We start from the raw sequence: 72,089 nt of genomic DNA on the forward strand, positions 1-72,089 counted from the left end.
TTACTCCCTTTTTTCCTTTTTCTTTTAATACTTAATAACCTCATTCTTTTCCCAATAAGAAAAATAATCAAATATTTGAAAAGAGTCAAATTTATGTTGATTGAGCCATAAAATCACAATTTTATAATTTTAAAAATTGTGACTTTATTATCCTTAAAATTACATATACTGAATATTATTGCAGAGGAAGTAGGTTAAGTTTATCATAATAGTGAGCTTATCCTTGAGATATGCCTCTTGAGCAAAAAGCCTGGAATCATGAACATCGTATTAATAATGTCAATTTAATGAAGTAATATTGCATTTCATATGCTTATGCTGAGATGAATTCTGGAATAATATCCTGAGGACATACAGATATAATGAGAAAACATTTTTTCAAGAAATATTAAATCTCAGTAAAGACAGTAGAAGCCTGTGGCATTTGAGCCATGGCCCCCTCCCTTCCCACCCTGTCCCAGTTCAATCTGATTGAAGCCTTACCCCTGAAATATTCATGCAAGAATACAGGGCTTGCTCTGTCTTCAGCCCCCTGTCTAATGTCTAATGTCACTGTTTCTCCTCAGGAAGGGTAAGCTGGCAGTAATTCTCATCTTCCTAGCTCTGTGTTGCAGAGGTACTATTTCAGGCAACAGCAGCTGAGAGGTCTGGATTTTCTACCTCCACCAAGGCAAAGGGTCTACCCTAGATGGGGCAGACTTAGAATAATCATCCTCCTATCACTATTGCCCCAATCCTCTAGGAGAGCAAAATTTCTGTTCTGAAAGACGCAAGCTGAAGAGCTAAAGCTGAATTAGGAGATAAAACTACAAAGCAGTTATTATAAATATGTTCAAAGAACAAGAGAAAGCAACGTTTAAAGAAGTAAAGGGAAGTATGATGATAAAGTCTCATTAAATATAAAATAACAATAAAGAAATAAAAATAAATTGTAATTTTGCAGTTGAAAAGTACAATAACTGAAATACAGAATTCACTAGAGGGGCTCAACGGTAAACTTGAACTGATGAAAGAAAGAGTCAGCAAACTTGAAGATAGAACAAAAGAGATAATGCAATCTGAATAATAGAGAGAAAAAAGAGAAATGAGGGATACTCTTTAGTGCACCAATATATACACAATAGCAATATCAGAAGATGAGGAATGAGAAGGGTAGAAAAGATATTCAAAGATAATGGCTAAAAATCTCACAATCTAGTTATCATCTAAAACGTTCATATCTATATATCTCATAATCTATTTCTATTGTCTTTTTTATTGGTTATAGGTTACATTTATCTTTTCCTTCACAGGTTACAAAGTTTGATTATATACTGGAAAATATTGATATGTTGTAGATATTCTGGATTATTTTATTTTTCCCAGGACAGTGTTCATTTTTTTTATATCCGATGGTTGACTTTTCTGGTCTATTTCCCTTGCAGTTGGCAGTAGTTAAAATACTTATTCTGTTCTTTCTGCCTTCCACCCATTACCTTCCATCATTACTGTTATGAACTGAATGTGTCTTGCCCCAAATTCAGGTTGAAATCTTACCTTCCAATGTGATGGTGTTAGAAGGTGGGGCCTTTGGGAGATGATTAGGTTATGAGCATGGAGTCCTCATGAATGGGATTAATGCTTTTATAAAGCAGACCACAGAGATCTCTCACCACCACTTCCACCATGTGAGGATCGCTGTCTGCAGACCAGGAACTGGGCCTTCACCAAAAACCCAACCATGCTGGCACCATGAACTTTTAATTCCAGCCTCCAGAACTGTAAGAAATAAAATTCTGTTTTAAGCCATCCAATCCATGGTACTCTTATAGCAGCAAAAATTAAAACAATTATTCTTGATATTTACCACATCCATGGGAACTTGGGGGATAAGTCAGTGTTTTGAACAGAGTTTATACCAAGACTCTACTTTCCAGAATTTCCTCCCACTATCTAGGTGCCTCTGTAGTCTTAAAGTCTCTCTTTTGGCCTTTTAAAACAATATCACCATTTCTTCTAATGGAGTTCCAGTATTCCTATATCATGAGGAGTGAAAATGCCCTCAGGTAATAAATTGCAGACCAACATAATCACCAATGGCAGTTTTCTTAATTTTCTACCCCATTCACTTTCCAGATTTCTCCTGAATTATGTCACTCTCTAGGATTTTAAGAATCTTTAAACTACATTTCAGTGTGTGTTCTGTGTGTGTGTGTGTGAGATCCCCAAGAATGTGTTTGATCAAACTACTCCACCATTATCAGAAGCAGAACTTGAATGCTCAAATGAAATTTCAGTGAAAAGCACTCATTTTTCCTCCAGCGTTTGTTCCTCAAGCATTACCATATATTAATAGTCTCACAGTACTAATTCAGACTCTGAAAATCAGTTTCAACTACCTGTAAATTAGAACACTGGTCACTATGTACATATAAAATAATTTGCCTTTGCATAGTTTATGTTATTAATATTATGGGGTGTCCAACACTGTCATTTGTAAAGTTAAATTTTGTCAAAAACTAGTTATGATCACTTCTCTCTCTCTCTCGCTCTTTTGAATGTATTTGTCATTACATTGACAAATGATTGTACAAGCTTGTGACATTAAAAAAAATGCAGGTTGGAAAGATGCATTTAATTTTTTTTAACATCTTTATGGGAGTATGATTGCTTTACAATGTTGTGTTAGTTTCTGCTATATAACAAAGTGAATCAGCTATATGTATAAATATATCCCCATTCACTTCCCAGCTTACTCTTCCCCCTCCCTGTGTCCTCAAGTCCACTCTCAATGTCTGCATGTTTATTTCTGTCCTGCCCTGAGGTTCATCAGAACCTTTCTTTTTTTTTAGATTCCATATATATGTATTAGCATACGGTATTTTTCTCTTTCTGACTTACTTCACTCTGTAGGACAGTCTCTAGGTACATCCACCTCATTACAAATAACACAATTTCATTTCTTTTTATGACTGAGTAATATTCCATTGTATACATGTGCCACAGCTTCTTTATCCATTCATCTGTAAATGCACACCTAGGTTGCTTCCATGTCCTGGCTATTGTAAACAGTGCTGCAATGAATATTGTGGTACATGACTTTTTGAATTATGGTATTTGTAAATTTGTATATGCACTGTAGTGGGATTGCAGGGTCATATGGTAGTTCTATTTTTAGCTTTTTAAGGAACCTCCATACTGTTCTCCATAGTGGCTGTATCAATTTACATTCCCACCAACAGTGAAAGAGGGTTCCCTTTTCTCCACACCCTCTCTAGCATTTATTGTTTGTAGATTTTTGATGATGGACATTCTGACATGTGTGAAGTGGTAACACACTGTGGTTTTGATTTGCATTTCTCTAATCATTAGAGTTGTTGAGTATCCTTTCATGTGTTTGTTGGCAATCTGTATATCTTCTTTAGAGAAATGTCTATTTAGGTCTTCTGCTCATTTTTGGATTGGGTTGTTTGTTTTTTTGATATTGAGCTGCATGGGGTACTTGTATATTTTGGAGATTAATCCATTATCAGCCACTTCATTTGCAAATATTTTCTCCCATTCCGAGGGTTGTCTTTTCGCCTTGTTTATGCTGTGCAAAAGCATTGAAGTTTCATTAGGTCCCATTTGTTTATTTTTGTTTTTATTTCCATTTCTCTAGGAGATGGGTTAAAAAGGATCTTGCTGTGATTTACATCATAGAGTGTTCTGCCTATGTTTTCCTCTAAGCGTTCTATAGTGTCTGGCCTCACATTTAGGTCTTTAATCCATTTTGAGTTTATTTTTGTGTATGGTGTTAGGAAATGTTCTAATTTCATTCTTTTACATGTAGCTGTCCAGTTTTCCCAGCACCACTTACTGAAGAGTCTATCTTTTCTCCATTGTAAATTCTTCCCTCCTTTGTCAAAGATAAGGTGACCATATGTGCATGGCTCTATCTCTGAGTTTCTATCCTGTTCCATTGATCTACATTTCTGTTTCTGTGCCAGTACCACACTGTCTTGATTACTGTAGCTTGGGAGTATAGCCTGAAGTCAGGGAGCCTGATTCCTCCAGCTCTGTTTTTCTTTCTCAAGATTGCTTTGGCTAGTCAGAGTCTTTTGTGTTTCCATACAAATTGTGAATTTTTTTTTTGAGTTCCGTGAAAAATGCCAGTGGTAGTTTGACAGAGATTGCATTGAATCTGTAGATTGCTTTGGGTAGTATAGTCATTTTCACAATGTTGATCCTTCCAATCCAAGAACATGGTATATCTCTTGATCTGTTTGTATCATCCTTAATTTCTTTCATCAGTGTCTTATAGTTTTCTGCATACAGGTCTTTTGTCTCCTTAGGTAGGTTTATTCCTAGGTATTTTATTCTTTTTGTTGCAATGGTAAATGGGAATGTTTCCTTAATTTCTCTTTCATATTTTTCATCATTAGTGTATAGGAATACAAGAGATTTCTGTGCATTAATTTTGTATCCTGCTACTTTACCAAATTCATTGAGTAGTCCTAGTAGTCTTCTGGCAGCATCTTTAGGCTTCTCTATGTATAGTATCATGTCATCTGCAAACAGTGACAGCTATACTTCTTCTTTTCTGATTTGGATTCCTTTTATTTCTATTTCTTCTCTGATTGCTGTGGCTAAAACTACCAAAACTATGTTGAATAACAGCGATGAGAGTGGGCAACCTTGTCTTGTTCCTGATCTTAGAGGAAATGGTTTCAGTTTTTCACCATTGAGAACAATGGTGGCTGTGGGTTTGTCATATATGGCTTTTATTATGTTAAGGTAGGTTCCCTCTAGGCCCACTTTCTGAAGAGTTTGTATCATAAATGGGTGTTGAATTTTGTCAAAAGCTTTTTCTGTATCTATTGAGATTATAATATGATTTTTATCCTTCAGTTTGTTACTATGTTGTATCACATTGATTGAATTGCATATATGGAAGAATACTTGCATTCCAGGTATAAACCCCACTTGACCATGGTGTATGATGCTTTTAATGTGCTGTTGGTTTCTGTTTGCTAGTATTTTGTTGAGGATTTTTGCATCTATGTTCATCAGTGATATAAGCCTGTAGTTTTCTTTTTTTGTGACATCTTTGTCTGGTTTTGGTATCAGGGTGATGGTGGCCTCGTAGAATGTTTGGGAGTGTTTCTCCCTCTGCTATACTTTGGAAGAGATTGAGAAGGATAGGTGTTAGCTCTTCTCTAAATGTTTGATAGAATTAATCTGTGAAGCCATCTGGTCCTGGGCTTTTGTTTGTTGGAAGATTTATAATCAGAGTTTCCATTTCAGTGCTTGTGACTGGTCTGTTTATATTTTCTATTTCTTCCTGTTTCAGTCTCAGAAGGTTGTGCTTTTCTAAGAATTTGTCTACTTCTTCCAGGCTGCCCATTTTATTGGCATATAGTTGCCTGTAGTAATCTCTCATGATCCTTTGTATTTCTGCAGTGTCAATTGTTCTCCTTTTTCATTTCTAATTTTGTTGATTTGAGTCTTCCCCCTATTTTTTTTGATGAGTCTGGCTAATGGTTTATCAATTTAGTGTATCTTCCCCAAACCCAGATTTTAGTTTTATTGATCTTTGTTATTGTTTCCTTCATTGCTTTTTCATTTATTTCTGATATGATCCTTATGATTTCTTTCCTTCTGCTAACTCTGGGTTTTTTTTGTTGTTGTTGTTGCTCTTCTTTTTCTTTTTCTAATTGCTTTAGGTGTAAGGTTACGTTGTTTATTTGAGATATTTCTTGTTTCTTGAGGTAGGATTGTGTTGCTATAAACTTCCCTCTTAAAACTGCTTTAGCTGCATCCCATAGGTTTTGGACCATCGTCTTTGCATTGTCATTTGTTTCTAGGTATTTTTTTATTTCTCCTTTGACTTCTTCAGTGATCTCTTGGTTATTTACTAGGGTATTGTTTAGCATCATGTGTTTGTATTTTTTACAGTTTTTTTCCTGTACTTGATATCTAGTCTCATAGCATTGTTGTTGTAAAGGATACTTGATACAATTTCAGTTTTCTTAAATTTCCTGAGGCTTGATTTATGCCCCAAGATATGATCTATCTTGGAGAATGTTCCATGAGCACTTAAGAAGAAAGTGTATTCTGTTGTTTTTGGATGGAATGTCCTATAAATATCAGTTAAGTCTATCTGATCTAGTGTGTCTTTCAAAGCTTGTGTTTCCTTAATTATTTTCATTTTAGATGATCCGTCCCTTGGTGAAAGTGGGGTGTTAAAGTCTCTGACTATTATTGTGTTACTGTCGATTTCCCCTTTTATGGCTGTTAGCATTTGCCTTGTGTATTGAGGTGCTCCTATGTTGGTTGCATAAATATTTGCAACTGTTATATCTTCTTGGATTCATCCCATGATCATTTTGTAGTGTCCTTCTTTGTCTATTGTAATAGTCTTTATTTTAAAGTCTATTTTGTCTCATATAAGAATTGCTGCTCCAGCTCTCTTTTGATTTACATTTACATGGAATATCTTTTTCCATACCCTCACTTTCAGTCTGTATGTGTCCCTAGGTGTGAAGTGGGTCTCTTGGAGACAGCATATATACAGGTCTTGATTTTGTGTCCATTCAGCCAGTCTGTGTCTTTTGGTTGGCACATTTAATCCATTTACATTTAAGGTAATTATCGATATGTATGTTCTTATTACCATCTTCTTAATTGTTTTGGGTTTGTTTTTGTAGGTCTTTTCCTTCTCTTGTGTTTCCTGACTAGAGAAGTTCCTTTAGAATTTGTTGTTAAGCTGGTTTGGTGGTGCTGAATTCTCTTACTTTTTCCTTGTCTATAAAGGTTTTCATTTCTCCATCAAATCTGAATGAGATTGTTGCTGGGTAGAGTAATCTTGGTTGTAGGTTTTTCCCTTTCATCATTTTAAATATGTCCTGCCGGTCCCTTCTGGCTTGCAGAGTTTCTGCTGAAAGATCAGCTGTTAACCTTATGGGGTTTCCCTTGTATGTCATTTGTTGCTTTTCCCTTGCTGCTTTTAATACATTTTATTTGAATTTAATTTTTGATAGTTTGATTAATAGGTGTCTTGGCATATTTCTCCTTTAATTTATCCTGAATGGGACTCTCTGTGCTTCCTGTACTTGACTGACTATTTTCTTTCCCATGTTAGGGAAGTTTTCAACTATAATCTCTTCAAATAGTTTCTCAGACCCTTTCTTTTTTCTTCTTCTTCTGGGACCCCTATAATTCGAATGTTGATGCACTTAATGTTGTCCCCAAGGTCTCTGAGACTGTCCTCAGTTCTTTTCATTCTTTTATCTTTATTGTGCTGTGAGGCAGTTATTTCCACTATTTTATCTTCCAGGTCACTTATCCGTTCTTCTGCTTCAGTTATTCTGCTATTGATTCCTTCCAGAGTATTTTTAATTTCATTTATGGTGTTGTTCATCATTGTTTCTTTGCTCTTTATTTCTTCTAGGTCCTTGTTAAACATTTCTAATATTTTCTCCAACATATTTCCTAGATTTTGGATCATATTTACTATCATTACTCTGAATTCTTTTTCAGGTAGACTACTTATTTCCTCTTCATTTGTTTGGTCTCATGGGTTTTTACCTTGCTCCTTCATCTGCTGAATATTTCTCTTTCTTCTCATTTTGTTTATCTTTCTGTGTTTGAATTCTCCTTTAGCAGGCTGCAGATTTGTAGTTCCCGTTATTTTTGGTGTCTCTCCCCAGTGGGTGAGGTTGGTTCAGTGGCTTGAGTAGGGTTCCTTGTGGAGGGGATGGTGCCTTTGTTCTGGTCAGTGGGACTGTATCTTATCCTTTTGGTGGGCAGGGCTGCATCCGGTGGTGTGTTTGGAGGGTCTTTGAACTCAGTATGACTTTAGGCAGCCTCTCTGCTAATGGGCGGGGTTGTGTTCCTGGCTTGTTAGTTGTTTGGCATGGAGAATCCAGTACTGAAGCCTGCTGGCCATTGGGTGGAGCTGGATCTTTGGTTTGAGATGAAGATATCTGGGAGAGCTCTCACTGATTGATATTACATGGGGCCAGGAGATTTCTGGTGGTCCAATGTCCTGGACTCAGCCCTCCCACCTTGGAGTCTCAGGCCCTACACATAGCTGTAGCAAAAAGACCCTGCCAGACACACGGCTCAGAAGAAAAGGAAGAGAGAAAAACAAAAACAAAAACAAAAACAAAAACAAAAAAATGAACAGACAGATCCCTAGGACAAACGGTAAAAGCAAACCTATACAGACAAAATCTCACAAAGAAGCATACAGGTACATACTCCAAAAATAGAAAAGCGGAAAAAAAATATATATATATATATAAAGGAAACAAGCAAAAAGACCAATAAACAAATTCATCAAAGATAATAAGTACTAAATACTAAACTAAGATAAACATAAAACCAGAATCAGATTAGACACAGAAAGCAAACCCCAAGTCTTCAGTTGCTCCCAAAGTCCACCACCTCAATTTTGGGAACATTCATTGTCTATTCAGGTACTCTTCAGATGCAGGGTTTAACAGGTTGATTATGGGGATTTAATCTGCTGCTCCTGAGGCTGCATGGAGAAATTCCCCTTTCTCTTCTTTTTTCACACATCTCCTGGGGTTCAGCTTTGGTTTTGGCCCTGCTTCTGTGTGTAGGCCACCTTCTGGTCTGTTCTGGTCAGAGTCTGTTCCCTTCCCCTGACAGGAAGGTGTTAAAACAGCAGCTGATTAGGGCTCTCTTGCTCTCAGGCCAGGGGGAGGGAGGGGTAGGGTTGTTGTAAGTGGAATTTGAGGCGAGCCTGCAGGGGCAGAGGCTGGCATGACATTGCAACAGCCTGAAGTGTGCCGTGTGTTCTCCTGGGGAACTTGTCCCTGGATCACGGGACCCTGGCAGTGGTGGTCTGCACAGGTTCCTGGGGTGGGTGTGGATAGTGACCTGTGTTTGCACACAGGATTCTTGGTGGCAGTGGCAGCAATGGTAGTGGTTCATGTCTGTCTCTGGGGTCTGAGCTGATAGCCATGGTTCACACCCATCTCTGGAGCTCGCTTAGGTGGTGCTCTGCCTGCTGTGGGCACACTGGGAAGGAATCCCCTCTCCTCGAGCACCCCAAAACAAAGGTCTCTTGCCTCTCTGGCAGGTCCAGACTTTTTCCCGGACTTTATCCCGGCTAGCTATGGCACATTAGCCCCCTTCAGGCTGTGTTCACGCAGACAACCCCAGTCCTCTCCCTGGGGTCTGACCTCTGAAGCCTGAGCCTCAGCTCCCAGACCCTGCCCGCTCCAGCGGGTCAGCAGACAAGCCTCTCGGGCTGGTGAGTGCTGGTCGGCACCAATCCTCTGTGTGGGAATCTCTCCGCTTTGCCCTCTGCACCCCTGTGCTTTCTTTTGTGGCTCTGAAGCTTCCCCCCCCCACACACACCCCATCCCCATCAGTGAAGGAACTCCCTAGGTTGTGGAAACTTTTCCTCTTCACAGCTTCGTCCCAGAGGTGTGGGTCCACTCCCTATTCTTTTATCTCTGTTTTTCCTTTTTTCTTTTGCCCTACCCACGTATGTGGGGATTTTCTTACATTTTGGGAAGTCTGAGGTCTTCTGCCAGCATTCAGCAGGTGTTCTGTAGGAGTTGTTCCACATGTAGATGTATATTTGATGTATTTATGGGGAGGAAGGTGATCTCCATGCCTTAATCCTCCACCTTCTTGAAGGTCCGATCTCATTTAATTTTTAACTCTTTATTCTTATTAAAAAGAAAGTTTGTTTCTTACTGCCAAAAAATATTTTTAATTATATCAAAAAAGAAATCACTGTACTTTGAAAATTACTTTGGAACTTTGATGGATTCCTGATGATATTGATGATTTTTTTTTTTTTTTTTTGCGGTATGCGGGCCTCTCACTCTTGTGGCCTCTCCCGTTGCGGAGCACAGGCTCCGGACGCGCAGGCTCAGCGGCCATGGCTTACGGGCCTAGCCACTCTGCAGTATGTGGGATCTTCCCGGACCAGGGCATGAACCCATGTCCCCTGCATCGGCAGGTGGACTCTCAACCACTGTGCCACCAGGGAAGCCCAATTTTGATGATTTTTGACAATATTTTACAGTATATAGGGTCATGGTCACTAGAATAAATATATCAGAGGAAAAATAAACTGTAATTTTGAGGTGCTCATTTTCTGCTTTTGCTTGTTTTACAAAGAAGTTGCACTTGCACAATTATTTGTAAATATTCACATTATCCATTCCCAACTTAAGATCTATTCATAATTTATATTTATGGCATTCTGAGGGCAATATTGATATTACCATTATAATCAAAAGATTAAATTTAAATGAACATTTATTAATAAATTATCTAGTTTCTATGAATAGAAGACAAACCACGAGGCAGTAATAGCACTGAAAAAAATAAAGATTTAATACATAAAAAGCAACACAAACCATAATAGAGCATACTGTAATAAAAATTAAAGATAATGGAGAAATGACGTGACAATTTACACTTTGTTTATTCAAGGTTGACTGAGATCAATTGGCTAATGTTGTTCCTTTAGGAAATGCACATACTTTCAAGGTGTATTTTGAAGAATATTATAAAATGTCCAAGAGAATCAATAAAATTTTATTCCAATTATGTGAGATATACATGTGAAAAGTTAAATTATCACCTTTTCCTCTGACATCACCAAGGAGCCACTTGTAGATCATTGTCCTGTGGTCTGAGCAGCACTCACAGATAAAAACCATTAGCAATAAGCAGCAGAAAAATTTAGTTTGAGAAAATATTGTTCCATAAATATTAGCTATCAGTCTATAACCTTTGTCTACGTCACAGAGCTTACAGAACTGGCTAATGTGGTACAAGTGTGACGTTGTTGTTCCAGTAACAACATTTCCTGGTCTCTTTTTTTTCTTTAGATGCTTTGATGTTGATTTGAAATAAAAGTTAATCATTAGTATTGTTCTGTAATGCACATAGATAGAAGAGGATATCACTGAGCTATTATTAAAATATTATGTTATGAATCAGTCAAACATTACAATTACAGAATTTTTATTTTATCTTATATAATTTATGATAAGCATGGCAGATATCTAAGAAGCACTATAACCATTAAATAATGAGGGGTAAAAGATAGCTCTCTTTTGGAGTAAAATATTCAGAAAAATACATCAGGTGACATCTGTAGAAAACCATCATTGACTTAGTACTTGAAATTTTCATAAGTTTACAGTAGAAAGCATTCTTTTGAGAACTTAAATAACCGCAGAATGGAAGACATCCTTGTCATTCACAGAAGAGTATTTAAATTCAAAATGAATTTGATAGCTTCCTGACATACTCAGCATTTCTTAAATTAAAATTAACAGAAAAAGATGCAATGAAGAAGAAAAACAAGCAAAAATCTGGCAAATAGTGTCTAGAAGCAAGGTCCTAAATATGAGTTATCAACATTAACTACGTTGTTAACTTTAAACAAAAATTATGGAAGATATATACTAATAATGTAGAAACAATTTGTGTAGGCAAGATTAGGGTATCAGAATTTTAGTCAGTAATTTTTGTCATTATACTAAATATCTCTATTTTGTTATAGTTCCTGCAACTTGGGATAAATCAGGATCATTTGGGCAAGTACAAAGGAGAATAATTAAAAGGTTTAAATATTAAAGTGCAAAATATGTATTTAGGATTAAGAGATTTCAGTATTCAGCCAGAAGATGAACAGTCTCTTGATAATGATGGAATGACTTATATCCTTTACAGAGAGAGAACTGAACCTCTGTGCAAACTTGAGCTTCTATGTCTGTTTATAACTAGTTTTGATTTTAGGACAGATTTCGCTCTAACTGAAGAATGGCAACAGCAGCAGCAGCTGCAACAACAACAAACAGAGAGAAACAACAATAACGAAATCTTGTTGCTCAAAACCCACACTATCTCCTGGTTGAGGTGTCCATGCCACCTACATCTGCACACTGCCGTATGTCCTCATTGAATCTGCTGGTACTCTGGCTTGTCCCACATAGCCACCAGGGAAACGCTGTCAAGTTCTGTCATATTCTGTCACTGAACACCTGTCCTGCATGACCATCAGTCTTTAAGTGCTCTAAGTTTTGCAGGCTCCTCTTTCAGACCTTAGGCATTTAATGTCTAGAGCTTGTTAACAACCACCCTATGTCTCTTTATCAGAGCCTTGGAACTCTGGTCACCCAGAGTGGACTCTGAGACAAAGACAGCATTTTATCATCCAAATAAGCATATTCCTTCTCTGACACAAGGCTCTCAGTCTGATGGCAAGCCTTTTGACACTAGCCTTCCCCATCTGAACTACAGAACAGTGGACATTGTTTGAGTGACTGTCCCTCAGGTGTCCCATGGATGGTACTAGTACCATATATTAGATGCATAGGAAGTTTTCGTTATACATAATGAACACCTTAAGACATTAAGGCTTAATTCTCTTTAGGTCCCTGGTGGGGAAATTCTAAGTTTCTAGGTCATGCTTGTACAACTTCTTTCAGGTAATTAATTCTCCATAATCATATGGAAATTGACTCTGAGAGTTGAAGGTGGTAGTGGAGGTGATGACTCTGAAATTAACTCTGCACCCTCCTTATTCTTTGCTTCCATTCTAAATAAGTGAGAGGAGTCAAACTTATTTTTCTTTGTGCTCTCTCTCTCTCTCTCTCTTTTTTTCCCAGAGATTTTTCTATCATGTTCTCTTTTCTGTGCCCGAAGAGGTAGGTTTGGGATGGACACCAAGCTCTGTTATCCTTCTAACTAGTGGAAATGGCTGTCTGCATGTTTTTTTAAAAATTCTATGGCTTTGAGTAAATCACACATGAATTCTGATAAAAGAGTTTTGGAATGATTAGGAATTACTGAAAATAAGAATATACTCGTTTAATACTGACTTGATTTTTTAGAAACATTAACCCTGTAAAGCAACAATCTGAATATAATTCTGAAGCATTCTGTAGCTTATCTAAATTTGTGAAACTCTGTATAAGAATTTACATGAACGTGTTGATGAGACCCCAACAAAATTCCATGCTGATTTTAAAACAGATCATGTTTTGTAAATATTTCCAAGAAACGGAGGACAAGTTTTCATGTATTATGTCACGTACAACCTGTGTGACCTTGACAAGTTGCCAATTCTCTTTGAGTTTTGTTTTTCTCTTCAGTCAAATAGGAATAATGACCTATTTGTCTCACAGTATATTAGAATCATAAGGCATGATTATTAAAAAAGAGATATTACAAAGTATAAATTACTTCTTAAAAAAATAACATCATTTTCCTTAAAACTCCAACTAAGGTAGAAAGTCTCCTCTTAAGCATGCTTGAACATTCAGTATCATTTTATATGGAGAAACCACCAGTAATTAGTTAAGATTTGGAATTCATTGTCACAGCTTGTACTTTCTCAGTTCTCACGCATATGAACTGCACTCATTTCCTCTGCACAGCTTGACCTTTTCTAAAATGCACAGGATTGCCTAACTGCAACTTGCATTGATGTGTTGTGCTTATAGGTAATTGAAAAAGTTCCAGCTCTATAAATTTCCAAACACCTGCATTGAAAAAAATATATCTTTAAAATTTTAGTTTATTGGATAGTACCCAAATTATTCTTAGTTCATTATTTCCTACATTTGAGAAGTGACTATTATGTAGTGTATTTCTTAATATTGCCAAGTCCATATTACATAAATAACTTTATTCTTTAAAATTATTTTTTAAAAAATTGCCATTGCATTTATTGTTTCCTAACAAATGAGAGTGAGTTATTTAAAATAACAAACTGACATAAATAAAAATTGGAGGGATGATCTACTAAAAAGGGAATATCTAAAAAAAATTTAAGTAATATATCTTAGGCATTTTCTTTCTTAATTTCTCTTATTAATACATCCTAAGTGTAGAACTCATCTTTTCTCTCATTACTCCACAGACCAGTAAAGGATAAGATTTAATTTTTAAAGAAAATTGATTGAAGGCTCAAAAGAAGATAAAACAGACCATAAACCACAATTACTATACAAGTTCAAGGAACTTTAGGGTCACTTATTGAACTACTTCTCTGGCTAGCTCCTAACCTCATCCATCCTCCCACCCCCCAATATGTTGTGAGCCAGCCTGTGTGTTTCCACCACAGCCTTTCTGGCATCCCCTCCTAGAATTCAGATAAAAAATATTCAAGAACACCAAGTGAGCAAAAAACATAGACACGGCTCAGAAAATTTGTAAGTACCTGTTTCTTTTCTCTACCTTCTTATTACCAACCAAAATTACAATGGATGACTCAAGGAAACACACCAACTTTAAGCTATGACTTCTATTATTCCCTGGAACATCCATGTATGCAATTACATTTTAAGAAACAATTCAATAAATTAATCTCTTTTAAGTGGAAAAAAAATACCAGGTTGTAATATTAAGTTGCTATGAGCTGACACTTATCTTGCCCTTTCCACAGATAGGAGAGACATGCCCTGAGAAAAGGCAGGGAGGTAATTGCCTGCTATTTTAGATAAGATCAGCGAATTTCAAAATATACATGTTAGTACCATACATCTTATAAAAAGGGGAAACTGAAATTTCCATCCAACGTTCTTTTGAAATGGAAGAAAATGGTAATGGAACTTTAGATGAAGGGAGAAGGGAAGAATCAACTTATTTTTTGCATTTTAATTTTCAAAGCGTTAATGTTTGGGGAAAATGTTCACATTATACTTCTAAGGAAAAAGAAGCAGGTAATGAAACAGTATGTTACTGAAGAATGTGATTTTTTAAAAAAATGTTACACAGTCACACACACATATACACACAATGCACACACCCTGGCATCACAGGTCTATGTCTACAAAATGAGTCACACTTAATGTTCAAATAAGAGGACTTGTATCCCCAAGGGTGTGCTTTCTGTTGCCTGGAATCTCCACCCTTGAGGAGCCTTCCTCCCTGTGTTGGCTGCCCATTTGAGAAGGCCCACTTGAGCTTGCCACACAGCTTGTCCACTGCAGTAACTCCACGGTTTCTGCCACAATAATTTTCTCCAACTCCTTCCACAGCTGATGACTACGCCTCAGAGACTTCCAGAAGGACCCTCTGAGAAGCCAGTGCTAATGGTGTCCCTTGTGAAATCCCAGTTCTATGACAAGGATGCTGCATCCGAACTCTCCAATGTGAGAAAATGGTGCTGGATTGCATGTAGAGCTGGTAAACTGGATCTTTCCACAGCTTCCTGCCACAAATTGTCACTTAGGTTTCTAAGCAACATTGTTCATTTTCATTGCTTACCAAATTCATAAAAAATTTTTCTGCTTTTCCTTTTCAATCTTTTCCTGTAGTGTCAACCAACCAACAAAAATACTAAAAAAAAAGCAACAAAAAAAACCAACCAAACAAAAAACTAAAAAAAACCCAAACCCTTAAAAAAAAAGAAAAGAAAAACTTCATTTTCTAGTAAACAAGAAAAAGTATTTAGCACAAAGCTGTAGAGATTTATATTCTATCTAAACATTTGTCTGCTTTTTTTTTTGGTCTCCTAACACCCACCCAACAAAACAGAATTTTTGAAATAAAAATAAAATGTCATTCTCAGTTTTAGAACAGAATCTGACAAATATTACTACTACCAAACCATAATACTTATAGCTATATTCAGGTTAAACATGACTTATATTCCTACTCTGAAACAATGAATATATATTTGCTTTGAATTTGTATAACAAAGGGACCAGTTCTGATCATTGTTTTTCTGAAGTAATAAAATGATTTTCCTAACTCACAGAGAAGAAGGACTAGTGAGAGAAAAGTCTGAAAAAAATATAACAGATTGGAAATTAATGCATTTATCCCTGAATTATGGACATAAGTATAATTTATATTTATTTGTAAATGTTTTACAAACACACATTAAAATGCTAAAATAATGCTATTAAAATGTGATTGCATATTTACATTCTCAAGAATCATGAAAATGTGTATGGGAGAGGGATGCTTGCAACTATTTTCTACTTATCCTGTCTTATATTGCCATTCAGCATTCAAGGCAATGGCACTGTGTCATGGTGAAGGGTATACACGCTGAAACTTGAGTTTGAATTTCACCTCTAATTCTTACCATGCAACCACTGGTGTTGCATTCTTGGGCTTCTGTTATCTCATCTTAAAATAGTTATAGTAAAAGTAAAAGGTCTTTTGTATGATTAGCTGATTTAATGTATATAAAATTTTAATTAGTGTTGGAGTTTACAAGGATTATGGAGTTTACTGGCTGTGAGCTCAGGCCAGCGTATAAACTTCGGGGAAACGTGGTCCTCTGTTGACTGACTTTGAAGATGATCTCTGTGCACTCAATTCTCTTTCATAATTCTGAACATAACCTGGAATATCTGAATCGAGTTATGGTATTTTTGCTCTCTTAGAGAAAAGTAAAATTAAATGTATAATGTGTTCAGACAATTTTAAGTGCCTATAGAATTACATTTTCTTATTTATGCATTCCTTTCCAATGCAGTTGTTACAGGTGATGCCATTTCTGATACTTTAAGTTGCAACCCGGCACTCAGTGCCCTGTTTGACACAAACATTTGTTTATCTAATAACCTGTACAGACCACTGCAGCCATGCCACTGTACCCTTTAGAGACACATGCTTCCTTCTTTCTTCAGCAATGGGTACAGAATTCTCTGTATTGACTTTCAAATCAACTTTTTTTTTTTTTTTTGCTTTCCCTGTGCATATTTTTATTTTGTTTTGTTTTGTTTTTGTTTTTTTGCGGTATGCGGGCCTCTCACTGTTGTGGCCTCTCCCGTTGCGGAGCACAGGCTCCGGATGCGCAGACTCAGCGTCCATGGCTCACAGGCCTAGCCGCTCTGCGGCATGTGGGATCTTCCCAGACCGGGACACGAACCCGCGTCCCCTGCATCGGCAGGCGGACTCTCAACCACTGAGCCACCAGGGAAGCCCTCTCTGTGCATTTTTTCTTTTCATTAGGCTGTATTACCTGATAGTCTTCAAATCCTTGAACTGATCAGGCAACGGTCTCTCATGGGTTTCCTCCCTACAGTGATCTGCAGTCAGCTGAGTTCTGCATGGGAAACTGAAAACCTCAAGGAGCCTCTGCTTGTCCAGTAGAGCAGCTAGAGCTTTTCCTGGCGTTTCTTCCTTTGGATTCTCTCTTCTTAAATTCATTCAGTGAGGCTGGCAACACACACTGGGCCCTCAGCACTCAGGCATTCATTTGGGAAACTACCTTGCAATCAGAATCAAGACAGGTGAAATAAGAGTGAGCTCTTGTATTTGTTTAATAGTTTCTTGGGAGACATGATTAAGAAAAGCTGTGATGATGCTTAATAGTAAGAGAATTGGTAAGAAAGTAGGCATAAAAAAATACTACCTTATTCTAGTTATCTTCAGCTGTATCTGTGGTAGTCAAATACCCTATGTAGTCTTTACTTTAGGATAGATTCAGTGTAGCATATATGACTCTTTGCAAAAAAGTAGAAATTTCTTTAGGAGAACTAAAATTAAAAGTCTATTCCTAGGAACTTAGAAGTATAGCTTTTATTAAAATTCCACACTTTCTTTCCTCATCTTGGTTGCTTCTGAGATATGTACAAAGTATCTGAGGAGAAGTGGTAGTGAGAACTGAACAGGTAATGTTGCTATAACAGTTATAAACAGTAAAGGAGTTAATATATTCATTAGTGCTTTTGTTTCCAATCATATCAAAAGATTTATGCCCTTTAAGCTTTGAAGGTAAGCTAAGCTTTTCACCTGAGAGTAAAAAGAATAAAATGTTTTTTATTCTATAATTTTACATCAATCAAGCCATGATGAACATCATTCCTCTGGTGACTTGCATATTCATATAATGTCATGTAATTGCTTTTTTTTTTTTCAGTACCAGTAAGTCTTTATTCATTGTATTTTCCCAAGGAAAAGAAGGAGAAGGGAAAAGGGTCAGCATGTGTGTTATAAAATGATAGCAAATGGGAAGGGAAGTACCTGGCACAGCAAAATTTACCGTCAAATAAACACTGCCTAGATGGGGTCGCCAAAGCCCAAAGAGGCTCATTCACCTGCAGTTCAGGAATGAGGGGAAGCGATGAGGGAAAGAGCAGACAGGTACATGTTTTTCTACTCTCCCTTCCTCCACGTAAATTCAAGATTTCACAGAAAGCTTTGGTTTCTAGCAGTAAACATGGAGTTACATTCATCCATCTCCTATTAAACAATCTCATGGCCACTTTGACGTTTCTTGCACCTTCATAGAAGTTCCTGAGTGACTTGGATATACATTCATCTTTCCTTTTGTGGTCTCCCAACCCCACTGTCTACATGGAAGGCCCCCTCATTGCTTCTCTCCAACCTAGGATTAGAGATTAAACTAGGTTTTAATTCATCCAAAGGCAGCAGTCTGTTTGACATGAATCACATCAAGGAACGGTCATGACTCAGGAGACTGGGAACAAGGGATGGAGAGTTCTTAACTTCTTCAGGATTTTTGCACAAATCATTTAATCACAGACACCCCACAAATTAAAAAGAGGTGTATGGACTATTTTGGGGGAGCATGAAGGGGGAAAGACAAAGGGGTAGGAATCTAGTTTTTAGGACATAAGATCTTGTTTGAAATAGGAAATAGGGGAAGGGAAACACAAAAGTGTGGTTTAAGACCCCTCACTTCAAGGTGAGGGGCCCCCGAGCCTATATTTCAGATCTTTTTGCCTGGTACAGAACCTTTAGTCAAAGATACTTTGGCTATTTTTCTCAATGTAAAAAGTTTGTAAACAATAAAACCCCAAAAGAACATGGAGAAGACCAACACATTATATTTACACAAACTAAGCCACCTAGCAATCACCAAATCAGCTACTTGTGAAGTCCTACAAAGCCCAGACAAATATAATAACTAGAGGGGGGCAGCAATTGGGGGAGACAAGAACCCAGGATCAGACACACATCACCCAATGCGTTCTACTGCATTTGCCCCGTTACAACAAAGTGAGGTAGTTTTGCAGTGAGCTCACAGCATGTAAACGAAACCCCCTTTTCTCCTTTAGCTAATCCATGACACTAATCACTGCTGCAGCAGGGCAGGACACTGGCTCTGGGAACCACAGAGAAGCCATGGCTGATGGTCTCTCTGCAAACCAAGGAGGAAAAGCCCAGAATTGTTAAAAGTTAAGGATCTTGTCCTTGCTTCATATACACATCCCTGGGCAGCTCAAGATGGGTACAGAGGCATCGTTCTTAAAACCTATCCTTACCAAGTCACATTCTTTACAAAAACACACACATACACCCTGTTGTGCATGGTAGGCCTAGCCCAATCCAGTGACGGATGCATCTGGCATGTAAAGCAAGTCCTGTGCCCTGGGATTAGAGGTCTGGAAAAGGAATCCTTTATCACATGTACAGATGACCTTTGCCTAATTTAGCCGCCCCTTTCTGCACCTTTTACCTGGCCCAGCCTCTCCTAACCTCTCTGCACCACCTTTTCCTGATCAGACCAATTTCCAATCTTTCAGTACAAGGAGACCAAGTCATGGGGCAACCCAGCTAAATCTAGTCTCCCATGAAACACTGAAGATGGTAGAGTTTCAAGAGAACACTATGGCAGAAAAGCCAGCTCTAATTGGCAAAAATGAGGTAGCTCAATTAGGCTCTATGCTCCAAATAGTCGTTCTCTCCGGTGACATAGAAACAAAAGGTATTCCTGCTGTGCAGACCCCGAGCTGCTGCCGACTTATCCCTGAGATTGCTCACGTACCTGAGAACACAGAGCAGGAATGAGGACCTTAGATTAAAATACACAAAAATACAAAGCCAGAATACTTATATTACGGAAAAAAAGTTAAAGTGCACAAGATATGTCATTCGCACACAGCTAGCGCAGTTGGCATCCTAGAGAAAGTGGAACCCAAGGTATAGTCATCCAAGGAAGCAAATAGGTAAAATTGTATTGGCCCAGAATGGGGTGGGAATGAGCCTAGAAGCAGCAGGTCTACAGTTGTTCCCATAACCACCCCTTTTGCCTATCATTACAACCCACTGCTTGGGACAGTTCTCAGCACTTTATCCCAAGAGGGGGTTATGAGGAGACAACAGGTGGAAAACCCTGCCTTACGCCTGAGATATTCCCTCCCACAGAATGTAATGGCTTGTGGGTTGGGCCCATCAATCTGGTCTCATGCTTAATCTTTTCACTCTGGCTGGGAAATATTCTTCCAAATCCTTCTTTAAGAGTAAAACAACTTCCCTATCCAGGCCACTTTCAAAAGCTGAAGATTCTGCGGGTGGAGACTCAGATAAAGCATGTAGGTAGGGTTACCCACCCAGAGCCCTCATGTGCATTTGGATAGAGCATGATTGGAGTTCCTTTGCCTCCCCCCTCCCCCCACCAGGAGGGAAGAGGAGGATGTTTTGGCCCCCGGCCTGAGATATATGGCGGTGCCAGCTGCCCCCTACCCACGCTGTCCCCGTGTCTCCACTCTGCTTATTGATGCCTGCTCCTCAAAACTTCCTGACCACAAAAGGATAGCCCCCCCACCCACTGTGGCTCAACTCTGGGCCTCTGGGAGCATGGCAGGGCTATGGATCTCTTCTTCCTCCTCCCGAAGGTAGGCTGGCTTTCCCTGTGAGCTGGGAGCCAGCTGGACCTTCAGTGGCCACGAGGCCACCATATGGTTGATGCTCTAGCAGAACTGGCACTTCTTGGGATGGGGTGGCTGTCTGCATCCCTTGGCATGATGGTCTAGACCTCCACAGTTGTAGCACCTGTCTCCCTTTGATCTCCTTTTCTGTATGCTCTTCCCTTTGGGCTGCCTCTCGCTCCCAATACAGAGTACTCGACCAGGGCCAGTGATTCGGAGAGATTCCAGGCCCTTGTCACACCTCTTAAAGGTGAATTCCATGGCCTCACCCTTCTTTAGGCTCCGGAAGCCCTCCATGTGCAGCTTACTCTGGTGCACAAAGTCATCCACGGGCCAGGAGGCGGGGTGTTGAGCACGACCCCAGCACGGGAGGTCATGGACAGGAAGCCGAACCCCATGCACACAGTGAACCACTTAGAGGTGTGGGCACCGTGCAGCAGCTGCGGCTCCTCCGGCGCCTCCTCAGGTGCGTTGGCGCAGCAAACCCCCAAACTGCTGGCTTGACACAGAGCCCGTGGTCTTTGGCTGAGCCCGCGGCCCTGGGGCCCCTGGTCGGGCGGCCGAGAGCCCCAGAGAAGTTGGGAGGTAAGGGGGTGGCTTGGAGAAGAGGCTGCTACATCTTCCCCAGCACAACAGAGGTGGGAGAGCTCACCCATGTAATTACTTCTGATATAGACAATTGATTCATTTTTCCAGTCTTTCAAATCTGTGAATAAAGTATCTTTGGAGAATGTTGCTGCTTGCTAATTACTTTGTATTATATATTCTGAGTTACTACAGTGTTCTTCTGCATATATAGCTTTATTATAGGTTTCCTATCCTCCCTCTGCCCCATTCCTACTAGATCATTTCTCCTTAGCTTGTTATAGATATTCTGTGCATGTAGGTCTTGTGTGTGTGCATCGCATAACTCTGTCTTTTTATGTATACAGCAGGGGGAGTTGGTGATGGTAGTAGAGAGTTTCATGATGGAAAAAATAATCCTGCAGTCTTTGCGTTCAGTTCTTACTGTAGTTTATTTTACTGGTAATGAGGGATCAGAATTTCAAAGAGTCAGGGAAAGTAGAGCACGTTAATGGTCAGCACAATACAGGTATTCTACAATACAAAGAACATAGCAAAAGTCGCAGAAGTTGTATAGCACAAAAACAAGAAATGAATTAGGGAATGATGGGCTGAAGTTGAGGAAGATAACTCTGCTTCGGGAGGCAGAGCTGTCGCATGGTCTGGGGATCTGAGGCAGAGATGTGGCAGAAGCAGGACAAAGCCAACTGTGTCACAGAACCCCGGGCCAAAGCTTCAGTATGCAAATGAGCCACAGACCCTTTACAAAAGGAGCTCTCCTTTCAGGAAACCGGACAATTCTAGGATGGGCCTCACAGAGCTCAGAAGTCATAAAATTACATTCAACCTAGAAAAAATGTGGATGTCCATCACCAGGGCAAAATTTGACTAAATTACAGTGAATGGATGACTATACAGCCGTACATAATAATTTGTTCCACATATGTTAGGATATATGGAGAATTATGCAGCCATAAATAGCAGTTTTTATCCGTATCTGTGGACACAAATAAATGTCTAAGATATTTTTTCCCAGTGGGACAAAGAAACAAGTTGGAAGGGTAATACTTTATACATATAATTATATATTTGTAAACAATATATATATATGTCTGTGAAGAGTGAAGGAGAGAGAAAAAGAGAGAGAGGAGGAAGGAAAATAAATCTCAGGCCCTGAAAGTAGATTTTCTTGGTGAGAAAGTAAGAGGAAGCTGGCAAATTATCATATTTGAAGTGTATGGAGACTGTTATTCAATTCCAAATTCATATTTACTTTTTTATAATTTAATAAAGATTATGTGAAAATATAAACAATCAAGTATCTTCCTGATTTTATTATTTGCTTTTAGCTTTATGCATGGTCTTTGTGACATAGAACCTTTCAATTTCTCTGCAGTAAATCTGTCAAGCTTCATTCTTTCCTAGGATTTTATGTTTTGATATGTCTTCAGATTTTTTCAATATTAGTGTTTTAAAACTGAGTTTGTTTTGGCATAAATTGAGGGACATGCCTCAATGTTTGATGCCTTAATATTTGAGTCTAAGCAATTGTATCAAAACTGTATACTCTGCATTCAAGTGGTATTATAACAAATATCTTTTCATAATAATCAAACTCATTCAAACGTAAACCATACATTTCTCACTGATCATATTTTTCAAATATATGCTATTTTAGTCCATTCATGTTTCTATAATAAACCACCATAGACTGTGTGACTTAAAGAACATTTATTTCATATAGTTCTGGAGGTTGAGAAGGGCAAGAATAAGGCACCTGCTGACTTGATGTCTGGTGAGGGCCCCCTTCCTGGTTCGTAGACAACTGTTTTCTTGCTGTGTCCTCATATGGCAGAAAGGACATAAAGTCATTAATCCCATTCATGAGGATTCTACCCTCAAGACAATCATTTCCCAAAGGCTCCACCTCCTAACATCATCACATTAGAGATTAGAATTTCAACAGAAAATTTTTGAGGGGATACAACATTCAGTCCATAACACGTCATAGATTTAAAAGTTCTAAAAATTATTTAAATAACCATTGAATTAAAAAATGCATACTGATTCTAGTAAGAGTATCAGAAATAATTTTATATTTAATTTATATATTCTTTTAAAACATTATTCATGTTAAGTAAATTATATGGGGTGTTTGTGTATGTATGGTGTGCATGTGCATAGGATGTGTACGTGTGTGTGTTTGTATGTACTTACATTAAAGAAAGTTAAGAACTAAGGTAGAAAATTTAACTGATTTTCTGGCTAAGGGTACATTCCCAGTGCTGATGATTTCTCACTTGGGGGATTATTAATGAATATGAAAGAGTTACCAAATTGAATCTATAATGATCTTTTATAATCTTCCATTTTAATTCTCTTCATGGAGTTGTAATTTATATTTTATTATGCATTAAAATTAATAATAGTACATTTTAGACATTTGTTACACTTGGGTTAATATAATTATGTGCTCTCCCTAACAAATGCTACCCACCACATTTCTTCAACTACCATCACCCTATGAAAAATTAACTAGTGTTTTGAAAAAATAAATATGTATCTTTTTACATAGACTAAAGTTTAATTTTAAGTTACAAAACTATGCATAGTGTTCTTTCCTTGTGTTGAAAATATAATCAATATTGTTAGTTCTTATTCAGATGAATTAGTTCTTCATAAGCTTTGATGGGTATATCACTTAGTAGATTAATGTAACTTCAGCCCATTACACATAATGGTGGTCAAATTAATTCACTAAAACTCTGACCACATTCTGGATAGTAAACCAAGGAAAGATTAATCAGCTTAGTACTGTGCATCACACTACACTTAGAAGTGAATCATATGAGTGTAAATTATGCAAATTATTCCTATGTCTTTTCAAAATAGTAGCAAGTATATTGTGCAGTTTAACCATTGTAAATTCTATAATTATTAAAGTGTTTCATTACTCACCAATTCTGTTATAAAAATATCAAATGGTTACAATAAATTGTGAAATCATGTACTTTATAACTAAAGAAAGTATACTTTTATGCATTCATAAATGAAAGCTGTTTAATTGTAACTGTAATAAATAAAGGTATTACAAATCTGTTTGGTCACATAATCCAGTAAAATAGGTTAGGAATATAATTATTTTGATAAAATTTAGGTTATTCAAATATCATTAGGGAAGATATTATGAAATGAATCAAAAAATAAAACCATAAAACATTTTAAATTGTGTCAGACCATATCTCTATTTATGCCTTTGATTCAAAACCAAAGTACTGACAGTTTCCACTACTTCTGATTAGTTAATTTTACTTCAGAAATATATAAATGTGACAGCCTGGAACAATGGAAAGAAAAGAACAGAGTCAAGGCCCTGTGCCCCCAGACCAAATTTGTCTCCTATTTTTTGTAAAACATTGAGCAAGCTATTTAATCAAGTGAAATATTCTTAGAGTGTAAACAGAAATAGATGGATAAACTTCAAAATCTGAATAAATCGCAGAACAGTAGAGAAATGGATGAAAAACATGATTTCCCTAAAACTCTCAACAAATATCCATCAGAGAGTTAAAATGTTTTAATACTATCAACATAAGAAAAACAAACTTTGATTTCCATATTGCCTATTGATTATTCAGTATCAAATTGTATTTTGAACATATGCTGTGTTTGTGTGACACTTGTGTTTCACTATCATCTTCTCAGTCATCCCACCCACTCAGCCAATCATGTATTCATTCATCCATTTGTAACTGGACTGTATCCTGAAATGTTCATGTTTATGTTACTCTTTTTGAACATTCATATAAATACCGTTCTACCCACATTGCCTCTAGGTGTATTATGGTTGACTTACTGAGAACGCAGAGGTAAAAGCCTTAAATACTAATAACTTGATTATCGAAAAATAGACTCTTGAAAATCAAAAATAAAATGTCATGTGATTAAAAAAATGACACATATTCTTTCTGAAAGAAAATAATGTCATCAGCTAATCCTTCAGCCCCATTGGAGATAAGATGATGAATTTGTGGACTGGGAGTTGTGAAGAGAAAGACATGAATCATGACATTAGTTTGGGCCAAGGAGCTGCAAGCAATAGGGTTTCACATGGTGATAAGGAATGAAGATTAGAGACAAAGATAGGATGCTGACCAAGATCCAACCAGCCTCAGAGAGCCCAATGGAGTTACAGTCACATATGCATACCACTAACTAACACTGGGTAAACACCTCCTGTTTCCCTTGCTGATATTTTTGAGCTATTCTTCTCTTTGGTGTGCGGAAGACCTTCTCCCAAGAGCTGGTGTCATGTTAATTAAGGATCATGCAAACAAACTACACCTGCTGCTGAGACTTGGCTAAGGCAAGCAAAACAAAACCACTTTTTTTTTTTTAATACATTTGCCTTTTCCTACATCTTTTCAATCACCCAGGAAATGTAACATTTCAGTACAGCAGTGTTTTTAATCAATGAAGATTCTACTGAAGGGGAAAGGAAAATTCACAACATTTCTCTATCAATGAAACACATTCTTGTTGCTCTTTCAGTAAAAATACTTTCATCAACTTAATGTCCAAACCCTACAGGAACAGGGCACACAGTTATAAAAAAAAAAAAGAATCTTTAGCTCATGGATATTATTGCCTGGTTAGTGGAGTAAAATATTAAACTTTAAAAATATGCAATTACTCACAATTACAAATTCTGGGAAATGTTATGAAGGATGCATATAGGGTGATATCAAATAAATATGGGATAGATCAAAAGAAACTGGCTTGGGGGCAGTACTAGAATATTCTGATTTGAGGAATGATCAGAGAGTTGGGAAGTTTTGACTTTAGGATTCTCCCATGGATTCTAGCCCAAAGGTGGGGCTATGAAATCTAGGTTTTCTAAAAAGCACCAAATTACAGTGGGGTGGCAATCCGTATTAGCAAGTGAAAATAAATAATTATAAAGATGGAGTGGGACCTCAAACAAGAAGTAGTAATAAAAACTAAAAGTCAGTGGAGATAAAAAAGGTCTGGAGTTTTTTTGGAAAAAATGAGTAGTTGGTTTAGAATTGATGCCAGTATTAAGCAGGGTGCTCCAGAGAACTAATATGATATATCTATATATGTATCTATATCTATATCTGTCAATCTATGTCTAGATCTATGCACACATATATACACATATATGTATTTATATGTGCATGTATGAAGAGGTTTTTTTTTTTCTTTTTTTAAGGATTGGCTCATGTGATTGTTAGGGCTGGTAAGTACAAAATTCATAAATCAGGCCAGCAATCTCAAAACTCAGGCAGGGATTGATGTTGGAGTCCTGAGTCTAAAATTAGGTAGCTTGGCAGGCTGGAAACTTGGCAGGAGCTGACATTATAGTCATGAGTAAGAATGTCTTGGGGAAAACTCAGTTTTTGCTCTTAAGGCTTTCATGTGGTTGGGTGAGGTTCACTCACATTATCAAAGGTAATCTACTTTGCTTAAAGTCAACTTGTAGACGTAGATGTTAATCCCATCTGCAAAATGCCTTCACAGCAACACTTAGTGTTTAATTAAATCACTGGGTGCTATAGCTTAGTCAAGCTGGCACATAAAATTAACCATCATATAGCATAAACGGTAAGAAGAGGAAGGTGTGGTAAGTGGTGCTTATCAAATTAAAAACAAATAGATTTTTTATTTTTCACATTTTTCCATCTCAAGTATCTAGTTTTAGTTCTGTAATGTATGTTTATATTCCCTTCAGTTATTTCCTGAAAATGCCTTTACTGCAGTCATAATGTTTTATTTTCTTTAGTCTTAGAGAACTTTCTAATTCTGTCTTATTATTTCTTAATATCTGACTGACTTTATTTCTCCTTTTCACCATAAAATTATCAAATTTTTCACAATACTTAGAAATTCTATGTACTGTATTTTTCAATATTATAGTTAAATGTTTCAGTCATCTAATTTGAATCACTCTAAATATTGATTTAATATATTAGAGGCACATTTTCCAGAACATTATTAGTTATATAAAGTAATGTAAAAATAAAACATATGGTTCTATTTTATTCAAATTAAAAGTCATAAGAAAGCATAAACACATTAAATAAACTTAGAAACAGCTTGTATCAAGAGTAATAAATAAAAACTGGATCTTTAATACACACAAGTTATATAATATTAATTACAGGTCTTCAGACCAGATATTTTTATTTACCAAATGAGTTTAGATTAAAGGTATTTTCTTCAAAGGAACAAGAAAAGAGCCTAATTAGTTATTTCACTTAGAACTAGTACAAATGTAAAAATGTGGATTTCCTAAATATCATTTTATTGTATTATCTATTAATAAATTTGCATACTGTATTATAAAGCTTACTTATTCAGTATCACATTAACATTGGTTTTATATATATACATATACATATATATATATATATATATATATATATATATATATATATATATATATATATATATAAAACAAAGCACAGGCTGTGATCTTATCTGCATGCTTCTAGGTATGTTTCCAGAGTCACTATTCCTAACAATTGCTGCTTCCAAATTCACTTTCATATATGATTTCATAATATTATGGCCAAAACAGAGTTAAATGCCAAAAGAGTAATGTAAAAATAGTAATAAACATTTTTTGCATATTTGCTTTGTTTTGAAAATAAAGCTAAGATAGCTTCATGGTATGCTATGAAGCAGACATCATTGTTAGCACTATTTTTCAGCCAAAGAAACAGACATTTAGAATTAGTAAATAATTTTTTATGGTTAAAAGAGGTCATGTTTCAAAGCTGAAATTGAAATCAGGTAAGCATTAACCAAAACTTTAATCATAATCGAAGTTTCCATGGTACTATAATCAAACAAACAAACAAAAAATAAAATAAATAATTCTAGCCATTACATAATTTGAAAAAACTATTATCTAATCAAGTTTCAATAATTCCCTTTGTGCTAGAAATAATATATTAGCTTAAGTGAACAAATGGATTTGCAGAAAATTTGTCCTTTTGCAACCAGACTCTCAGGATGACCCTCATGATCCCTATTTTCTGATATTCATGCCTTTATGTGACCTCTTTCGAATGTCGGCAGAACACGTGACTTGCTTCTAATCAACAGAAAATGAGAATCATGTCAGGATATATATGATTATGTTTTTGCTACTAAATGATTGCATTTCATAAAATTGGAGAACCCATCTTGATGGAGTTTCTTTCTCTCTTCCTTGCTGAGTTTGAACAAGCAAGCAGCCATTTTTGGAAACCCTCTTGGCAAGTAACTGTGAGAGGCCTCTAGTCACTGAGGGAAGTCACTGCCTGACAGACAGAAAGATGATTGAGTCCTCAATTCTAAAGATGCAAAGAACTGAATTCTGCTAAAAGTTTGAGTGAGTTTGAAAGTGGATTCATCCCTAGTCAGAATTCAAATGAGACTTCAACCTTATCCTACATGTTTATTGAAGTCTTGTGAGGTCCTAAGCAAAAGACCCAGATAAACCAATGCCTGACTTCTGATTCATAGAAAATTGTGAAGTAATAAATATCTATTGTAACAAAAGATAAATAATAGAGCTCCTTAGTTTTTCATTTTAGATTTCTCACTAAAAGTGACATTGGGTTGTCATTCATGAAGTGTCCCTCATTGTTATTTTAAAATGCTTATAAGACACTCTTAAAGATAATCCATGCTCATGTACAGAAATATACCACAACTCTGAAAACAAAACCAAAAATATGCTATATGCTTCTAAATATAATCTTTCTTGAATATAAATCATAATGACACCTGTAAACTTCAATGGCTTAAAACAATACTAATTATATGACTCATAAGTCTATGGCTGTTTTAGACATTCTCCAGAAACAGGATATGCCAGCTCCTCCCACCCCCAAATGTCAAGACAGATGATCGCACACACAGAAAAAGAGGACATAAAAAAGTTTATTACTTATATAATGAGATATTTTGGTAAGAGCAGGGCAGGAAAGGTTTCCAAGCTGGCTTAAAAATGGCTGGAGAGTGCATGGAAAGGAGACTGGCTTGGGTTTTCACAGTGGTTAGGGAGTGGCACCAGGGTGTGTTTCTTGTGTGCAGCAAAGGGCTTATATGGTTTTAAATTCTGTGAGCACCACAAGAGGGAGTACACAGATATTCTTATCAGCTTTCTGAGATTTGAGACAGAAGGGAAAGAGGAAGAGATAAGGCCCAAAAGTTGTCAGCAGCCAAATATCAAACAGAGTCAGACTCATTATTACAATGATAGATTGAGTAGATTTTTCTGATTTCAGCTCTGATCCCTCATGTGTCTGTGGCTAACTGTAGGCAGCTCTGTTGACTGCTGATCTAGAATGGATGTCTGGAAATCTGAGCTCTCCTCCAGCATTTGTTCCACAGTAGAGGAAGAGACCCAAAAGGGAGGCTTGAAGCACTCAGATATTGAAGGCTACGGCTTAGAACTAGAAACCTGAAACTTTCTAATATACTAACTAAAATAAATCATAAGGTCAACTTAGATTCAAAAAGTGGAGGAGACTCCTTTTCTTGATGAAAAGCATTGCAAAATCAATTTGCAAGGACATGATTACAGAGAGTAGGATAATTAAAGTCATTTTTGTAAACAATCTACTATAGAGATGACTAGAGGAAAACATTAAACTATCCATATTTTATTTCATGGCACGCAAATTTGAACACATTGAATTTAACTGAAACAAGGGAAAGAGTCATGATTTACACCTCACCATTCAGTCTTCTAACCAAAAATAATAAAATTATACTATCCAGACATTTAAGTGGCCATCTTTTTGCAATGTAAGTTGATTTTCAATCACTCAGATGCTATTTCTCCCCTGAAAGTTATTGAATAATAGTAAACAATGAATAGTGACTGAAATCATTTTAAATTAACCTATTCAGAAATGGCAATTTCCAAGGAAAATAATGCAAAGCAGAGGTAGGGGATGGTGAGATTTATAGAAATATTAATTAAATTAAGAGGTAGCAGCACAAAGAGGAGGATTCCTAGGAGCAGGGTATCAAAGGATTGCATTTTCTCATGTATTTTATCAACTCAGAGAATTAGAAAATGAAGCAGTAGTATAGTGATTTTAGTAGTATCTTAATAGTGCATGTCTGGACAATGCTAAAAAGTACAAACTTAATTGGCTGCATCTAAACCTGTCCAACAATTATAGTTTAATAAAGGATCCCACTGTAATACTAGAAGTTAAATCTAAGCCAAGTTCAGGCTTCACACGGTGTCCTTTGGGAAATACAACACTATGGCTAATCTCACTCTATCTGAAAATTAATTGTATGATACATATCACCAGGGAACTTCTGAAAAGATATTCAAACATAAAGGAATGGGTTATTTTAGAAAAGAAAATACCATCATTTGAGATAAAAGAGAATCTTGAACATGATGATTAAATCAACCTATTAAGCAGTAACATACTTAATGGTAAATCACTAGCAGCAGTTTACTAAAAAATTGAAAATAAGAAGGGAATGCCCACCACAGTTATTTAATGATGTCCTGCAAGAAGAGGAAGAACAATGGAAAAGACTGATAGATTTTGGCTAGTTGCTCTAATTAAGAGAGGATGTGACTTTCTACTTGGAAAGATTATAGGAAGCTAACGTATCATTAGAACATATACAATAAGAGTTGGACACACTACTCTGCTACAACATAAAATTATAGAAGTCAGTAACTCTCATATATATCAACGATAATAGGATAGAAATTATATGTGTTTAGAACAAGATAGAAACTAAAATAGAATGAATATTCCATTTCACCAAATAACCCAAATGACACGTTATTTCCTAAAAGTTTCCTAGAAGTTCATTCCATTATAAATATTCAATACTGATCAAAATATAATACACAATATGATTGAATACTTGTCTAAATTAATACTATAAATGATTCTGAGTAAAATTTCTATTTAAATGTACTCTATCACCATAAGCCTGTTTTTCAATTACATAAAGTTACTCCAAAATTTCAATACAAATCCAAAAGAAATAGTAGATGTCAAACATATTTGAAAAAATGCAGGCTAGTTTTACTATCTTATGTTTAAATACGTTATTTCTTTATAAAAGGTAAAGCAATGATGTACTAGAACAAAAAAATAAACCTATTAGATCAATGAAAATAATAGAAAACCTAGTTGTAGAGCATTTTGTTGAATACAAATGTAAGAGAATATCCACATACTCAGACATTCATACACACACAAACCTACACAAACACAAACACACACACACACCCCTAGAGTATAACAGTACTTTAAAATGGAGGTTATTCTTGTATGTTCTATAAATAATAAATAATATTATTGTAAAGGTAAGGGAATTCATAAAACTGTGTGATTCATTGAGTATACCAAGTCTTCAGATAATTTTAATATTCTTTACACTCTATTTTTCAATTTTTCTACAATGAATGGAACACACAATTTATACTCTATTTTCAGAAAAGAAACAATAAATACTTAAAAGTAGTTTGAAAAGTGAATTGAAAACTTAGAAGAAAATAATCATATTTGAAATACTCAAAGTGCAATTTTATTATCAGTAAAAATATAAAACCAGAGTCTCGGTGATTTTGTGCCTGAGTTAGAAAATATGTTATGCTTGCATACTTCCTTGGTATGAAAGAGTTCAACATGTTTATCTTTTTCTTTACTTATATTCAATTCACACATATACATATCAGAGAAGGGAAAAGGAAGCTGGCAAAGTGAACCATTTCCTAGAAATTAAAATAAATATAAACGTTCTGGGAATGGAAATCTTTCCATAAATTAGTGGTTCACAAGTCTGATGCAGAATTCTTTCAGAGAGACCTGAGGTCAAATGTATTTCTAAAATAACACTAAAACATTATTTTTTGTTTTCACCAATATTCTCTCATAATTGTAGAGTGGAGCTATCTAAATGCTACATGACTTTGATGGGGTAATTGCTCTCATGACTAATGGATGTGAATGGAATTGTGTACAGTATATTCTTATGTTTCCTAGAATATTCTGAAATAGTGCATAGATAGATGATACGTAGGTAGAAATATATATATATATATATATTTTTTCAGAGATTAATTCAATTTTTTTTCAGAGTTCATACCATACTCTTACTAGCTATGTGCAATTATAATTAGCATGATCTCTGTAATATTATTTTCCAATAATTCATCATTATTTGGAAACCCCCAATTTTTCTGCATTTATGTGGAAATACAAACAATACATAGTTTTCTTGCCTTGCAATATTTTTTTAAAATTGAGGAAACTTATTTTTTAGAATTTTAGTTAGGATATATATTTTCTTGCAGTTAAGAATAGATGTTTGGCTTAGAAAGGGAGATTAGACGACTTGGTTTCTCAACTCACATTTGTAGCATCTATGTATAAAGTTGCTGAAGAAAGATAAAATCAGAGTCCTCTCTATTAAACATAGACATGATTTGTGCTTTAAAAGTCAAATATTGTTATACCTTTACAAAAGATACATGGAAATGTCCCTGAAGCATCTTACAATTTTTAACTTATATCTTGACCCTGAGTACACATCTTTCCAAATTGCTTTCTAATATAGCTATATTGAGGTATAAATGATGTACAAAAACCAGCACAAATTTAATGTCTACAATTTGATGAATTTGATTACATTCATGCACCGTGTATGTGTGTATCACAAAGATTAAGGAAATAAACATGCACATCACCTCCAAAAGTTTCCTCATGTTCCGTGTGTATGTTAAGAATACTTAACATGAAATCTACCCTCTTAACAAACTTTTAAGTGTTTGATCAAGCTACTCCACCATTTGTTAATTGCAGGCACTATGTTGTACCCCAGATGTCTAGAACTTATCCATCTTGTATAACTGTAACTTTATACCCACTGGACAGTAACTCTTATTTTCCCTTCTCCATACCTTGGCAACCATCATTTATTTTCTGCTTCTACAAGTTTGACTATTTTAGATAACTCATGTAAGTGGAATAACGCAGTATTTGTCCTTCTGTGACTGACTTAATTCATTTAGCATAATGCTTTACAGGTAGAGCCAGGATTTTTTTTCGTTTTTAAGGCAGAATGATATTCTTTTGTATGTGCATACCACATTTTCTTTATCCATTTGTCTATTGATGAATATCTGGCTTTTCATATCTTGTCTATCATGAATAATGCTACAATGAATGAAAGTCCTCTTTTTTTTAACGTCTTTATTGGAGTATAATTGCTTTACAATGGTGTGTTACTTTCTGCTGTATAACAAAGTGAATCAGTTATATGTATACATATATCCCTATATCTCCTCCATCTTGTGTCTCCCTCCCACAATCCTACCCCACCCCTGTAGGTGGACAAAAAGCACCCAGAACTTATCTTCCTGTGCTATGTCGCTGCTTCCCACTAGCTAGCTATTTTACATTTGGTAGTGGATATATGTCCATGCCACTCTCTCAGTTCGTCCCAACTTACACTTCCCCCTCCCCATGTCCTCAAGTCCATTCTCTACATCTGCACCTTTATTCCTATCCTGCTCCTAGGTTCTTCAGAACTTTTCTTTTTTCTTGAGATTCCATATATACATGTTAGCATACAGTATTTGTTTTTCTCTTTCTGACTTACTTCACTCTGTATGACAGTCTCTAGGTCCATCCACCTCACTACAAAGAACTCAATTTTGTTTCTTTTTATGGCTAGGTAATATTCCATTGTGTATATGTGTCACATCTTCTTTATCCATTCATCTGTCGATGGACACTTAGGTTGCTTCCATGCCCTGGCTATTGTAAATAGAGCTGCAATGAACAATGTGGTATATGACTGTTTTCGAATTATGGTTTTCTCAGGGTATATGCCCAGTAGTGGGATTGTGGGGTCTTATGGTAGTTCTATTTTTAGTTTATTGAGGAACCTCCATACTACTCTCCATAGCGGCTGTATCAATTTACATTCCCATCAACAGTGCAAGAGGGTTCCCTTTTCTCCACACACTCGCCAGCATTTATTGTTTGTAGATTTTTTGATGATGGCCATCCTGACTGGTGTGTGGTGATACCTCATTGTAGATTTGTGTGTGTGTGTGTGTGTCTGTGGTACGTGGGCCACTCACTGTTGTGGCCTCTCCCATTGTGGAGCACAGGCTCCAGACACGCAGGCTCAGCAGCCATGGCTCATGGGGCCAGCTGCTCTGCGGCATGTGGGATCCTCCTGGAGTGGGGCACGAACCCGTGTTCCCTGCATCAGCAGGCAGACTCTCTACCACTGTGCCACCAGGGAAGTCCCCTCATTGTAGTTTTGATTTACATTTCTCTAATGATTAGTGATGTTGAGCATCCTTTCATGTGTTTGTTGGCAATCTGTATAACTTCTTTGGAGATATGTCTATTTAGGTCTTCTGTCCATTTTTGGATTGGGTTGTTTGTTTTTATGATATAGAGCTGCATGACCTGCTTGTATATTTTGGAGATTAATCCTTTGTCAGTTGCTTCATTTGTAAATATTTTCTCCCATTCTGAGGGTTGTCTTTTTGCCTTGTTTATGGTTTCCTTTGTTGTGCAAAAGCTTTTAAGTTTCATTAGGTCCCATTTGTTTATTTTTGTTTTTATTTCCATTTCTCTAGGAGGTGGGTCAAAAAGGATCTTGCTGTGATTTATGTCTATGCCTATGTTTTCCTCTAAGAGTTTTATAGTGTCTGGACTTACATTTAAGTTTTTAATCTATTTTGAGTTTATTTTTCTGTATGGTGCTAGGGAGTGTTCTAATTTCATTCTTTTACATGTAGCTGTCCAGTTTTCCTAGCACCACTTATTGAAGAGGCTGTCTTTTTTCCATTATATGTTCTTGCCTCCTTTATCAAAGATAAGGTGATCATATGTGCATGGGTTTATCTTTGGGCTTTCTAACCTGTTCATTGATCTATTTTTCAGTTTTTGTGCCAGTACCATGCTGTCTTGATTACTGTAGCTTTGTAGTATAGTCTGAAATCAGGGAGACTGATTCCTCCAGCTCTATTTTTCTTTCTCAAGATTGCATTGGCTAGTCAGGGTCTTTTGTGTTTCCATACAAATTGTGAAATTTTTTGTTCTAGTTCTGTGAAAAATGCCATTGGTAGTTTGATAGAGATTGGACTGAATCTGTAGATTGCCTTGGGTAGTATATTCATTTTCACAATATTGATTCTTCCAATCCAAGAACATGGTATATCTCTCGATCTGTTTGTATCATCTTTAATTTCTTTCATCAGTGTCTTATAGTTTTATGCATACAGGTCTTTGTCTCCCTTGGTAGCTTTATTCCTAGGTATTTTATTCTTTTTGTTGCAGTGGTAAATGGGAGTGTTTCCTTAATTTCTCTTTCAGATCTTTCATCATTAGTGTATAGGAATGCAGGAGATTTCTGTGCATTAATTTTGTATCCTGCTACTTTACCAAATTCATTGATTAGCGCTAGTAGTATTCTGGTAGCATCTTTAGGATTCTCTATGTATAGTATCATGTCATCTGCAAACAGTGACAGTTTTACTTCTTCTGATTTGTATTCCTTTTATTTATTTTTCTTCTCTGATTGCTGTGGCTACAACTTCCAAAAGTACTTTGTATAATAGTGGTGAGAGTGGGCAAGCTTGTCTTGTTCCTGATCTTAGTGGAAATTGTTTCACATCTTCACCATTGAGAACAATGCTGGCTGTGGATTTGTCATATACGACCTTTGTTATGTTGAGATAAGTTCCCTCTATGCCTACTTTCTGCAGGGTTTTCATCATAAATGGGTGTTGACTTTTGTCAAAAGCTTTCTCTGCATCTATTGAGATGATCATATGGTTTTTTTCCTTCACTTTGTTAATAAGGTGTATCATGTTGATTGATTTGTGTATATTGAAGAATCCTTGCATTCCTGGAATAAACCCCATTTGATCATGGTGTACAATCCTTTTAAAGTGCTGTTGGATTCTGTTTGCAAGTATTTTGTTGAGGATTTATGAATCTATGTTCATCAGTGATATTGGCCTGTAGTTTTCTTTTTTTTGACGTCTTTGGCTGGTTTTGTTATCAGAGTGATGTTGGCCATGTAGAATGTGTTTGGAAGTGTTCTTCCCTCTGTTATATTTTGGAAGAGTTTGAGAAGGATAGGCGTTAGCTCTTCTCTAAATGTTTAATAGTACTCGGCTCTGAAGCCTTCCGGTCCTCGGCTTTTGTAACAAACAAGGAAGATTTTTAATCACAGTTTCCGTTTCAGTGCTTGTAATTGGTCTGTTTTTAGTTTTGATTTCTTCCTGGTTCAGTCTTGCAAGGTTGTGCTTCTCTAAGAATTTGTCCATTTCTTTCAGGTTGTCCATTTTATTGGCATATAGTTGCTTGTAGTAATCTCTCATGATCCTTTGTATTTCTGCAGTGTCACTCTTTACTTCTCCTTTTTCATTATAATTTCCATTTATTTGAGTCTTCTCCCTTTTTTTCTTGATGAGTCTGGCTAACGGTTTATGCATTTTGTTTATCTTCTCAAAAACTAGCTTTTAGTTTTATTGATCTTTGCTATCATTTCCTTAATTTCTTCATTTATTTCTGATCTGATATTTATGATTTCTTTCCTTCTGCTAACTTTGGGTTTTTTGTTTTTCTTTCTCTAATTGCTTTAGGTGTAAGGCTAGGTTGTTTATTTGAGCTGTTTCTTGTTTCTTGAGGTAGGATTGCATTGTTATAAACTTCCTTCTGGAACTGCTTTCACTGCATCCTACAGGTTTTGGGTCATTGTGTTTTCATTGTCATTTGTTTCTAGGTATTTTTTTAATTTCATCTTTGATCTCTTCAGTGATTTCTTTGTTATTTAGTAGGATATTGTTCAGCCCCCATGTGTTTGTATTTTTTACAGATTTTTTCCTGTAGTTGATACCTAGTCTCATAGCGTTGTAGTTGGAAATGATACGTGATATGATTTCAATTTTCTTAAATTTCCCGAGGTTTGATTTGTGACCCAAGGTATAATCCATCATGGAGAATGTTCCATGAGCCCTTGAGAAGAAAGTGCATTCTGTTGATTTTGGATGGCATGTCCTATAAATATCAATTAAGTCCACCATTTTAATGTGTCATTTAAAGTTTGTGTTTCCTTAATTATTTTCATTTTGGATGATCTGTCCATTGGTGAAAGTGGGGTGTTCAAGTTCCCTACTATTATTGTGTTACTGTCGATTTCCCCTTTTATGGCTGTTAGCATTTGCCTTATGTATTGAGGTGCTCCTATGTTGGGCACATAAACATTTACAATTGATATATCTTCTTCTTGGATTGATCCCTTGATCATTATGTAGTGTCCTTCTTTGTCTCTTGTAATAGTTTTTATTTTAAAGTCTATTTTGTATGACATGAGAATCACTACTCCAGCTTTCTTTGATTTCTATTTCCATGGAATATCTTTTTCTATCAGTCTGTAGGTGTCCCTAGGTCTGAGGTGGGTCTCTTGTAGACAGCATATATACAGGTCTTGTTTTTGTATCCATTCAGCCAGTCTATGTCTTTTGGTTGGAGCATTTAATCCATTTACATTTAAGGTAATTATCGATATGTATATTCTTATTACGATTTTCTTAATTGTTTTTGGTTTGTTTTTGTAGGTCTTTTTCTTCTTTTGTGCCTCCTGCCTACAGAAGTTCCTTTAGCATTTGTTGTAAAGCTGGTTTGGTGGTACTGAATTCTCTTAACTTTTGCTTGTCTGTTAAGGTTTTTATTTCTTTGTCAAATCTGAATGAGATCCTTGCTAGGTAGAGTAATCTTTGTTGTAGTTTTTTCCCTTTCATCATTTTAAATATGTCCTGCCACACCCTTCTGGCTTGCAGAGTTTCTCCTGAAAGATCAGCTCTTAACCTTATGGGGAGTCCCTTGTAGTTTATTTGCTGCTTTTCCCTTGCTGCTTTCAATATTTTTTCTTTGTATTTAATTTTTGATAGTTTGGTCAATAGGTGTTGGTGTGTTTCTCCTTGGGTTTTTCCTGTATGGGACTCTGTGTGCTTCCTGGACTTGATTGACTATTTCCTTTTTCATATTAGGGAAGTTTTCAACTCTAATCTCTTCAAATATTTTCTCAGACCCTTTCTTTTTCCCTTCTTCTTCTGGGACCCCTATAATTTGAATGTTGGTGCATTTAATGTTGTCCCAGAGGACTCTGAGACTGTCCTCAGTTCTTTTCATTCTTTTTTCTTTATTCTGCTCTGGGGTAGTTATTTCCAATATTTTATCTTCCAGGTCACTTATCTGTTCTTCTGCCTCAGTTATTCTGCTATTGATTCCTTCTAGAGAATTTTTAATTTCATTTATTGTGTTGTTCATTATTGTTTTTTTGCTCTTTAGTTCTTCTAGGTCCTTGTTAAGTGTTTCTTGTATTTTCTCCATTCTATTTCCAATATTTTGGATCATCTTTACTATCATTACTGTGAATTCTTTTTTAGGTAGACTTCTTGTTTTCTCTTCGTTTGGTCTGATGGATTTTCTCTTGCTCCTTCATCTGCTGTGTATTTCTTTGTCTTCTCATTTTGCTTAATTTACTGTGTTCTTGTTTCCTCAGTCTGCAGGTTTGTATTTCCTGTTGTTTTTGGTGTATGTTCCCAGTGGGTAAGGCTGGTTCAGTGGCTTGTGTAAGCTTCCTGGTGGAGGGGACTGGTGTCTGTGTTCTTGTGGATAAGGCTGCATCTTGTCTTTCTGGTGGGCAGGACCATGTCTGGTGGTGTGTTTCACAGTGTCTGTGAACTTATTATGCTTCTAGGCAGCCTCTCTGCTAATGACTGGGGTTGTGTTCCTCTCTTGCTAGTTGTAGCTTGCTGGTCTTTGAGTGGAGCTGAGTCCTAGCAGTGAGATGGAGATGTCTAGGAGAGCTTTCACCATTTGATATTACGTGGGGCCGGGAGGTCTCTGGTGGACCAATGTCATGAATTCAGCTCTCCCACCTAAGAGGCCGAGGCCTGACCCCGGCTGGAGCACCAAGACCCTGTCAACCACATGGGTACTAGTGTTGGAGGGTCTCCTGCAGAGGCAAGGAGTGGCTGTGGCTCACTGCAGGCACAAGGACACTGGCAGCAGATGTCTGGGAAGTACTCCTTGGTGTGAGCTCTCCTGGAGTCTGCCATTATCCTCACCAAAGAAACTCTGAAAGTCCTCTTTAAGGGCATCTGCTTCTTGTCTCTAGCAAAAACTACATGTGTGATTATTTGAGCTGTGAGTTAAACTAAATACTCTTTTTCCTCAAGGGAAACCATTTTTACTGAAAAAAAAATCTTGAACAGAAATCATGGTAATTCAGACCTGGGTGTTTTGCAAACACTTTACAGAGAAGACAAAGTGAGCCACTCACTTTAACGAAAACAACTTTTTCTGATCATTGTTATCAGCAAAATGAATGCTCTGGGGCAAAAATTAGAATTTTAGAAATTGTCAGCTATGGCTCCTCAACTCTGAAAGAATTTTCCATGATATAAATGGTAATATTAAGTAAATGTACATCAACTTTCAGAAGACTTGTATAACTATTGAAGCAATATTTTCCAAAGTAACAAGGGACAAAATTATACTTGTGTATTAGGTCCACTTATAGTGCAACATAGACATTGATTTCAGTAGAGTATGACAAGTTCATTGGTATGGTTTCATATTTCACTTATACTGTTTTAGCTTGGATCAGGATGAATATGCACAATGATCTCAGAAGCTAATTAATTGCTAATCCTTTCCTGGATTTCATCCTTTTTTGGATTTCCTTTATATCCTTTGACTAAAACATTTTGTAACAAATTGAATGCAGAAACAGATACAGGAGTCAAGTTATCTTCTATTAAAGCAGACTTAAAGATAGGTGCAAAAACATAAAACAATATCATTCCTCTGAGTAATTTACTGTTGTTTTAGAGAACATCATTTTTTTAATGTGTTGATTGTGTTAGGGATAGAGTAGGATAAATTAAATAGTCAGTTTACAAATCCCACTAGGGGATTAAGGACAGAAGGGAATTTTAAGAGAGTTTGGGAGACTGTTGTAAGCTAATGCCCACTTGAGAAAAGAATCTAGTAATGTAACAACAATCTACACTACCTTGAAGAAGACAAGGTGCATCCAAGCTCCATATACACTTCAAGTCACAAGTCCTGATAATTAAAACACAAGACAATACATATGGGGTCTGAATCTTGTTACATGAATTCAAAGAGTTAATAGTCCTGGAAAAGTAGCACTTCTGATGTAGACAAGATAAAAATATAGGTGAAAGGGGAAAGAAACTAGGTGAAAGGGGAAATTATACCAAAATCTGAGATAAATTACCATATTTTGGTATATGTTACCACCCTTTTGCTAATATACGTATGATTTAAATAGCACCATGACAGTCCCCATTATACCATATAGAGCCAAAGGAGAGACTAATGATGTAAGCCTTGACGTCTGCCCAAGAATGAGGAAGAAGGTGGTCTTCTCCTCTCCCCGCTTTTTCTTTGATTATAAAAATGTAGCCCTCTTTGTTCTCCAGGCTGCTGCACTCCCTTGCCAGCCCGCTTGTATCTCTCACAAGCATCCTATGCTAATAAATTCGCCCTTTGCCTGCTGCTTTCCCTCCCACTGAGTTCTTTCAGTAACCAGACAAAAGAACCTGAGCTTCAGTAAATCCTGACATGAGGTGAGCGGTTTTAATCAAAAGACAGTGGGTTCAAGTCCCCTTCTAGTCAGGGATCATGGGTTCAAGTCCAAATCTGAGGTGCGGATGGGTTAAGTTCCAGCCTGTGGGTCCGAGTCACAATCTGAGTTTTGGCTGGGTTTGAGTCCCACACGAGAAGGAGTGCAGTTTCATTAGTATGTAATGGGTTTATTTTTGGTATTCTAAAACTGATTCATAGATCAGTTTTTAAATCATAAATTTAAAAAGTTTCTCACGTTTATTTACTAATACAATACAAATCATATATATATATATACATATATATATCTCACATTAAAAATCATATCTTTGGGATCATTTTTTTCTCTTTAAGAATATAAAAAGGTTCTGAGATAAAAAAACTTTCAAAACTCTAATTTAAAGGAATATTAACTGAGAGAATTTTATACATAAAAGATTAAAACAACAATAAAAATGACATAAGTCAAGTATGCATAGACATTTTTCCATATCTCTATTAATTATATATATAATGTCTTGGTCAAAAAGCTGTTATATCATTACTAAATGATTCATAATAAATATAGAATAATTATAAAATGAAGCTATAAGAGTAAACACATACACACCTGAAATGCTCTTGCAAATGATATAATTTGTGAAAGTACTATTCAGTTATACCTCATATACATATATACTCTAAAATTCATAAACTACAAAATTACTTTAAGATCACTTTTATTTGACATTTGACTGGCATAGCCTTTTTTTTTTTAAAAAAAAGAATAAAGGTAAAAATGTAAAGTCAAAAGTAATTTTCTTGTAATTTCCATTATAGATGGCTAAAATATACCTATAGTATAATAATATGTGTATAAAAATATTATGCATTTAGATTATTTTGAATGTAGAAATAGTTAGCTTTTACCAAACACTGAGTAGCTATTAGAGCCACAAACAAGGTATCAAGTTTGAAGAAAGATCAATCACCATTTGGGTATGGTTTGACCTTCAATATATTGCTCCCTTTCAGACTCGTCACACTACCCACTGCTGCTCTCAGTGCAATAGTGTGTGTAAGTCATGTTTGCTATAGAATGGCACCATTCCTCTATATTCCCTCCAAAATTCCAGCGCATTGTAGAGGATCCAGTTTTCAGACACTGCTGCAGCTTTGGCTGATAATACAGATATTTTTTATCTTCGATAGCACTGCCCCCAAAATATTTTATTCAAAGAGCTAAATTTACCTTTTGTTCACTTTTTATCGTAGATCTTTCTACCAGCAAGAGACACAGGCATAGGTCTGATAATGACTGTGTACTAAGGGAAAAGACAATCTGAATACTAAGTTCTGAGCATCTTAGAATCATTCCTTTGACACCTGCCCCTTTGACACTCTTCCTTGAACGAAGCTTGTGCTTTGTTTGGGCGTTTTTCATATAATGAGTCATTGCTGGGTGGGTCTTTCAGTTATTCATGTCTAAACAGTGACCCTAGTGAACTAGTGGATATTAAATTTCTCCAAAATTCTTGTATATACCTAAATTCTTGGTAAGCACTGTTTACACTTAATATTTAAAAGAAATAGAACCCAATTACCTCCAGCCACTAGGAATAAGTGATTTTGGAACTTGTGTTTTAGTGAATACATAAGTGCATTAGGTATTTGTTTTATTAATTTTTTATGTGTGAAAAATAGCTCTCTAAAGCAGGTATGATTGCCCTTGATAAAACATATTTGTTGTATTTTCTTCACTTTGTTGTTGTTTATGGCTGTTATTTGAATTTTTTTTTATGTTTTGATTTGATGATATCATATAAGATTTTTAGATTGTCTAATAGTTTAGAAGACACACTGATCTCTTGGATCATCTTTTTGAACGTTATTTTACTAAAAAATGGGTACATATCAAGCACCATAAATGATAGCTACTCACAGCAGGATGTTCAAATTTTTTCTTTATTAACTTATCAAATATAAATTTGAAACATTAAATAATGTATGTATCGTTAATATAGATTATGAAGGAAATAATACAATAACTTCTCTGAGTTCATCATGAGAATTAGGAAATCACTAGTACCATGGAGGTTATTACTTCATAAATTATATTAATGCTAGATTTGCTTTGCCAATATTCTGGTTAGTGCTTTTGAATTCATCTTCATAAGTTAGATGGTTCTATATAATTTATTTTCATTGTACTATTTTTTTCAAGTAACAATGATAACGTCTTTTAAAAGGATGATTTATGTGAAAGATAAGATGATATAAAATGGGCATCATTTTTCCTTAAGAGTTTGATGAAATCTGGGAAGATATTCACCTTGTCCTAGCTTTTTTCTTTGTGGAAATCTTCCTAAGTACTTCTTCAGTTTTTTTTATAATTGTTCTGTAGCACTTTACTTATTCCTAAATTAGTTTTGTTAAATTCTTTGGGTACTGTTAATCCCTCTACTATGCAAGAGATGGAAGAAAGGCCCATAAGTGATAACTAGAATAAAAACAATTTTTTAACCACTTTATTGAGATATGATTAATTACAAAAAGTTGTACATTTTTAATGTTTACACAGCTTGATGAGTTTGGAGATAAGTATATATACCCATAAAACCATCAACACAATCTATACCGTAAACATATCTATCATCTCTAAAAGTTTCTTCCTGCCCTCTTGATTTATTATTATTTCCTTTTTAAAAAAATCAGTGCCCACCAGAGTCTTTGAAAGAATAGTTCTCAATTCTAATTTTGTATTAACACATTATTTTATCAGTATTATAACCTGTAGTTTTGGTGAAATAAAACATATACTTATGAGAGAATAGTTACAGTGAAAAGCAACATATGATTACAGTTTCCTATAAGCGTGATAATAATACTGTAAGCATTTGAAAAAGGGTTATATTACAGAGACAATAAGGTATTTCCATATTTACATTGTGGGCATTTAAAAATGTGCTGATATGATAGTGATGTTTCCTCGATCTTCATTAAAGACAGTGTTTCTGAAATGGAACATAAGTATCCTGCTGGCTATGATGGGAAAAAATCTGTGTTCCACTTCTGGGTACATGCTATTTTTGTGAAGCTGGTCAAGATGCTACCTCACTCTGTAAAATCAGCAAATAAATACTGTAATAATTACTATGTATCTCATTGTTATATCACAATATCTGACAAATATGGCATTGATTATGTATGTATTGTATGAATGAATAACTGAATCTCAGGAAAACTATTGATACTTTTCACTAAAACATATGGTATACTTATTGATTATATGAAATGTGTTCATGTTTTTCAAGTGCATCATATCAGTGTAAACAAAGTGAGTTTATTACTCAGTCATTGAAATGTGGCACTAGGCCGATACAGTTTTCTCAGCTTTCTCTGGTTTTAAGATTTGGAGTCACATGTCTAATAAACCAATGGCTAAATGAGGCTAGAATTTGCCTCTCTACTGGTAAACAAGATTTTAATTCAAAGTTTCAGATTGTATTATTCAGGTACATGGGCTTATTAATATACACAAATTATTATACTTATAGGACATACTTATAGGACTCGGAAGCTTCAATTGGCCTATAGTATAAAAATAAATTCAGAGCTTATGCATATGCTTACCAAACTTATAAATAATAAGCTTAAACCAGATACCTACACATGCAATTCAGAGGGGGGCCTTTGCATATAGTAGTGTAACAACCAGGCAACAAGAAGCTGACAGTTCAGGGGTTGGTCATTATGTCCACCATTTTAATAAAAGAATGTTGAGTCAATGGCTGTTTTCCACTTAAATTATCTGAATTTCAAATCGAGTTATTTAAAATCATTAATAAAGAATGTATGCCCATATTGTTTGTACATGTTGCCTGGATAAATTACAGTGATTATGAAGCAAGTTCTCTAGATTTTAACTAATAGTTAAAAGAAAAACTTTTCAAACACAGGTATTTATATTTAGTATTTAATCGATTCTAATGCTATCTAAATCCAGAAATATTACTTACAAATTCTCACACATACGGCAAACATACTAGCATGGTTTTGATTTTGTTATTTTCAAATTTATACTATAATTGAATGTAAATGAATATTAAGTCACTATATGTCTAGCTTCTTAGATTTTCCTAAATGTATCTTAACCATGTTAGAAATTAAAGTTAAAAACAATTGATTTTTTTTCCCATGCAAACTGGAATTATGTAAAATAGTTTATCATTTTAAACTGCTTGTTTCCAGTTCGTTCTTCTTGAGTACTAGTTTTTTGTTTTTTGGGTTTTTTTGGTATGTATATAGCAAATTTCAGATAATATTAGTTAAGCTTAAAATAAATTTTGAATTCATTTTTCATATTCTGTAAAAGGCTTTATAAAATTATTAGGTACTACTGAAAATAGACTGAAATATCAAGGTACCGATGACTATAAATCACACTGATTTCAGTTTTAAAATAACATATTTTGAATTAAATTTTTATGTTTATTTTTATATATACAAACCTCTGTACAAGAAACACACACATATTCAGTCTCACATTCTCTCGTGTACAATACGTATATATGTACATCTAGATGATTTAACAAAGATATGCTTTACTATTGTTATTCTTCAGCTAAATGAATGAAATTTAGATTTGTTAAACAACATCAAAAACAAAATTTTTTTAGCAGAACAAGCAGCACATTCAAACTAAGTTCTGCCTACTAAGAACTGAGTCTTTCACTGCCTCTTCTTAAAATCACAACTGTGTTAAATCTGAGGTAATATTTGATTTTGTTTCTGATTGATTCAAACACTATAGGATCTTATTTTAATCTCAGAGACTGCATTGTATTAGAATTTATTGCTCACATTAAAAAGTACAGGAAATTACTTGAATAAAGATGAGGGATGTAGTATTATAATAATGAATATTATGTGTTTCTAATCCAAAAATTGACAGTTCCTTTTAAATACATTTTGGGGCTCTGTAATTAGCTTAATTCACAAGAAAGGTAGCATACTTGATTTTTTTCTAAGTAAAGCAGTTAATTTAAGTGCATTGGACTTTTAAAAATAGATTAAAATACTTCTTATTCACTTTTCTTAAGACACTTCTTGATTTCTTTTCTTCTTCTGCCCTCCCTTTCCCTTTCCTCCCCTCACTTTTCTTCCCCTCCTGTCTTCTCCTTTCCTCTCCTCTCTTACTTCTCCCTAGTTAGATATCAGCAAGGGAGTTTTTATGTGTTTCTATAGTTAAAATGTTTGCGAGCAATTCTAAGCTGTTACTGAGTGTTAATTTATACAATTGAATAGCTTCCAAATAGCCCAGCAGACATGACAATTTATTTCAGTATCGGGAGAAACTACATTTTTTTGTCCTAAGACTCCAAAGAGGAATATAATGGTGAATAATTAAGTGCAGAACATGGTCTATAGTTAGTAAATCAATTTATGGACTGTTTCTTGAACCCTAAATTGAATATGCCACGTAAATATAAAATGTTTCTCTTAAAGACTTAAAAATCAAAGGTTAAAAAAGATAGTCATCATTTAAAGTAAAAAGTAGGAGGCATGTCAGCACTGCTCAAATCACTCAAATATATTTTAGTACTGTTTTTTTCAAATTCATGACAGACAGAATATTATTAAAAATATCTTCAAATCCTGCCCTACTTTCTGGGACCAACTGCTTTTAAAAATCAATGCTAGGCTATCTTTTCTGGAGAAAATACATGTAATCTCCCCATTTTGAATAATTCTCTCTCTCTTCCTTCCTTTTGATTTGCAGGAGGGGTCAAATCAGTTTATTGATTCACAAAGTTTCTTCTAATAAACCAACTGTTCCCAGTATCACTGGTGTGAAAAATACACTCCGTTATCACTTAGTACTTGTTTCCTTTCTTCTATGGAGGCCCACTTCCTTTGTCCACACCCTTTCCCCTCATCCTCCCCAAGGGTAGTGATTAATTTTCATTAGGTAAAAATAATCATGGTCATTCCTTTCTGGGTGCTAGTAGTTCATTTAAAAGTGGACATATAATAATGCCATTCTGGCCAAAGGTCACAAGGTAGAATCTGCAGGGGGATCGCTGGGGAAAATTTCTACCTTTGCACAAAAGTCAAACTGCTGATGAAGGCAGAGTAGAGGATGAAAAAAAATCCTGTGTAGTGGATGGATGTCTTTTTTTATGTCTCTTAATTAACCTACCTTTAAATAGTCATACCTTCAGATTTTGAAGTAGACTAATGAATGTCTTACTGTTCAAACCATTTGGAGTTGGGATATTAATACGAACACCCATCAATATCCTAAATTGATAGCATTAATCAGGAATTGTATACATTTAGATCCAAGTAGGATCATGTTGTTAAAATGTAATAATTATAAACTAGTCCATCCTCTTTTAAAATTATATTAAATTTTATGTTAAATTAAGTTGAAACATAATGTAATGTTATTTTTAGATTTTTAAACTGTGTTTACTCCCAAAGCAAATGTGTTCTAATAAAAGTAATTACTCTGGGAATTTTTCTTATATAAAGTTTATGTGTTTTCTGTGATAACCCTTGATTATGAAGTGCATTTCAGTCTTCAAGTTTGCTTTGTTTTGCCATTAATTTGATTAAAATAATAAAGTAAAAAAAAAAGATTATCCAATAATTAAAATGAACCAAATGAATTACAAAACATTTTTATTAGATCAAAATTATCTAAAACATCAATGGTTCCATGAGGATTGCAAATGATGTAAATTATAATTTCTGGAAGCATCAGAAATAAAATCCAAACATGTCAGGCAAGATTTCTACACACCCAGTGCCTGTACAACTTACTATCTGATGTTGATGGTTTATAATACGGATTACCTGCAGGAAACCTGCCATATGATTTGGGAGTAAAGTGTAGCTTAGTAACCTTTTTTTATTGTTCCGTTGTTTCAGTTGTACCTCTCTGATTAGGGACCATCAAATTGCTCCTGGGTTTTAGATCAATAAAACTCTTTGGGTTCCTACCCCAAAGGTAAAGAGGTAAAAGAATATTTCTTCTCTGAATATTTTGTAGAACTATTTCTACATTCCACTTGACTTCAGATAAAAGAAAAACTGGTCTATAAAAATTGCTTTTTAATATTACAGAATGAAATGCCACTTAAAGGGCTACCTTTCCAAAGACAGCCTCTGAAAATGACCCCTACATCCTGTGTGCTAAAAGAAATCACCCTCTTTTCTGCAATGAAGAATTTTATTAATCCCCAAAGTTTTATGATCTTTATTTTCATCATATTCTCCACTGTATTCGTGGCTTTATTCTTAAAAATCAGGACAGTGCTCTGAAACTGATAGCTGACATTTACTTGAATGAAAAGATGCATCATTTAGTGTGAACTTTCATTTTGATCTTTCCATACCCTGATTCCCTTCCAAACATTTCTTTTTCCTTTTTCATAGACTTGAAACCAGTATTTCCTGAACAAGTTCATTTCTTAAGTGACTCATCTAAGAAATAAAATTTATTTATGCCCTAGGTGTCCAGAATATAAACATTGCAATATTAACTATTTTTTTCTAACAGCAGAGTGATTATAAGTAAAGATCTAGAGCATGCACTTAGACTCTGTGACATTCTGCACTTACAATATATAGTTTAATGTGGATGAAATTTGCAAAGCCTGAAGGTTAAATTGACATTTAGATGCCAGATACAGTCTATGGGTGCTATATTCACACAATAAAAAGATGAAGTAAATATTCGTTTTAAAAGAGAATGGTCAAGTTCTATAGTTTCTTCCACCCTACTTTAATATGTATAATAGCCTTCAGTTTTTCCATTTAGACATAAAGTCAATGAATATATGACTACCACTAACATAATTTTCCACAGCACAAATCTATAATTCAACAACTGGCATCTATTTGGAAGAATAACTGGCACACTCTGAAGCCCTGGACAGAATGTCTGTGACTTTAATTAGGCACCTGATTTAAGGAGTTTAATGGGGTTGACAAAATATTTTGGACCCAATAAGTTTGAAATGTAGATACTTACCTTTTTTTAAGGCTCCACTTTTGATATACAAAATGTAAATCATTATTGCATAATTTCTTATTTTTGTGACAAAAGATAGATATATCAAAAATAAAGAGAGGTTGCTGAGGGATACTTTTATACTATATCTTATACTGTTATTGCAATTCTGCTTGTTTTTACTATGATACCTATTTTCAATTTATTTCTTTTCATACATATATTTTTATATATACTATTCACTGAATGAAGACATTTAATAGAGTTAAGATGAAACTGAAAAAGTTATTTATGTTTATAATAAACACAGAGAAGGAAATGTTATAAATATGTATACAATATTACCTTGCATATAATGATAGACACAGAGAAGATAGTATCTTAACCTATACTTCAACGTAGACTTAATTATCATCATAGTCATTATCATACTACCTACTTTTCATTGTGTAAAATAAGCTTTCACAACTTAAATTACTAAAATAACTCAAATTAGTTCTGTTCTCTGACAAGTGCTGAAACATTTCAGCATAAATCACTGTAGAGTTCTGGAGGCTCTTCCTCTGTTCTGGGGGCCCAATTTGAAGTTTCTCATAAGATAGTGGATTCATTCATTGTAAGATATACACATACAACTAATTAAATTCCAGAAGTTTGGTGAAAATCATGATGAAGTATCTGTTTTCCTAATCCTTTTAAATAAACAAACTCCCTCAGTCCCTCAATCACATCCTCTCCAATTATACTGCTTATATTTCCAATACTCTCACTCTCTGGAATTCTCATAATATTCATTAGTTTGTAAAATTTTGCCCATTTTGGCCTATGAGGGCAGGAACATTGTCCTTTATTATTCACTATTGTGTCCATTATTCACTTTTAAAAGCTTCATGTATCATAGGTTTAAATGGGGAATGGTAATGGTGTTACATAATACTAGGCATAAGCTTTTGAAAGATGTGTATTCATAATCTCCAGTTATTCATAATCTCCAATAATCTCCAAAATACGTGTTCTACGTTTTATAATTATTCAAATTTTATAGGTTTTATGGTTTACTTAAAACTTACTTTAATTGCATTCATTTTAATTATATAATTATACTTTGCCAATGTTTAATTAAATAATTTTAAGTAAATGTTTCAAGATGTTGATTATTATGGGGTGCCTTTTAACATTTTTATTCTGATCCCTGTCCCTTTAAATGTATTTTGTACATGTTAGGATGTTTAACTGATATATTTTAGGGATATTAAAGTAGTAATATACATTGGAATGTGTAAAAAAATGGTTGTTAGGTACCCTATGACCCCAAATTATATTTAAAGAAAAACTAACAACCAGAAAATGTGGCATCCCTAACCCACTCCTCTTGTGGTGTTAAAAAAAAATAGAATACTTAGTTGAGATATTTTTTAAATAAGGAGGACAATATACCTTCAACGTATGTTTTGTTCAGTGGAGTGAGTGGTTCAAGTAAATTCGTATATGAACACATGAGACAATTCAAATTTTTCCACTGTTTTGAAATGATGATTTCCACATTATATTGAATGAGTGTCAGAATCTTCCAAGTTTCTTCTGAGTTAGTGAGTGAGTTTTATTCAGCCATTTTTAAAAATGTTAAGTAAGTCTCTGGTTGTTAAGTAAAAGCCTCAGTGCCCTAATACAGTGAGCTTAGAAGGAAAGAATGAACATAATAGACATGTGTTGAACAAATTCCTACAAGGTTTTCATATTTTCCTACAAAAATCCCATTTTTTAAATATACTAAACCAGAAGTCTATGTTTTCTACATTAATTATGGCTCATGATAGTGTTTTGAAAAACAAAACACTTCTTAAATTGAATCCTGATTAAGACAAGTATTCATCATACAACATTTATTTAACAATTTTTATAAAATGGAAGAAGTCTATTTCTTGCAGGTTATAATGATGACGTTGAGATCCATAAGTAAAGTTTTAAAGCAAAACTGTATTTTAAGAAAATATTAAATTGATTTCACAGTCACAGAAAACTATCTGAAGTAATATATCAAGAAACATGATAAATAGCAATATTACATTGAGGAAGTTGTCTTCTGGTCTGTCACAGAGGTCATTCTTTGCCTCCATCTGATTTAATATCCTGTTTAGCATTTTAATTAAGAATTTTAGAAGAGCAAGTAAATGGAATATTAATAAGGTTCTCATATGATACAAAATGGAGAGGTGTTACAAACTATGTCAAAAACAGAGAAATAATACAAATAGACATAATGAGGTTAGTAGTGGGGATAGTATTGAATAAAATGAAATATATTTGTAAAAGAGATGAGTTAATGTGCATTTCACAATTCAGGCATGTAGGTATAAAAATTGTGTAGATAAAGAAGATGAACAAAGGGAAAAGTCGTGCATGTGGAATGCTTGAACATATTGTAATGTTCATTATACAAATATGTTACCTGGGTTCAAATATAGAAATTATGGTCTAAACTAATGATTGCAATACTAAGTCCAACCTAACATTTGCAAGAGTATAAGATCCATATATATTTGATTAAATAATTAAAATATCTAAACAAGCTAAAGCCATTAATAAATAATGTTCAATTCTCCTACCTTGAAAACATATCTTTACAGTCATTGAAAGGTCAGGTGTGAGTTTCCAATCCTCACTTTCAAGAATTCTGTCCTGGAACATCATGATATGAGGAGAGCCATCACTCTGAGCCTCAGTGCCTCTGGGTCTGTACCATATATAAGAAGGGGCTTTGCACTTGCCTTTGTGGACATCCGCACCTCACATTTTAGCACTTTCCAAAGGAGCAGCTGCATAACTTTCTCTCAGGCCTAGGAATTAACTCACCAGTACCATGGTCTGCCCTCAGGGCAACACATTTTGGGACAAAGCCAATGCCAGGCCTAGAGATGAGCTCAGTTTTGTGGTAAGAAGTCCAAAGTCCTGGGAGCCTGGACTGTGGTCTACAGAAGTGACATGAGATCAGGTGTACAAGAACCCTATTCTATAAACGCCTGAACCAGTGGTACAAGATACAGTTAGAAAAAGGCCAGAATATATATTCCATATCAGAGCCAAGCAAATTAACTCTCTTCTGAGCATTTGAAAATTGTACTGTGTGATACAATAACATACAGAAGACACCATTATTGCAACATTCAACTACTCAGCTGACCAAAGGCAGGGTATTAGGAATTATAGAGTGGCTGATTTTGTAGAAACTGCTACCTACAGAGCAATGGCAGGAACATATACAGTTGACCCTTGAACAGCACAGGTTTGAGCTGTGTGGAGTCACTTATATGTGGATTGTTTTCAGTATATATGTACTACAGTACTACATGACCCAGGGCTGGTTGAACCTGCAGATGCAGAACCACAGATACAGAGGGCCTACTGTAAAGTTATACTTAGATTTTCAACTTCGCCTGGGTTAGGACCCTTAACCCCCACAGTGTTCAAGGGTCAACTGTACCTTTAATAGATTACAATTGAGAAAGCTGAAAATTCGTACTTTTAATTTAAAATCTCACGGTCACAAAGTGTCTTAATTTGGCTTTCCTGGAAACAGAGGCTGATACAGGGTTTTAGTTGCACATGGTTTTCTGAAGGAATTCTCTCTTCATCTCAGGAGAAAGTGAGTGAAATAAGCAGAAGAGGGCAAAAGTTGGATGAGATCATAGCAGGGGAGTAGCTTCAGTTTGATTTCATGAGATGTCCCAGAGCATGAAGAGTCCAACAAATTGGCCTCAGCTTGAGGCAAGAGGAAGGCGTTAAGTACCCCTGTCAGCCAATCATTGACTGTAGTTGCCCCCTGCAGCGAGCATAACCTATTTTATTTGGACAACAGTAAACCTTTGAAAGGAAGGAAGCTATGAACCAGTAAGAGACAACCCTTAAGACAGCTAGGATACACTGTCCTAATAAAAGGGATCTAAATGCGACATCATTAGTCTCCACCATGGTCAATGCATTGTACTGCTCAAATCTGCTTCCTTCTCACGTTTTGTTCATTTCATCCAGGCTAAAGGTTGGTCACAACTTAAGAGAAGTTTTACAACAGAAAAGTTATTGCAATGAACTGCAGCACATGCTGCTGCAGTTGGTCTCAGGCTGTAATTGATACGTATCATCTAATTTTTCTGCTACCCAATCAAGACCCCTCTTACATTTAACTAGTACTTCTACTGGTCTTTGTGGTTGCATAGTGGAAATTCTGATCCCTAAGGATTCTGAGCCTTGGTTACTGTGTATTTATCAGGTGTGTCTATTTACTGACCCATTTACAATTAAAGTTAAGCAGAGAAGTACCAAGAAATACCCACAGGATCTCCTGACTGCCGTGTACCTTTTGCCCTGCCCTTGTTATGGAAACAGCAGCCCTCATGATGGTCACAGTTAATTATCTTTGGTAGTCACAGTTAATTACCTTTGGTAGTATAGTAGCTTCCTTCTGAACCAGTTGATCAACTGCTATAAAGAGCCCAAAGACACCAGACAGCAGTTATAGCTTTAAGCCTAGTTAAAATCTTAGTGTATTTCCTTGAGGAAGTGACTTACTTTACACTCAAAGAGTCTAGAGGAGACAGGAAGCACAAATTAGTCACTGGAATGCTGGTGAGTTGAACCACTGTTACTTCCATTCTTTCATTTCCAGACCCATGTACTCCATCTATTGGAAACAACACACTGTATCACAGCCATTGCTTTAATGATTATTCCACATTCTGAATGACAGCATCTCATCCTTTCAGAGATTCATCTTCAAGTTGGCATTTCAGCTGTTTCTTCAAGAGGCTGTGAACCTGCTTTATCAGACAAACAGCTTCAGGACAGTGAAGTTTGTGGCTGAACCATGGTCATGTGCACGCTGCTGCAGTACTTTTGCTGTTAAGAATCCTTAGTTTGAGGATATGTTATAGGAAATCCCACATTAGTATGTATTTAAGTAGTGCAGCTGGCTGAACCACAGCACAAATGGAAAGCAAAACTATTTCTAGAGTGAGTGACAATTCAGGATAAGTCATTGCCCTTTCCAGATTCTAAGGAGTTCATTGTAACCAAATTGCCACCAAATAACTGGTCCTCCTACTTGAGGGATTGTGCTGTACTGTGGACTCAGCATTGTTCTCTGGTACTGACAGGTCAGATACTCAGCACCAGCAAGAACGACATCAAGCTGGTTTAAGATTGTGAGCTGCTGGACCTCCATCTATACTACCATGGCTGTTCCATTCATGATCTATGGCATAAGCACTGGGATGCCCAGTGAGGAAGACTGGCTGAAATTTAATGACACTTAATTTAATAAGGTGTCTTGTGCACTTGGTGGTTTAATGCCTCTTCTGAAGTTGATGCTCTCTGAAGGGAATTGTCTCTTGATGCAAATATTCACACAGTATATTTTGTGTCTTATAGGTCCATCCACATGCCTCTTGTATATACTTTCCTCAGGACAATTCTCTTTCTATACAAAGTGGATGATCAGTAACACTGCCCAAACTCTGCCTACTGAGAATACACCCTTCACCACTGTCTTTCACGGCCAAGCTTGCTTAGTATTATAGAATATAAGCAGACCATGACATGCACACCCATACTAAGCTAATTTATCCTTGCATTAGCCTTGGGCTTTTCTATTCTCCATCAGCTAGGTATAGGAAATCCCAGTAAGGTCATAGATGTCATTTGACAAAAAATTATCAGTACAATAGTGGAAAATAACATGGGAGTTTGATCATCTTTTGTGCAGTTTACATGTGCCCTCTACACCCCTTGAACCCAGTTCTAGATTGACCACTTCTAGTCTATAGCCTTCTGGGCTCACCTGAACTTAAACTTAGTGGTCAATCCTGACTGCTTGGTATATTGATGTAAAGTTTCTTGCAAGGAGATACTTTTCAAATGGTGCATAATTATCTTCTGGAGATGGCAGGTCTTTGTGCCAGAACTCTAAGGATCAGTGTGTGAATCTCTTATTAGGCCTTGTCATTGGTTTCACCAGCCTCACTTCTTACCACATATACCTCTCATACCTTGGGATCAGTTTATTCACATGGCCTGAGTGGCAAGGCTGCTTGTACTGTAGTGTCAACTTGCAGCAGAGACCTTTCATGCTCAGAACCATATTCAAAATAAGCAACCCTTCATGTAACCTGATAAATAGATCTTAGTTTCAGAGTTTTCTTGCAAGCATTAAATATACTGCCTGCAAACCTCAAGGAAGTCTACCATGTGTTGTGTTTCTTTTAAAGTGGTAGGAAGTACTGATTGTCCTATCTTGTCTTTAACTTTGCAAGGGATATCCCAGCATGCCACAAAAATACTAAAACTCCCGAAATATCACATCTGTGGTAGGCCCCTTAGTATATTTACGGTTTATCTTACACCATACTTACAACACTTAGATATTCTGCAGAACATCACATTGATCCTCTATATTTATGATATAATATTAATTAAACCTGATCAGAGGAAGTGGCAAGTACTCTGGGTGCCTTGGTAAGACACACACACACACACACACACACACACATCAGCATAATCTTTTGGACAAAACAGCTCCCCTTTATATAGTTGCAAATTAGTAAGAGTTAGTACAATTTCTAGAGAAAGGTGCAGCTGTGAGATTTCATCAGATATCACTGAATCACTCACTCCACTGAACAAATCACTGACATGCTTGTCTATGTAGAAAACTCTGAGAAAATAGACAAAAACATCTCCTGGAAGTAGGCAAGTGTAGCAAGTTTGTAGGATACAAAGTTAATATACAAAGTTCATTGCTTTCCTAAAAAGCAGCAATAAACAAGTGGAATCTAAAATTGAAAACACAATACAATTTATATTAGTGCCCTTCACAAAAATTAACTCAAAATGATCACAGACTGCCCTGTAATGGCAAAACTATAAAAGCTGGAGAAGGTAACATAGAAAAAAGCCTAGATGACCTTGGATTTGACAATGACATTTTAGGTACAACACCAAAGGGAATAATCCATAAAAGAAATAATTGATAAGCTGGATTCCACTAAATTAAAAACTTCTACTCTGCGAAAGACAATGTCAAGAGAATGAGACACTAGCTACAGACTGGGAGACAATATTTGCAAAAGATACATCTGGTAAAGAACTGTTATCTAGAATATACAAAGAACTCTTAAAACTCAATAATAAGAAAATAAACCATAGGACCAAAAATGAGTCAAAGACTTTAACAGACACCTCACTGAAAATAAGCATAAGCAAATATGCTCCACATCATATGTCATCAAGAAAAATGAAAATGAAAACAGCAATGAGATATCATTACACACCTATTTGAATGGCCAAAATCCAGAACACTGACAACACCAAATGATGGTGAAGATGTGGAGCAACAGGAACTCTCATTCATTGCTGGTGGAAATGCAAAATAATACAGCCATTTTGGAAGACAGTGTGCTAGATTCTTACAAAACTAACATACTCTTACCATATGATCCAGCAATTGTACTTGTTGGTATTTACCCAAAGAGTTGAAAATGTATTTTCACACAAAAACTTACACAAGGATGTTTAACCCAACTTTATTCATAATTGCCAAAAACTTGGATGCAATCAAGATGTCCTTCAGTAGATGAATGGATAAAAAAACAGTGGTACACTCAGACAATAGAATATTATTCAATGCTAAAAAGAAGTGAGCTATCAAACCATAAAAAGACAGGAAGAATCTTAAATGTATATTACTTATGCCTATGTATATTACTGATATATAATATTGTATATACAACATAATTATCTATAATATGATTATATATTACATAATATATACTATTATATATTATAATACCATAAAATATACATAATATTCATAAGTGTAGGAAGCCAGTCTGAAAAGCTACATATTGTATGATTACAACAATATGACATTCTGGAAAAGGCAAAACTATGGAGAAGGTAAAAAAGATCAGTGTTTACTAGGGACTGGGTAGAGGGAGAGATGAATAGGCAAAGCACAGAGGATTTTTAGGGCAGTGAAAATACTCTGTGTGATACCATAATGATGGATCTATGTCATTATATGTTTGTCCAAACCCAAAGAATTGTACAGCAACTAGAGTGAGCCCTAAGGCTGACTATGGTTTTGCCAGATTATGATGTATCAATGTAGCTTTACCAATTGTAACATATCTACCACTCTGATGAGTGATGCTGATAATGGGGAAGAGTATGCATGTGTTGGGTTAGGGGGTATGTGAGAAATCTCTCTACCTTCCCTTAAATTTTGCTGTGAACCTAAAACTATTCTAAAAGAAAAAAGTATTAATAAATAATGTATTACCAAGCTGGCAGTTAAATTTATTTTCTAAAATAGTGCTAGAAAGAAAATATTTATAAATATTATAAACAGAGAAGGCAAGACATACCTTGTATTAAGGGGAAAGGTGTTAAGTGAAATGTCACTATTGTACTAGCTAGACTAAAATAAGATTTTTTAAAAATCAGCGAAAAAGTTTCCAGCAACATTTATTTGTATCCTACATATCAAATATTACTTGATAACATGTACTTACACATATGATAACTTCCATGGACTATTAAAATATGCTTAAACTTTCCTATGACAATCAAGATTTTATCATTATAAGAATGTTCAGGGGGCTTCCCTGGTGGCACAGTGGCTGAGAGTCCTCCTACCAATGCAGGGGACACGGGTTCATGCCCCAGTCTGGGAAGATCCCACATGCCGCGGAGCGGCTGGGTCCGTGAGCCATGGCCGCTGAGCCTGCACATCCGGAGCCTGTGCTCCGCAAAGGGAGAGGCCACAACAGTGAGAGGCCCACGTACCGCAAAAAAAAAAAAAAAAAGAATATTCAGGAATATATGTAGGTGTACACCTTTTAAAATTAGAACAAGTGTTTTTTTCAGGACTTTTATATGATTACTTAAAAAATGAAGTGTAAAATCCCATATTTAAATGTAGAAATATATTTTTAGCTTCAAGTTAATTTAATGTACAAAGAGTAAAATTTTACAGAAAAATTACTTTTTCAGATGCTACATAACAAATACCAGTAAAATTAATAGCAGACCTGTATGACCTTTACAACTATTATAATAATATTGGACTTTTGATGGCATTCTCTTGGGCTTATTTTAACTTAATTCTTAAATATTCTTGGTTTCAAATGCCCAATCATTCCAACTTTCATAACAGTTTGCAAAACTCTTTCATAAATGAAACTTTTTATCTTTAAAATATCAAATAGTGAATAATAATGCAGGATTGATTTTGCTTTTGTTTTAAAAAATATTAACTTGACTTATGAATGAATAACATAAATTGAAAACTGTATATAACCATATAATTTCATCCTCCCAAACAAAGAAAACATAATTCAAAACAAACCTCTCCAAAATTCCAGACTTACATAGCATTAAATTTTTAAAAAATGAATCTTTTATTTCACGACCCTGAGCCGTGTGGCTGACAGGGTCTTGGTGCTCTGGCCTGGTGTTAGCCCTAAGCCTCTGAGGTGGGAGAGCGAAGTTCAGGACATTGGACCACCACCAGAGACATTCTGGCCCCACTTAATATCAATCAGCGAGAGCTCGCCCAGAGATCCTCACCTCAACTCTAAGACCTAGGTCTACCCAACAGCCAGCAAGCTCCACTGCTGGATGCCCCATGTCAAACAACTAGTAAGACAGGAACACAACACCACCCATTAGCAGAGAGGCTGCCTAAAATCATACTAACTTCACAGACACCCCAAAACACACCACAGGACGTGGCCCTCCCCACCAGAAAGACAAGATCCAGCCACACCCACCAGAACACAGGCACCAGTCGCCTCCACCAGGAAGCCTACACAAGCCACTAAACCAACCTCACCCACTGGTTACAGATGCCAAAAACAATGGGGACTACGAACTTGCAGCCTGTGAAAAGGAGACCCCAAGCACAGTAAGTTAAACAAAATGAGAGAACAGAGAAATATGCAGCAGATGAAGGAGCAAGGTAAAAACCCACAAGACCAAACAAATGAAGAAGAAATAGGCAATCTACCTGAAAAAGAATTCACAGTAATGATAGTAAAGATGACCCAAAATCTTGGAAATAGAATGGATAAAATACAAGAAACATATAACAAGGACTAGAAGAACTAAAGAGCAAATAAACAATGATGAACAACACAATAAATGAAATTAAAAATTCTCTAGAAGGAATCAATAGCAGAATAACTGAGGCAGAAGAACGGAAGTGATCTGGAAGATAAAATAGTGGAAATAACTACCCCAGAGCAGAATAAAGAAAAAAGAATGAAAAGAACTGAGGACAGTCTCAGAGTCCTCTGGGACAACATTAAACGCACCAACATTCGAATTATAGGTGTCCCAGGAGAAGAAAAGAAAAAGAAAGGGTCTGAGAAAATGTTTGAAGAGATTATAGTTGAAAACTTCCCTTAACATGGGTAAGGAAATAGTCAAGTACAGGAAGCTCAGAGAGTCACATACAGGATAAATCCAAGGAGAAACATGGCAAGACACAAACTATCAAAAATTAAATACAAAGAACAAATATTAAAAGCAGCAAGGGAAAAACAACAAATGACATACAAGGGAATCCACATAAGGTTAACAGCTGATCTTTCAGCAGAAACTCTGCAGTCAGAAGGGAGTGGCAGGACATATGTAAAATGCTGAAAGGGAAAAACCTACAACCAAGATTACTCTACCCAGCAAGGATCTCATTCATTTTCAATGGAGAAATTAAAACTTTTACAGACAAGCAAGAGGTAAGAGAATTCAGCACCACCAAACCAGCTTTACAACAAACACTAAGGTAACTTCTCTAGGCAGGAAACACAAGAGAAGGGAAAGACCTACAAAAACAAACCAAAAACAATTAAGAAAATGGCAATAGGAATATACATATCTATAATTACCTTAAATATAAATGGATTAAATGCTCCAACAAAAAGACATAGACTGGCTGAACAGAGCTGGAGGAATCAGGCTCCCTGAATTCAGACTATACTACAAAGCTACAATAATCAAGGCAGTATGGTAGTGACACAAAAGCAGAAATAGATTAACGTAACAGGATAGAAAGCCCAGAGATAAAGACATGCACATATGGACACCTTATCTTTGATAAAGGAGGCAAGAATATAGAATGGAGAAAAGACAGCCTCTTCAATAAATGGTGCTGGAAAAACTGGACAACTACATGTAAAAGAATGAAATCAGAACACTCCCTAACACCATACACAAAAATAAACTCAAAATGGATTAAAGACCTAAATGGAAGGCCAGACACTATCAAACTCTTAGAGGAAAACATAGGCAGAACACTCTATGACAGAAATCACAGCAAGATCCTTTTTGACCCACTTCCTAGAGAACTGGAAATAAAAAGAAATATGAACAAATGGGACCTAATGAAACTTAAAAGCTTTTGCACAGCAAAGGAAACCATAAACAAGATGAAAAGACAACCCTCAGAATGGGAGAAAATATTTGCAAACGAAGCAGATGACAAAGGATTAATTTCCATAATATACAAGCAGCTCATGCAGCTCAATATCAAAAAAACAAACAACCCAATCCAAAAATGGGCAAAGGATCTAAACAGACATTTCTCCAGAGAAGATATACAGATTGCCAGCAAACACATGAAAGGATGCTCAACAACACTAATCATCAGAGAAATGCACATCAAAACCACAACGAGGTATCACCTCACACCAGTCAGAATGGCCATCATCAAGAAATCTACAAACAATAAATGCTGGAGAGGGTGTGGAGAAAAGGTAACCCTCTTGTACTGTTGGGGAGAATGTAAATTGATACAGCCACTATGGAGAATAGCATGGAGGTTCCTTAAAAAACTAAAAATAGAACTATCATATGACCCAGCAATCCCTCTACTGGGCATATACCCTGAGAACACCATAAATCAAAAACAGACATGTACCACAGTATTCATTGCAGCACTATTTATTTTTTTATTTTTATTTTTTTACATCTTTATTAGAGTATAATTGTTTTACAATGGTGTGTTAGTTTCTGCTTTATAACAAAGTGAATCAGTTATACATATACATATGTTCCCATATCTCTTCCCCCTTGCATCTCCCTCCCTCCCACCCTCCCTATCCCACCCCTCCAGGTGGTCACAAAGCACCGAGCTGATCTCCCTGTTGCAGCACTATTTACAATAGCCAGGACATGGAAGCAACCTAAGTGTCCATTGACACATGAATGGATAAAGAAGGTATGGTACATATATAACAATGGAATATTACTCGGCCATAAAAAGAAACGAAATTGAGTTATTTGTAGTGAGGTGGATGCACCTAGATTCTGTCATACAGAGTGAAGTAAGTCAGAAAGAGAAAAATAGATACCGTATGCTAAAACATATATATGGAATCTAAAAAAAAAAAAAAAAAAGTTCTGAAGAACATAGAGGAAGGACAGGAATAAAGATGCAGACATAGAGAATGGTTTTGAGGACATGGGGAGGGGGAAGGGTAAGCTGAGATGAAGTGAGAGAGCAGTGTGGACATATATACACTGCCAAATGTAAAATATATAGCTAGTGTGAAGCAGCTTCATAGCACAGGGAGATCAGCTCGGTGCTTTGTGACCACCTGAGGGGTGGGTTAGGGAGGGTGGGAGGGAGATGTAAGAGGAAGGGGATATGGTGATGTATGCATACATATAGCTGATTCACTCTGTTATACAGCAGAAACTAACACAACACTGTAAAGCAATTATACTCCAATAAAGATATTAAAAAAAGATTTTTTAAATAAAGAAATAGACAAAAAAAGAACACTTGTCATCTTTAGTCTCATACTACTATATATATATATATGTATATATATATCTATATATATATATATTTTTTTTTTTTCAGTATGCGGGCCTCTCACTGCTGTGGCCTCTCCCGCCGCGAAGCACAGGCTTCGGATGCACAGGCCCAGCAGCCATGGCTCATGGGCCCATCTGCTCCAGGGCACGTGGGATCCTCCCGGACCGGAGCACGAACCTGTGTCCCCTGCATCGGCAGGCAGACCCCCAACCACTGCGCCACCAGGAAAGCCCTCATACTACTATTTTTAAAGGTTGACTTTTAGGCAGAAGAAAAATAATTTAACATTGAAATTTTGAGACGCAGGAAGGAATAAAGAGGAATAGAAACTCTAAGATGTGGCACTTCTAAATGAATACTACTGTCAAAACTTTATGGAGTTTAATTATACTTACATAACATTACACAAATATACAGAGATACATACACATATAAACATATGCATATATATAGATAGGTGTAACAGAAAACAATAATAGCATATTCAATGAGGGAATGGAAAACAGTTAAAATGTTCTAATATCTTTCAATTTTTCAGGAAGTTAAAAAAACTCATAGATGCATGTTATAATCTATAATTAACCTCATTAAGAAAAGTAAAAGAATGTATAACTACAAAATCATATAGAACTGAAATTCAATTTTTAAAAATCCAAAAGAAAGAAGATTAAAAAGAAATATGGTACAAGTGGGGCAAATAAAAGATAGTATTACTCAGATACATAAGTCATTACCTCCTATTCAATGAAATAAATTCTCCAATTAAATTGGCAAAGCTTTCCTAAGGGAATATAAAACATGACCCAACCATATGTAATTTATACGAAACTAACTTTACTAAAAGATAAGAAAAATGAGAAATTAATAGAATGGAGAAATATAGCTCATGGACATTAATCAAAGATGGTTTAACTCTTGAAATACCTGATCAAGAAGATGTTAAGGAGAAATTCAACTAGAGGGAAAAATGGGTTGTGTCTTAATGATTAAAAGTTTGTTCCAAAAAAAAAAAAAAGTTTATTCCACTAGGAAATACAACAGCTTTGCATGCTCATGGTCCTAATATATATATAGTAAATATTTATATATATGTTTGAAATAACTAAAAGATAAATATTTAAGCATATAAAAAAGTTAGATTTTTTACCATGCCTCTCTTAAAAACTCACAAAGCAAGTATATTAACAAATTATAAAAAGATGGATGACTCAAACAACCTAGATTGACATATATTGAATAACGCACTCCACAACTAAAAAGTACACAAATGTACTCAGAATAGTTACTCTAACTGACTTTTCTTCAGCCATATAGTAGATATTATCTAATTATAAATGTTTTAAAACATACAGTTGTGATCTCTATACATAGTGGAACTAAGCTAGAAATAAATAGCAAAAAGTTAACTAAGAATAAATCTACAAATGTTTGAAATTAAACAAAGCACTACCAGATAAACCATAGATGAAAGTACTCAAATATAAATAGAAAATATTTTTAGCTGAATCATATTATTAATCTCATTTTATAAGGCCAATGTAAACTTGATTCAACAACCTGTGAAGGGCATTTTAATTCTTAAAGATAAATAGATGAAATATCCCTGAGAAAATATTATCAAACCTAATCAGATGATACACAGAATGGTGACTAAGTCATGGCCAATTTTACTTTAATTTCAAAATACAAGTTGCACTTACCACAAAGAAACAATGTATTCACCCTATTAATATTATTAAAAATAAATGTTATTATATCAATATATGCAGACAAAATTGATAATTTTTAACATCTATTTGTGTTTCAAAAAAAATCTTAGGATATTCAGACCCAAAGAAATATTTTTTAGTCTGGTAATAAGGTATCAGTTACTGACCTATATTACATAATTTTATCAGCAGTTTGAAAATTTTCCTTTAAGATCAGGCACAAATAAGGGTTCAACAATCTACAAATTTTATCAGCATTAAACACTGTACACACAGTCTTAGTCTTTGCAATAAGGAAAAAAAAGAAATCAAAGGATTGACAAAGACATATAACTACATAGAAGTATCATTATTTTCAAAAATTGTGACCATAGAATCAAAATAATCTACAATTAAATTATAAAAATCAACAGTAAATACATGATTTCAATAAAGTCCCTGAATTCCAAGTCAATATACAAAAATCAGCATTGTTTTTCCATATAGTGGAAACAAAATATTAGAAAATAAAACTGTCAAAAATAACACTATTTATCGTCAATAATATTGGGGGGAGTGACATCACCAAAATGATGAAATGGGTTGTGTTTGACTTCATTCTCCCTCAGAAGAACAACTAACAACTGTTAAAGAAACAAGACACCACTGAGAGAACCCTAGAACACAGGGGTGAGGATGGAGCACCACCCCTTCCTTACAGAGATCAAGACAGATTGCAGTGGAAGGATAAGTGAAGTGACTACACACTGACCACACTATCCCTCCCTGAAGCCAGTGCAGCAGCATCACATGGCCTGACGTCCCCTGAGCCTCCAGTACCTCCAGTGGGAAAAGAGAACCCAGGAGGAACAACCAACACTTCCTAGCTTTGGGGTTGCTTTGTGGGAGCCCCTGCTCTGGTCTCATACCACAAGGATGGCAGGGGAACCTGTGGGTTGCAATTACTGGGAATCTGACTGTGATGGAGAAAGGGGGGAGGGGCTTGCAACAACCAGCACACAGATCTTGGTTGACAAAGTTCATACCTGCAGTGCCCAAGTAGTAAGTAATCCCAACCAGTGGGTTTGCTCATCTGCAGAACCAAGTCAGGGGTACATTTTGACCAGGAAACTTGACAGGATGCAGATCTGCCTGTTCACATCTTCAAACAAGGAGCTTTGCTGGCCCTAGAGCCTGGGATGTCTATACCCAGGCAAGAAGCTGAGTCACAGCCACACCCACTTTAGGGAGTGTCTTCCCACCCCATCTAACTAGGGGGGCTGGTGACTACTCCTGGAAGCTGTGCAGCCCAATGGTGCTCAAGCCATGAGAAGGGCAGGCAGAGTTGATCATCCCCAGAGCAAATTCAGTATCAGGACTGGAGTATTCCTGTGCTATGCCTAGGCAAGGGAGTTAATTCATAGTCAAGGCTAAGGATAGCTCTGGGCCTCTCCCAACTAGAAAGAATTTTTTGGGAAATTGATAGTAACATGGAGTGGATCTTCACCCTCCTGCCTAGGCAAGGGAGCTGAGACACAGCTCCACTCACTGTGAAAAGTGTCTTCTGGCCCTATCGGACCAGAAGAACTGGTGACAACTCCTGGTACATGTGTGGCCCAGTGGCACTCAAGTGGAAAGGCAGGCAGAGCTGATAGTTTGCAAAGCAAAGCCAGCGGCTTATTCAGCCAGAGAACTTGGGGAGTGGGTCATCTTGAGTTAAGACGACAAAGAGCTTTAATGGCTTTGGAGCTGCTTCTGCTGCACTCATTTGTAGCCCCACTCATTTCTGGGTAGCCTTAAGCCTGTCTGAACAGGATACCTAGCTAGAGAACTCAGGAAATTGCGTAGGCCATTCAATAGCCCTATGTACAGTAGTCTAACAGACATATACAGAATCCAATAACAGCAGAACACGCATAGAGCATATTCTAGTATAGACCATAATTAGACCACAAACTTAGCCAACTCAAGAAGATTGAAATCATCCCAACTATCTTCTCTGCCGACAATGACATGAAACTAGAAATCAACAACAAGAGGAAAACTGAAAAATTCATGAACACATAGAAATTAAACAACATTCTAGTGAACAAAAATGGATCAAAGAAGATACTAAAGGGTAAATTAAAAAGTTTCTTGAGACAAATGAAAATGGAAATAAAACATACCAGAACTTACAGAATATAGCAAAAGCAGTTCTAAAAGGGAAGTTCATAGCAATAAACATCCACATTAAGAAGCAAGAAAGATCCCAGATAAACAAACTAAGCCCAAAGTTAGTAGAAGGAAAAAAAAAAAATCAGAGCAGAAATAAATAAAATAGAGAACATAAAAATAATAGAAAACACTAGCCAAACTAAGAATTGGTTCTTTGAAAAGATAAACAAAATTGACAAACCCTATTTATATCAACCAAGGAAAAAAGAGAAAGAACCCAAACCAACAAAATTATAAATAAAAAAGGAAACATTATAATGGATACCACAGAAATTCAAGGAATATTAAGAGGCTACTATGTACAACTGTATGTCAACAAAGTGAGCATCCTAAAAGAAATGAAAAAAATTCCCAGAAACATTCAACATACCATGACTGAATCCAGAAGAAATAAAAAATCTAAATAGACTAATATCTACTAAGGAGATTGAATCAGTAACCAAAAATCTCCCAACAAAGAAAAGTTCAAGACTAGATGACTTCACTGCTGAATTCTACCAAACATTTCAAAAATTAACACCAATCCTTTTCAAACTCTTCCAAAAAATTGAATAGGAAAGAACAATTCCAAATTCATTTTATGAGGCCAGCATCATCCTGACACCAAAACCAAAAAAGGACACTACTAGAAAAAAAAACTATAGGCCAATATCCCAGATGAATATAGATGCAAAGATTCTCAATAAAATACTAGCAAACAAAATTCAGCAGAACACTGAAAGGCTCATTCACCACAATCAAGTGAGGTTTATTCCTGGGATGCAAAGATGGTTTAAAATACACAAATTGATAAATTGGTATATCCCATTACTAAAATGAAAAAAATAATCACATGATCATCTCAACAGATGCAGAAAAATCATTTGACAAAATTCAACATTCATAGATTTTAAAAACTCTTAACAAATTAGCCATTGAAGAAGTATATCTTAATGTAATAGGCTACATATGGCAAGTTCACAGCTAACATCATACTAAATGGTGAAAAATTGCAAGCTTTTACTCTAAGATCAGGAATAAGACAAGAATGCCCACTCTCACTACTCTTATTCAACATAGCACTGGAAGTCCTAGCTAGAGCAACCAGGCAAGAAAAAGAAATTAAAACTATCAGAATTGGAAAGGGAGAAGTAAAATTTTCTCTATTTGCAGATGACATGATTTTATATATAGAAAATCCTAAATATTCAACCAAAGAACTGTTAGATCTAATAAATGAATTTAGTAAAGATCCAGGATTCAACACTAACATATAAAAATCAGTCTTTCCATACACTAACAATGGATTTCCTGAAAAAGAAATAAAGAAATTGATCCCATTTACAGTAGTGTGAAAAATACTTAGGAATAAATTTGACTAAGGAGGTGAAAGATCACTTTAAAAACTACAAAACATTGAAAAAAGAAATCAAAGAAGATACAAATAAAGATAAGTTATGTTGTATTCATGGATAGGAAGAATTAATATTGTTAAAATGTCAATACTGTCAAAAGCCATCTATAGATTTAATGCAGTCCCTATCAAGATTCCAATGGCATTTTTTTTTTACAGAAATAGAAAAAACACTTCTAAAGTTTACATGGAACTACCAAAGACCACCGAATAGCCAAAGAAATCCTGAGAAAGAAGGACAAAGTACAGGGCATCACAATTCCTGATTTCAAGCTATATTATAAAGCTACAATAATCAAAAGAGTATGGCACTGGCATAAAAACAGACAAATACACCAGTGGAACAGAACTGAGAGCCCGGAAGTAAACAAGCATAAAGAGTCAACTAATATTTGTCAAGGGAGCCAAGAATACTCAGTAGAGAAAAGACGGTCTGTTTGATAAATAGTGCTGTGATAATTAGATATTCACATGTAATATAAAGAAACTGGACCCATTTCTTACACCACTCACAAAAATTAACTCAAAATAGATCAAAGACTTAAGTGTAAGACTTGAAACTCCTAGAAGAAAACATAGGAATAGACTCCTTGCCATGGGTCTTCATAATTATTTTTTGGATATTACATCTAAAGCACAAGCAACAAAATAAAAAGTAAACAAGCAGGACTACATCAAACTAAAAAGCTATTGTACAGCAAAAGAAACCATCAACAAAGGGAAGAGACACCCTATGAAATGGGGAAAATATTTGCAAACCATATATCTGATAAGGGGTTAATATCCAAAGTATATAAAGAACTCATGTAATTCAATAATAAACATACAAACAACCCCCACCTCCAAACCCCAAATAACTCAATTAAAAAATGACCTAAGAATCTGAATAGACATTTCTCTAAAGAAGACATATAAAAGGTCAATAGGTTAATGAAAAGATGCTCAAAATCACTAGTCATTAGGGAAATGCAAATTAAACCCACAGTGAGATGCTACCTCAAACGCATTAGAATGACCATCATCAAAGAAATAAATGCTGGCATGGATGAGGAGAAAAGGGAAACCTTATGGACTGTTTGAGGAATTGTGAATTTGTACAGCCACTATGTAAAACATATGGAGTATCCTCAAAAAATTAAAAATAGAACTACAGTATGACCCAACAATTCCACTTCTGGGAATATATCCAAAAGAAGCAAACACTGATTTGAAAAGATATCTGTAACCCCATGTTCATATCAGCAATACTTACAATGTCCAAGATTTGAAAACAACCTGAGTCTGAGTGTCCATCAATAGATGAATGGATAAAGAAGTTGTATACACACACACACACACACACACACACACACACACACACACACACACTGGAATATGATTCAGCCATAAAAGTGGGGGACATCTTGAAGGCATCATGTTAAGTTAAATATGTTAGATGGAGAAAGGCAAATACAGTATGAGCTCACTTATATGTAGAATTTTAAAAAATAAAATAAAAACTCATAGAAAAAGAGGTCAGACTTGTGGTTACCAGAGGCAGAAGGTGAAGGGAGGGGGAATTGGAGAAAGATAGTCAAAAGGTACAGTCTCCACTTATAAGTAAGTACTAGGAATGTAATATACAGCTTGGTGACTATAGCTAATACTGCTATAAGATATGTAGGAAAATTAAGAGAGTAAATCCTAAGCGTTCTATCACAAGAAGAAATTTTTTTTCCTTTTCTTCTTTTTTTTATTGTATTTGTATGAGAAGATGGATGTTAGCTGAACCTAATGTGGTAATCAATTCACGATATATGCAAATCAAACCATTTTGCTGTATACCTTAAACTTACACAGTGAAGTATATCAATTATTTCTCTATAAAACTTGAAGAAAGACATGGAAACAATCTAACAGAAGATGTGCAGGATCTTTACAAAGAACATTTTGAAATGTTATGAGACATTAAAAAGAAATAAAATGTTAAAGGGTTTACAAAGTATATGAATCAGAACTCAGTATTATAATGATAAGAATGTTATCCAGATTAGGCTAGAAATTTAAAAAATCCCAAATAAATCCCAGAAGCTTTTTTTTTTTTCCAGAAATGGACTTGGTGATTTCACAATATGCATGGCAATGTAAAAGAATATGATCATCCAAGACAATATAGAAGTCCAACAAAGTCAGAGGACTTCCTTTACAAAATTGCAAGATATCCTATAAAATTACAGCAAATAAGATTATGAGGTATTGGTGCAAGAAGAGACAAATAGACCCACCTATGCAACAGAGATAAAAGTCCAGAAATAGATTGATGCACGTATGAACATTTTGTTTATACCACACGTGGCATTGTAGAACAGTATGGAAAAGACAATCTTTTCAAAGAATGATGTTCTGTCAACTGGATATTTATATATCTATAAAGAAATACAGAAAACTTATCTCCTGCTTAACAAATAAAATTATTTTTAAGTGAATTGTAGATCTGAATGTGAAAGTAAACAAAAAGCTTCAAGAAAATAATTCAGGGAAATAATTTCATAATCCTGACTTAGGGAAATATGACTTAAGTGAGACAAAAAGGCAGAAACTATAAAGAAAATGATGGTAAATAATATTACATAAAATTAATTTATTCTGCTCATGAACAAACATCATTAAGAGAGTAAAACAGTATATTTCACCTGTAGTTTTACACAGTTAATGTGTTATATTCATATAAAGAAATACCATACAAAAGTAAAAATGGGAAAGTAAGTTGCATACAATCAGATGGTTCTCAAAAATACATTAAGGCAAAGAAATCAGATACTATGGGATGCATACTGAATATTTTCATATATATATTAAAAAAGAACAGGCAAAACATCTACAGTATTAGAAGTCAGATGACAGTTTCCTTGGGGATGGGAGGACAAGGTAGATAATGGGAGGGAGAAAAGCGAGTCTTCAGTGTTGTTGGCATTGATCTATTTCTTGACCTGGGTCATGGTTAAATATTAATACTTTTACTATTTACTGAATTCTACACCTAATGTCTTTTATACTTTTCATGTGTTTTACTTCAATAAAAACTAAATTAATAAAATATCAAAAAACTGCTATTTTCCCGACACTGTTTTGCATCCCTTTATACATAGTAAGTCATTTAATCCTCCCCAGTCTCTTAGTTAGATATTATTGTGCTTGATTTAAAGATTAAAACATAATTAAAGACTATGAAATAAGACAGAGTATTTAAGTAGCTTAATGAGGAAGTTGCTGATCCAGGATGTACATCTAGATATCTGGCTGCAAAATCTGTATTATTAACTAGAATTCTTTCCTCTATTTCAAATTCAAGCTTTGCATAGGTGGAAAGTTTCCAGTCTTCAAATGCAGCAGTGTTTTATCTCTCATGGCTACCAAGCCTCAAATAACTCACTACAGGAGAAAGGTTTCAGGTCGTGATTTTCTCAATCTATACCACCCACATATATGTAACACTTTGTGTTTACATATGCTTATTGCTTTTTTACAATGATATCTCAAATATATTACTTTTAATACATAAATTTAAATGACTCATACAGAGTCACTAATCATATTTGAATAATTATTATTTTTGTATTTAAAAATCAACATATGGAGTATGGCCCTGAGAATACTAAGTTTAAAAATTCAGTGCATTATATAGTGAAAAGTTGGATGAATCTCTCTTTCCCAATAACTCAATATTTTGAACAGGCTACCTACAGATAAACTTAGTGCCTATGTTACAGTAAATTATTTTGTGGGTTGATGATTCATGGAGGTTCTGAGATTAATAATATGGACCATACTGTTTTTCCATTAGCAAGTATAAATATAGTTTTTACATATCTGTGTGTGGCTCTAGCTCTGCATACCTATGTGATTGGAGAAATAAAGCATCTAACTTTTGTGATTTCATCTATATCTTTGACAAGGTCTAACTAAAAAATGTTAAAGATAACTGCATGTGATATCAGTCTTTGTAAAATCAATGTATCATATGACAGCAGTTTCAGCACGTTGACACTAGGCGGAGTTTATATTTAATTAATAACATTTGACTTGCAAGGTGCATTTTTCAAATACCAGGTTCCCCCAATTGTCTGAAAGTAGAGCAGTCCTATGAAATCTTTCTTTAGCCAAAATGGGCTACAGTGAAGAAGCAGTTACGTTAGGACACATCTTATTAATGGATATACAAAATAAATTGAGATAAAGCACACATGATCACAGACAGAGTTCAAAGCTATGGTGGCTTGATGCTGAGATGCTAAGTGTAGCTCCTGGGGAAGGAGCTTTGCGATGCCATTCTCCCCAGGGTGCACACTGCCTCTATTACAGAGGCTCACTGAAAAACAAACATTGAACACTTTTTCTTCTTTTTTCATAAAATCAAAAATCCTCTTCAGATTTCTTTTGGTTAGTAAAAACAGGTAGTAATTTAAGTCTTTCATAAAAGTGACGTGGTATAAAGAGAATTTTCGAAAAGCAAGAGATACCTGTTCTTTGGTTTTTAGAGAATCTTAAAACAACTGTTCCTCAAATATTTATTTCTGATTTTATTAAAACTTAGTTTTTAAAAATCAGCAACAGTCAACATCATTATAATTAACTTACTTGAGAGGAAAAAATAAAAGTATAAAAAAATAACTGCATGACTAACTCCCAGCAGAACCTGTTCTGAGTACTTTAAATTATCTGTGTGATCTTGGCAAGATATTTCACATCTCTGGGACTCTCTTGGGGTAGAATTAAGTTAGTGTTTTAAAAATATATTTAATAGTAGAATTATTTTCAAGGAAGAAAAAAGCACACAATTAAATATAGCTGCTTTGATTGAATTGGTGTAGGGTTTACTTGCTTCTTCCTTTCCTGATCTTCTACCTAATATAATGTTCCAAGTCCTACTGTTGAAACCAAATTTCTATAAGATGCTCTAAAAAACACTGATCTTCATCTTTCTCTGAAGGCCTTTAATGAAAGATTGCTGCTTTTCCTAGATCACTGTTGGTCAAGCCTGTCAATTTAAGCATTATCTGGAGGCCTCTTTAAAA

At 35.4% G+C, this 72,089-nt stretch overlaps 1 pseudogene across 1 annotated transcript; it reads right to left on the bottom strand.

The window, feature by feature from the left end:
* Positions 1–20,510: 20,510 nt before the first annotated feature.
* On the bottom strand, positions 20,511–54,081 carry LOC309820965 (protein lin-28 homolog A-like; annotated as a pseudogene). The gene is made up of 2 exons: positions 53,981–54,081; positions 20,511–21,222 (listed from the first exon to the last, which is right to left on the bottom strand). The product of its transcript is annotated as a protein lin-28 homolog A-like (transcript).
* Positions 54,082–72,089: the final 18,008 nt, after the last annotated feature.

Source organism: Grampus griseus (genome assembly GCF_964374135.1).
Source record: "Grampus griseus genome assembly, chromosome: 3".
NCBI lineage: Eukaryota > Metazoa > Chordata > Mammalia > Artiodactyla > Delphinidae > Grampus > Grampus griseus.